Source organism: Triticum aestivum, chromosome 7B, assembly GCF_018294505.1.
Source record: "Triticum aestivum cultivar Chinese Spring chromosome 7B, IWGSC CS RefSeq v2.1, whole genome shotgun sequence".
Lineage (NCBI taxonomy): Eukaryota > Viridiplantae > Streptophyta > Magnoliopsida > Poales > Poaceae > Triticum > Triticum aestivum.
In genome coordinates this window covers 341,280,605-341,352,693 of record NC_057813.1, presented here as the reverse complement: position 1 = coordinate 341,352,693, position 72,089 = coordinate 341,280,605, and positions in this window count along the sequence as shown.

Sequence of the window (72,089 nt, the reverse complement as noted above, 5' to 3'; positions counted from 1 at the left end):
GGGTTTAGGAATAGGCTTAGGAGTTGGCTCAATTGGTTCATGAATTGCTTGAGGAATTGGCTCAGGAAGAGTCCAATTATTTTCATTGGTCAACATATTATTCAATAATATTTTAGCTTCATCGACTGTTCTTTCCCTGAAAACACAACCAGCACAACTATCCAAGTGGTCCTTGGAAGCATCGGTTAGTCCATTATAAAAGATATCAAGTATTTCATTTTTCTTAAGAGGATGATCAGGCAAATCATTAAGCAACCGGAGAAGCCTCCCCCAAGCTTGTGGGAGACTCTCTTCTTTGATTTGCACAAAATTATATATTTCCCGCAAGGCAGCTTGTTTCTTATGAGCAGGGAAATATTCATGAGAGAAGTAATAAATCATATCCTGGGGACTGCGCACACAACCAGGAGCAAGAGAATTGTACCAAGTCTTAGCATCACCCTTTAATGAGAACGGAAATATCTTAAGGATATAAAAATAGCGAGACTTCTCATCATTAGTAAACAGGGTAGCTATATCATTCAACTTGGTAAGATGTGCCACAACAGTTTCAGATTCAAGGCCATAAAAGGGATCAGATTCAACTAAAGTAATAATTTCAGGATCAACAGAGAATTCATAATCCTTACCAGTAACACAGATAGGTGAAGTAGCAAAAGCAGGGTCAGGTTTCATTTTAGCATTAAGAGACTGCTGCTTCCATTTAGCTAATAATTTCTTAAGATCAGATCTATCACTGCAAGCAAAAATTTCCCTAGCAGCTTCTTCATTCATAACATAACCCTTAGGAACAACAGGCAATACATAATCATTGGGAGAACCTTCATCATCACTATCATCAATAATAGCATCTTCAATATTTTCATTCCCCCTAACTCTAGCAAGTTGTTCATCAAGAAATTCACCTAATGGCAAAGTAGTATCACGCACAGAAGTGGTTTCATCATGCATAGCAGAAGTGGCGTCATCAATAACATGCGACATATCAGAATTCATAGTAGTAGCAGGTTTAGGTGTCGCAAGCCTACTAATAACGGAAGGAGAATCTAGTGCAGGGCTAGATGGCAGTTCCTTACCTCCCCTCGTAGTTGAGGGATAGATCTTGGTTTTAGCACCATTCAAGTTCTTCATAGTGATCAACAGATATAAATCCCAAATGACTCAGAGAATAGAGCTATGCTCCCCGGCAACGGCGCCAGAAATTAGTCTTGATAACCCACAAGTGTAGGGGATCGCAACAACTTTTGAGGGTGAAGTACAACCCAAATTTATTGATTCGACACAAGGGGAGCCAAAGAATATTCTTGAGTATTAGCAGTTGAGTTGTCAATTCAACCACACCTGGATAACTTAGTATCTGTAGCAAAGTAGTATGATAGTAATGGTAACAGTAGCAAAAGTAAAGATAAATGTTTTTGGGTTTTTTGTAGTAGTTGTAACAGTAGCAACGGAAAAGTAAATAAGCGAAGAACAGTATATGAAAAGCTCGTAGGCAATGGATCAGTGATGGATAATTATGCTGGATGCGATTCCTCATGTAATAGCTATAACATAGGGTGACACAGAATGAGCTCCAATTCATCAATGTAATGTAGGCATGTACTCCGTAAATAGTCATACGTGCTTATGGAAAAGAACTTGCATGACATCTTTTGTCCTACCCTCCCGTGGCAGCGGGGTCCTAGTGGAAACTAAGGAATATTAAGGCCTCCTTTTAATAGAGAACCGGACCAAAGCATTAACACATAGTGAATACATGAACTCCTCAAACTACGGTCATCACCGAGAAGTATCCCGATTATTGTCACTTCGGGGTTGTCGGATCATAACACATAATAGGTGACTATAGACTTGCAAGATAGGATCAAGAACACACATATATTCATGAAAACATAATAGGTTCAGATCTAAAATCATGGCACTCGGGCCCTAGTGACAAGTATTAAGCATAGCAATAGCAACATCAATCTCAGAACATAGTGGATACTAGGGATCAAACCCTAACAAAACTAACTTGATTACATGGTAAATCTCATCCAACCCATCACCGTCCAGCAAGCCTACGATGGGATTACTCACGCACGGCGGTGAGCATCATGAAATTGGTGATGGAGGATGGTTGATGATGACGACGGCGACGAATGCCCCTCTCCGGAGCCCCGAACGGACTCCAGATCAGCCCTCCCAAGAGAGATTAGGGCTTGGCGGCGGCTCCGTGTCGTAAAATGCGATGAAACTTTCTCTCTGATTTTTTTCTCCGCGAGACGGAATATATGGAGCTGGAGTTGAGGTCGGTGGAGCTCCAGGGGGGCCATGAGATAGGGGGGTGCGCCCTAGGGGGGGGGGGCGCCCCCCTGTCTCGTGGACAGGCCCTCGGCCCCTTGACGTATTTCTTCCATCCAGAAATTCTTATTAATTCCAAAAAGTGCCTCCGTGGATTTTCAGGACATTCCGAGAACTTTTCTTTTCTACACATAAAACAACATCGTGGCAGTTCTGCTGAAAACAGCGTCAGTCCGGGTTAGTTTCATTCAAATCATGCAAGTTAGAGTCCAAACAAGGGCAAAAGTGTTTGGAAAAGTAGATACATTGGAGACGTATCAAGCCCATTTCCTCTGCATGACCTGTCATTGCCACAATAACTAGATGAAAATCACTAGCATGTGTAGGAGTTGATTGAGCCATGTGTATGTGTTTTCCTACCTTGCTATGCCTACTATGCTTAGAGTCGTGTCAGGTCTGGTTCATTTGGGTGATGGGCTAGAGTGAAATGATCATCTCGGTAATGAGAGTGATGTGTTGAACACATTTTGGTAAAGGTATCGATGAGAGGCCATGTAGGAGTACATGGTGGGTTGTTTCATTGGAGCCGTCCTTAAGCACTGAGATCTGTATGTGTGATTTAAGAATCAGCTAATACCATGCATTGGGCCCGAAACCAATGGACCCTCTCGGCTTCTTAATCACCCTAGTCCTTTGTCCAGGAGTTGCAAGTAATTTCTGGTGTTTGTAGCTTACTGGAGGCCGTGGGTAGCGCTGACCTGCGGGGTGGGCTGTGATGAGGTAGGTACGTGGCACGGTGTACCGGATGCCCGTTTGGTATCTTGGGAACCCTGCACACATCGTTTGGGGCCGTATGTGGAAACCTCTGCCGGACTCCCTGCGGATGGAACCTGGATAGGCGATAAACCTAGACCAGAGACTTAGGTGTTTAGGTAGGCTGTGGCTGACACCCACGTTGGGCTTCTGCTTGAAGGTTGCCGAGTACATGTCGTGTAAATGGCGATAAGTGGTGAAAGCGTGTATGAAGAAGTACAGCCCTGCAAGGTTAACATCATCTATTCGAATAGGCGCGTCCGTGGTAAAGGACTACTTGGTTGCCTATACAGTTCATAGACAAGTAAATGGATACTACTAAAAGCCTCAAGATAAGCATGAGTGCCGAGGATGGCTCTTCCATAGGATGATGGATGTGGATCCTCGGTAGTGTATTGAAGTGGTGTGTAGTGGACTTGAGTGTGCAAAAACATTTCAAGTTGGAGTCTCGTAAGATAGCTTAGCCAAGATTCAAAGCTAGCTTGCTGCAATAACCCCACCATCCGTTCTTGATAATGTGCATGTATGTAGGATCTCATGTAAGTCTTGCTGAGTACCTTTGTACTCATGTTGCTTACTTTACCTTTTACAGAAGATGTTGCAACCCCTTCTGATGGGTTCTTCATAGACGTCGATGTCGACAGGTAGGCTGAAGCCCAGGTGCTGATCGTGAGCTCACGATGGACCGTGTAGTATAGTCAGGCTTTCTCAAGCCTCTTTTATTTCCTAGTTATCTATACTCAGACAAGTTACTTCCGCTGCTGGCTTGTATGTTTGTATGACTTGAATGCTGGGTCGTGTGACCCATACTTGTGTGTATGATATGTATGGCTATCTGAGCCTTTAAATAAAGTACTTGAGTTGTAGAGTCATGTTGTGATGCCATCTTGTATTTGCACATATTGAGCATATTGTGTGTATGATTGAAATGCTTGGTATGTGTGGGATCTGACTATCTAGTTGTTTATCCTTGGTAGCCTCTCTTACCGGGAAATGTCTCCTAGTGCTTCCACTGAGCCATGGTAGTTTGCTACAGCTCTGGAACACTTGGGCTGGCCGGCATGTGTCCTTCTTTGTTCCTGTGTCTGTCCCTACGGGGAAATGTCACACGATGACTACCGGAGTCCTGTTAGCCCGCTACAACGCGGCTTACCGGAGTCCTGCTAGCCTAGTGCTACAGCCCGGATTCACTCGCTGATGACCGACACATTCGTTGCTGGGTCATGTATGTTTGTCCCTGTAAGTTAGTGCCACTTTGGGTTCACGACTAGCCATGTCAGCCCGGGCTCCTTGTCATATGGATGCTAGCGACACTATCATATACGTGTGCCAAAAGGCGCAAACGGTCCCGGGCAAGGTAAGGTGACACCCGTGGGAATACCGTGCGTGAGGCCGCAAAGTGATATGAGGTGTTACATGCTAGATCGATGAGGCATTGAGTCGGGGTCCTGACATCTAGAGTATTAAGTTCATAAAGAACAGAGTAACACATTAAGCAAGATGGCATGATGTAGAGGAATTAGCTCAAGCAATATGATGAAAACCCCATCTTGTTATCCTTGATGGAAACAATACAATACGTGCCTTGATGTCCCTACTATCACTGGGAAAGGACACCGCAAGGTTGAACCCAAAGCTAAGCACGTCTCCCATTGCAAGAAAGATCAATCTAGTAGGCCAAACTAAACCGATAATTCGAAGAGACTTGCAAAGATATCAAATCATGCATATAAGAATTCAGAGAAGAACCAAATAATATTCATAGATAATCTTGTTCATAAATCCACAATTCATCGGATCTTGGCAAACACACCGCAAAAGAGTATTACATCGAATAGATCTCCAAGAACATTGAGGAGAACATGGTATTGAGAATCAAAGAGAGAAGAAGCTATCTAGCTAATAACTATGGACCCGAAGGTCTATGGTAAACTACTCATGCTTCATCGGAGAGGTAATGGTGTTGATGTAGAAGCCCTTCGTGATCGAATCCCCCTCCGGCAGGACACCGAAAAAGGCCCCAAGATGGGATCTCACGAGTACAGAAGGTTGGGGCGGTGGAAAAGTAGTTTCGTGCCCCCCTGATGTTTTTAGGGTATAAGAGTATATATAGGGGAAGGAACTAGGTCAGGGGAGCTACGAGGGGCCCACTAGGGTGGGGGCACGCCTACCCCCCTGGGCGCACCCCCTTGCCTCGTGGCTTCCTCGTTGCGTCTCCGACTTCATCTCCAAGTCTTCTGGTTTGCTTTCGGTCCAAGAAATATTATCGCGAAGGTTTCATTCCGTTTGGACTCCGTTTGGTATTCCTTTTCTGCAAAACTCTAAAATGGGCAAAAAAACATAAATTGGCACTGGACCCTCGGTTAATAGGTTAGTCCCAAAAATAATATAAAATAGCATATTAAAGCCCATTAAACATCCTAAACAGATAATATAATAGCATGGAACAATAAAAAATTATAGATACGTTGGAGACGTATCATGCATCCCCAAGCTTAATTCCTGCTCGTCCTCGAGTAGGTAAATGATAAAAACAGAATTTTTGATGTGGAATGCTACCTAACATATTTATCCATGTATTTTTCTTTATTGTGGCATGAATGTTCAGATCCGAAAGACTCAAGACAAAAGTTTAATATTGACATAAAAACAATAATACTTCAACATACTAACAAATCAATCATGTCTTCTCAAAATAACATGGGCAAAGAAAGCTATCCCTACAAAATCATATAGTCTGGCTATGCTCTATCTTCATCACACAAAATATTTAAATAATGCACAACCCCAATGACAAGCCAAGCAATTGTTTCATACTTTCGATGTTCTCAAACTTTTTCAATCTTCACGCAATACATGAGCGTGAGCCATGGACATAGCACTATAGGTGGAATAGAAGGGTGGTTGTGGAGAAGACAAAAAGGAGAAGATAGTCTCACATCAACTAGGCATATCGACGGGCTATGGAGATGCCCATCAATAGATATCAATGTGAGTGAGTAGGGATTGCCATGCAACGGATGCACTAGAGCTATAAGTGTATGAAAGCTCAAAAAGAAACTAAGTGGGTGTGCATCCAACTTGCTTTCTCACGAAGACCTAGGGCAATTTGAGGAAGCCCATCATTGGAATATACAAGCCAAGTTCTATAATGAAAAATTCCCACTAGTATATGAAAGTGACAACATAGGAGACTCTTGTAACATCCCAAAATTCTAAATTTTGGAATGTTATACTAAATAGATAGATTGATTGTTTGTTTGATTGTTGTGTGATTGATTGAGTGAAATTGGAAACTTTTGAAAGTTAAATGAGAGGGAATAAAAGGACTTTCCCAAACTTTCATTTTGCATTTTGATATCCATGAATTCAAATTCTTTTCACCACCAAACCCTGGAGAGAAGATGACATGACTACTTCCATTTATTTAAATGCCAAGGGGTGTTGAAAATAATTGAATTTCATTTGGAAAATATTTCCACCCTAGGAACTTTATGCAACTCAATGATTTTCACGAGCAAAGATAAAATGACTTCTTCAAAACATATGAAATATGAGTTGGGAGTTTCCAAAAATTAAATTCAAAGTTCTTTTGAATTTATTTTCAATTTGGAGTTATTTGGGTTTTATTCAAATTATTTTCTCAGAAAATAAAATATATGTAAATTAGGGTAACATGATTCCCTACAGTAGAAAAATGGAGAGAAATGAATTTGAGATTATTTTGGTATTTTTAAAATAATTTTCATTGGATTTAATTTGAGCAGTAGCACTCTTTGCTTTATTTGATTTGTTGAGGATTTTAGTTGAAGCTAGAATAATGTTCATGTTGTAGAAATTAATTTTCTAATTTTTTTGATATATTATATGCCTATATTATATTTTAGTTTATTTGGTTTTATTTATTTTCTATAAAAATAAATGTTTTAAAAAAAATCTTCTCCTCGCCGACTGGGCCGGCCCAGCCCAGCGCGCCCGCGCCCATCCCCGAGCTCCCGCAGGACTCCCGCCGCCGTACGCCGCCCGGACTCCGCCGCCGCCTCTGCTTGCCCCCTCCTCCACGCCTCGCCGCCCCGGTCTCCTATAAATCCAGAGCCCCGGACCCCCCAGCCCTCTTTTCTCCTCCTGCCGCCGCACTCGCCGGGAACTGCCGCCGCCGGCAAGACCCCCTTGCCAGATCCGCCGCCGCCGCCATCGGTTGCTGCCGCTGCCACCGTTGCCCCACGCCCCACTGCTGTTGTCGACCCTCATCGACACCACCGTCGTCATCACCGCTTCGCGCCACACCTCCCCGTGCCTCCGCCCGTCGCCGCCGACCCCGGAGCAGCCGGCCCCGCCCGAGGCCAAAGCCGCCGCCGCCGTCTTCCTCCCCGCCGGTGCTGTCAACAGCCGCGCGCCGCACTCGCCAGGAACTGCCGCCGCCGGCGAGATCCCCTCGCCAGATCCGCCGCCGCCGCCATCGGTTGCCGCCGCTGCCACCGTTGCCCCGCGCCCCACCGCCGTTGTCGACCCTCGTCGACACCACCGTCATCATCACCGCTTCGCGCCGCACCTCCCCGTGCCTCCGCCCGTCGCCGCCGACCCCGGAGCAGCCGGCCCCGCCCGAGGCCAAAGCCGCCGCCGCCTTCTTCCTCCCTGCCAGCGCTGTCAACCGCCGCGGTAAGCCTCGACCGTCCGATCTAGTTTCGACGCTGTAGATTAGATCTGCTATTTTTTTTCTTCCAAACCGTTTTAAAGTAGTGAACGTTCGCTGGTTAGTTATAGAAAACGAACGTTCGCTTTTTAAAATTTTCTTTTTCTGTTAGTTTTAGTCAAGGACTTCTTTGTAGATGTTTTATTTACAGATTAGTCCCTAGTCTTAAAACGATCACTACTTTTTGCTTGTTAGTAGGAATTAGACGAAACCTACGCCTACTTCTTTGTTACGATCCCCTCTATACAGATAAACAACTAAAACATGTTTTTGACTATTTAAAATTTTAGTTTAGTTCAGATTAGTATTTGATCTTGTTTCGTCTGTAACTTGAGTTTCGTAACTCCGATTTAGTTGATTCTTTTTGCAAATCGAAGCACCTGATCTAAACTTTATGATAAGGACAAATTCACATATTTTGGTACTGTTAGAAATTGTTTTATGTTGCAAGAGTTATTTGCTTGGTTTTGATGTTTTCTGAATTGTTTCTTCATTCTTTTCGATTCTTTTGCGTGATTGATTATGTGTGGTTACTATTGTTTGCTTATGATAGATTGAACGGAGTGAGACGAATAGAACTATCAGGAGTTGAGTGTGAATCATCTTCATCGACAGTACAGGCAAGCTCACACTTTGATCATACCCCCTTACTACCCAGTTTTTAAGCATTAGATCAATCACCAAACTATTGCATGATTAGGATCTGATTAATATGTGGGTTTTGGGAAGTAGATGAGGTAGTACCTATTAACTGTTTTATTATCAAACCCTAGGGAGTTACTTCTACGTTTGCTTATTACGCCATGCTATGCTAGTAGGCGTGGATTGGGTGAGTGAATATCCATGACAGATGTGAGATTGATAATTAATGGTTTATTTAAGGTGGCAACTTTAATACACATCTGGGTGGACTGAGGTACCTGGGTATTCCAGGATTGCCTGTTTGTTTTTGGACCGCCACCCAGGCTCAAAGGGATCATAAGATTATTCATGCTAGAAACTTCCGTGTGCAGCCACATGCTATTATGGGCTCTAGCATAGCTGAGTAAGTCGTGCAAACTCTTACAGTGGTACACTAGCAGATGTAGGGGATGTAGGTGGTATGGTCTACCCAATCGTAAGGTGCTAGCGCTTCTGAAAGACTATGTCTCAGTCATCCGTTTCTCAAACACCATGTAGTGCAAGAAAACAAACCATGATTAGCCGTGTCCCCGGTTATGGACATCTTGAGTATGTAGTTCTTGGATTATCATGTTGATCTCATCATGTTACTTTAAATTAATATTGTTGGGTTTTAATGATGATGTTTAATTGGGATTGAGAATGCCGTCAACCATTCTCAATGTTTAACAACCACCATGATAGTTAAATAAAATTTATTCCTTTGCAGTAGGGAAAAATTGGCTTTTCGCAAAAACATTGTAACCATAGAGCTTTCCACCAGCCAAATATGCATGTAGTGATAGCCTTTATTCATCATTGCTCTATGGTGTGAATTTGCCAGTACATTCAATGTACTGACCTACATGGCTGCAACGTCTCATGTTGCAGGAATCTTACGACGAGTAAGTGATACGTTAGGGTTACGATTTCTACACTCAACTTTGCCCTTGGTGTTGATGGGAATCCACAACCTTGTTACTTCCGCTATTTGGATTGAGGTAATAACTTTTACGTTACTTTATACATGTGATTTACCTCTGTTATAAATCCTCGAGTACTGTGTGTGTCAGCATACCGATCCAGGGATGACACTTAAGCACAGAGACTTGATCCATTCGGGTCAGGTCGCTACAAGATGGTATCAGAGCACATGTTGACTGTAGGACGTGACCCTAGAGACTGACAAGCCATAGGAAAGATTTTTCTCTACTACTTTATTTTCAAAAAAGATTTTTTCCCCTCTCTTCTCTTCTAAGCTTTTTCAGATATTCCTTTTTAGTTAGACCATACCCCTTTCCCCTTTTGACGATGAAGATTCAACTAATGAGACCACTCCAAGAAGGACAAGATATCGGACAACCAAGACCACTTTGGAATGAAGAGGATTTTACCGTGCATTATACTAATGGAAACTCCAATGGTTGAAGACTCTGAAGACTAGGAGAATTTGAAGGCTTTGAAGAATTTCCAGATTTGTATGACCTAGGAAGGCACCCCTTATTGGAACTTGTGAGACTATGGAAGCTGTCAGTACCCGAGATCAAGGTGAATCAGAGAAAGACCGGAACATGGAGGTGTAAAGACTTAAGGTTTTATCAAGAAAGCCCCAAGACAGGAAATATCAATTATGGAATGATAGCTCATGGCAGAGACATAGTCATAAACATGGATATCCCTGATGTCATCGCCCGCTTATGCTATTGTTACCGTGCTAATTTAAGCATGCGTTTCTTCGGAAGGATTGGATGGTAGAAGGATGATGGAGCATCTGTCAGCAAAAGATGAAGTTTTAACCCCAGCTGGTGTACCACCAGGATCTGGAGTATTACATCAAGGATTTTAAGATGGAACTTTAGGAAGTCATATTTGACATGGAGGCAATTCGTGACGAACTCAGGAACCAGAAGCTGAAAGTAGCCAAGCTGGAGGAGTAAGACCTCGAGATACCGGAGATTCGTCCGGAACTGAAGGACTGCAGGACCATGGTTCATGCCAAGGATGTTGAAACCCAAAAATTTGGAATGCAACTCCAGAATATTAAAGGATGTCACGAGAGATTTCGCGACAACAAAGATGATCTAGCAAAAGAACTTGAGAATGACAAGCATGATCGAAAGAAGCCATCGAAGACATAAGCAAGACTTGAAGAGTTTGGCGACTTTGAAGATTTATTGACCATTAGAAGACCAAACCCTGTTATACTTACGTTAGATGCGATGTTTGTGAGCTATCATTTGTTTGATGTTTTTTCGACAGCCACAAAATAAAATGCCCTTTTCAAAACCATTGTTTGCATTGTGTGTATCCCTCCCTCTCTATCTCTCTCTTACCCCACCCCCTAAAACCCTTGGACCCAATAGAGGATGAATGGAGATGAGCTCATATTACCTGGACCGATGATTCAATTGGAGACAGACCGATGGATTCAGAACATTGAGGATCACATGAAGAATAACACTATAGCCGGAAAGGATATGGCCCAGCATGCTCTTCAATGCTTTGAAAGAGGTGCTGCTACTTGGTGGATGATGCACCAAAATATCAATGGATGGCCTAGAGTAACCACTTGGGAAGAATTTAAGTTGACTTTACCAAAGTCTCGGTTTGTGTCCTAGAGATTGGAGCCTTATGGAAAGGATATGAAGAAACTCCGTGCATGCAAGTTTTGTGGAGAAATAGGACACAACCATAAAGAACACAAGGATGGATGCCCTAATTGTGATGGAAGTCACCCAGCTGAAGAATGCCCAACTAGGCAGATTACTTGTTTCTTGTGTGAAGGAACTACCCACTACCCTGCTCAGTGTCACATTTACCCTATGGTACAAAGAACCATCCAGCAGAAGAAAGAAACAATGAAAGGAGCCCTCAAGGAAACTTTAGAAGAACCTATGATGAAGAAAGAGGTGGAGGACACACACAAAGGAATCAAAATTAAAGCCTGCATTAAGTCATGCTATTCATGTGGAGAAGAAGGACACATCTCCCAATATTGCCTGAATGGGGATCTAGTAGAATTCCCAACAGAGGAAGTAGAGTATGACCCACAGGAAATAGAAGCCCTGATTGGAACGGAAAAGTCCAGGAAGAGAAGTAGATTGGATTCTAGGAAGGACCTGAGCCATATCACCTATTTCAGGTGCAAGGAGTCAGGGCACTACTTCAGCAATTGCCCAAAAAGGAAGCCGAGGACCCAAGGAGGCTATGTGATCACGAGGAAACCTTGAGACTTGTCAGAAGTAATATGTTTTCGTTATGATGAAGTAGGGCACTTTGCCAGAGAATGCCCCAAGGAGAAGGAGGTTTGTGCTAAATAGTTGAGTATGTGAGAAGTATAGTAGAAGTAGTGAGAATATTTTTATCATTGAGGTGTTGAGATGAGACATGTAATGGAAATGCAGGAGGTTGTAATAGTTTGAGAATCAATGAAGTTAGCAGTAATTTGGATTTTAAGAGTTGTTACTCAATGAAGAAATATTTTGACCATTTTCGAGGATATGAGAAATATGGTCTATGGATGAGTTTGTGCTCAAGGGTGGTAGAAATTGTGAGAACCCTTGACCCCTGGTAAAGATAATGAGATTCCACGAAGTGAACTTCGGACAAAATAAGTACGAGTTTTGTCGCGATATGTGGGATACCCCAAGAGTATGAAGGGATGAAGTACTATTTGGATGCAAAGGAGGTATGATGTTGGTAATCTGGAGCAATTGTAACTCCATGATGAGTTTTGAGTAATCACTTCTTAGTTTGGTACCAGCTGAAGTAAGGGAGACCGTAAAATTGGATGGATTTAAGAATGTTAGGAAGTTGGATGTTGGAATAATGATCAATTGCCCCGATGATGAGTTCAAGGTTTACAAGTGATGAGATGGGCCATAACCCATAGGCCCCAGGACCTGCCAAGAAGCAAGCACATTCTTGCTGAAGGAAAAACCCTGGAATAGGATACGCCTTACGATTTTATAGGAGCAACGCAAAACCTAAGAGTTGTGAAGGAACGATAGACGTTTGTTTGGCTTGCAGAATAATTGGATTTATCCGAACTTAGTTCGTTGACAAGAGAAATTCTGCAATGCTTGAGAGGATGACCGAGAGTTAGAATGCGAGATTCGCTAAACCGTATACAAGGTAATGATATGGGTGCGGGATGGATTGATCACCATACTGACTTACTCTTATTATTCGCCTTGCTATGTGGGCTGGTAAATCTGAGTGACTTACCTATAGTAGAGAGATGACGATCAAATCCTTGTTTGAACCTTAGAATGGTATAAGTATTTTTCCCTTGTACACGGCAGCTGTTGCCAATCGTAGAATATTTGGTGAGAATGAAGCCCAGACCCATTTCCTGCAGGAGCAACCATGAATCGTTGACCACCATGAGATATCGATAGTTGTTTTATATTGGCGCCAGACCCGTCAGCTAAGAAGACCCAGTCATGGAATAACCTTACCAAGATGGAATGGACACAGGAATTGAGGAAAAGGTTATGCCACCACCGGAAGAGCCCAGAGAAGGAATTTCCCGAGAATCTGAGAAGACCGCCACTGTCAACAATAAGGATGGAGTATATAAGTTTTGATGGAGCTGTAACCATGCCTTTAAGGGTGGTAGCACCCCAGACCCCAGTGACGATCGATGTATTTTGAGAAGACTCCAAACCCAAACCTATTTCTTTCTAGCCTCGCCGAATCTCGAGGACGAGATTCATTTTAAGGGTGGTAGGTTTGTAACATCCCAAAATTCTAAATTTTGGAATGTTATACTAAATAGATAGATTGATTGTTTGTTTGATTGTTGTGTGATTGATTGAGTGAAATTGGAAACTTTTGAAAGTTAAATCAGAGGGAATAGAAGGACTTTCCCAAACTTTCATTTTTCATTTTGATATCCATGAATTCAAATTATTTTCACCACAAAACCCTGGAGAGAAGATGGCATGACTTCTTCCATTTATTTAAATGCCAAGGGGTGTTGAAAATAATTGAATTTCATTTGGAAAATATTTCCAACCCAGGAACTTTATGCAACTCAATGATTTTCACGAGAGAAGATAAAATGACGTCTTCAGAACATATGAAATATGAGTTGGGAGTTTCAAAAAATTAAATTCAAAGTTCTTTTGAATTTATTTTCAATTTGGAGTTATTTGGGTTTTTTTCAAATTATTTTCTCCAAAAATAAAATATATGGAAATTAGGGTAACATGATTCCCTACAGTAGAAAAATGGAGAGAAATGAATTTGAGATTATTTTGGTATTTTTACAATAATTTTCGTTGGATTTTATTTGAGCAGTAGCACTGTTTGCTTTATTTGATTTTTTGAGGATTTTAGTTGAAGCTAGAATAATGTTCATGTTGTAGAAATTATTTTTCTAAATTTTTTGATATATTATATGCCTATATTATATTTTAGTTTATTTGGTTTTATTTATTTTCTGTAAAAATAAATGTTTTAAAAAAAATCTTCTCCTCGCTGACTCGGCTGGCCCAGCTGCCAGGCCAAGGCCCAGCCCAGCGCGCCCGCGCCCATCCCTGAGCTCCCGCAGGACTCCCGCCGCCGCACGGCATCACCGCCGCCGTACGCCGCCCGGACTCCGCCGCCGCCTCTGCTTGCCCCCTCCTCCACGCCTCGCCGCCCCGGTCTCCTATAAATCCGGAGCCTCGGACCCCCCATCCCTCCTCTCCTCCTGCCGCCGCACTCGCCGGGAACTGCCGCCGCCGACGAGATCCCCTCGCCAGATCCGCCACCGCCGCCATCGGTTGCGGCCGCTGCCACCGTTGCCCCGCGCCCCACCGCCGTTGTCGACCCTCGTCGACACCACCATCGTCATCGCCGCTTCGCGCCGCACCTCCCCGTGCCTCCGCCCATTGCCGCCGACCCCGGAGCAGCCGGCCCCGCCCGAGGCCGAAGCCGCCGCCGCCATCTTCCTCCCCGCCGGCGCTGTCAACCGCCGCGGTAAGCCTCGACCGTCCGATCTAGTTTCGACGTTGTAGATTAGATCTGCTAGTTTTTTTTCTTCCAAACCATTTTTTTAAGTAGTGAACATTCGCTGGTTAGTTATAGAAAATGAACGTTCGCTTTTTAAACTTTTCTTTTTCTGTTAGTTTTAGTCAGGGACTTCTTTGTAGATGTTTTATTTACAGATTAGTCCCTAGTCTTAAAATGATCACTACTTTTTGCTTGTTAGTAGGAATTAGACGAAACCTACGCCTACTTCTTTTTTATGATCCCCTCTATCCAGATAAACAACTTAAACATGTTTTTGACAATTTAAAATTTTAGTTTAGTTCAGATTAGTATTCGATCTTGTTTCGTCTGTAACTTGAGTTTCGTAACTCCGATTTAGTTGATTGTTTTTGCAAATCGAAGCTCTTGATCTAAAATTTATGATAAGGACAAATTCACATATTTTGGTACTGTTAGAAATTGTTTTATGTTGCAAGAGTTATTTTCTTGGTTTTGATGTTTTTGAATCGTTTCTTCATTCTTTTCGATTCTTTTGCGTGATTGATTATGTGTGGTTACTATTGTTTGCTTACGATAGATTGAACGGAGTGAGACAAATAGAACTATCAGGAGTTGAGTGTGAATCATCTTCATCAACAGTACATGCAAGCTCACACTTTGATCATACCCATTTGCTACCCAGTTTTTATGCATTAGATCAATCCCCAAACAATTGCATGATTAGGATCTGATTAATATGTGGGTTTTGGGAAGTAGATGAGGTAGTACCTATTACCTGTTTTATTATCAAACCCTTGGGAGTTACTTCTGTGTTTGCTTATTATGCCATGCTATGCTAGTAGACGTGGATTGGGTGAGTGAATATCCATGACAAATGTGAGATTGATAATTAATGGTTTATTTAAGGTGGCAACTTTAATACACATCTAGGTGGATTGAGGTATCTGGGTATTCCAAGATTGCCTATTTGTTTCTGGACCGCCACCCAGGCTCGAAGGGATCATAAGATTATTCATGCTAGAAACTTCCGTGTGCAGCCACATGCTATTATGGGCTCTAGCATAGCTGAGTAAGTCGTGCAAACTCTTACAGTGGTAGACTAGCAGATGTAGGGGATGTAGGTGGTACGGTCTACCCAATCGTAAGGTGCTAGCGCTTTTGAAAGACTATGTCTCGGTCATGTGTTTCTCAAACACCATGTAGTGCGAGAAAACAAATGGAGGAGATTGAGTCTTGTGGGGAAAAGTGCGCAACCTCTGCAGAGTGTATAAACTAATCATGATTAGCCGTGTCCCCGGTTATGGACATCTTGAGTATCTAGTTCTTGGATTATCATGTTGATCTCATCATGTTACTTTAAATTAATATTGTTGGGTTTTAATGATGATGTTTAATTGGGATTGAGAATGCTGTCAACCATTCTCAATGTTTAACAACCACCATGATAGTTAAATAAAATTTATTCCTTTGCAGTAGGAAAAAATTGGCTTTTCGCAAAAACATTGTAACCATAGAGCTTTCCACCAGCCAAATATGCATGTAGTGATAGCCTTTATTCATCATTGCTCTATGGTGTGAATTTGCCAGTACATTCAATGTACTGACCTACATGGCTGCAACGTCTCATGTTGCAGGAATCTTACGACGAGTAAGTGATACGTTAGGGTTACGATTTCTACACTCAACTTTGCCGTTGGTGTTGATGGGAATCCACAACCTTGTTACTTCCGCTATTTGGATTGAGGTAATAGCTTTTACGTTACTTTATACATGTAATTTACCTCTGTTATAAATCCTCGAGTACTGTGTGTGTCAGCATACCGATCCAAGGATGACACTTAAGCACAGAGACTTGATCCATTCGGGTCAGGCATGGGGGCGTATCCGTATTCGGTGGAGTAGGGGAATGGACTCGTGAAGGAAATGATCTTTATATGGAAATGAAGGAATCCGGAGTAACTAATGAAAAAAATATTGAGGAATCAAAGGTAGCTCTAGTCTATGGCCAAATTCGCTACAACTCTCTATCATGAAGATCATGGTGCTACTTTGAAGCACAAGTGTGGAGAAAGGATAGTAACATTGCCCCTTCTCTCTTTTTCTCTCATTTTTTATTTGGGCCTTCTCTTTTTGTTGGCCTCTTTTTTCTGTCTGGAGTGTCATCCCGACTTGTGGGGGAATCATAGTCTCCATCGTCCTTTCCTCACATGGGACAATGCTCTAATAATGAAGATCATCACACTATTATTTACTTACAACTCAAGAATTGCAACTCAATACTTAGAAAAAAATATGACTCTGTGTGAATGCCTCCAGCGGTGTACCGGGATGTGCATTGATTCAAGAGTGACATGTATGAAAAAATTATGAACGGTGGCTTTGCCACAAATACGGTGTCAACTACATGATCATGCAAAGCAATATGACAATGACAAAGTGTATCATAATAAAGGAAATGGTGGAAAGTTGCATGGCAATATATCTCGAAATGGCTATGGAAATGGCATAATAGGTAGGTATGGTGGCTGTTTTGAGGAAGGTTTATGGTGGGTGTATGGTATCAGCGAAAGTTGCACGACACAAGAGAGGCTAGCAATGGTGGAAGGGTGAGAGTGCATATAATCCATGGACTCAACATTAGTCATAAAGAACTCACATACTTATTGCAAAAATCTATTAGTTATCGAAACAAAGTACTACGCGCATGCTCCTAGGGGGATAGATTGGTAGGAAAAGACCATCGCTCGTCCCCGACCGCCACTCATAAGGAAGACAATCAATAAATAAATCGTGCTCCAACTTCATCACATAGCGGTTCACCATACGTGCATGCTACGGGAATCACAAACTTCAACACAAGTATATCTAAAGTTCACAATTACTCTACTAGCATGAATCTAATATTACCATCTTCATATCTCAAAACAATCATAAAGAATCAAACTTCTCGTAGTATTTGATGCACTTCATATGAAAGTTTTTATTATACCCATCTTGGATGCCCATCATATTAGGACTAATTTTATAAGCAAAGCAAATTACTATGATGTTCTAAAAGACTCTAAAAATTATTTAAGTGAAGCATGAGAGTTCAACAATTTCTATAAAATATAACCACCGCCGTGCTCTAAAAAGATATAAGTGAAGCACTAGAGCAATATTGTTTAGCTCAAAATATATAAGTGAAGCACATATAGTATTCTAATAAATCACGATTCATGCGTGTATATCCCAAAAGGTGTGTACAGCAAGGATGATTGTGGTAAACTAAAAAGCAAAGAATCAAATCAGACGCTCCAAGCAAAACACATATCATGTGGTGAATAAAAATATAGCCTCAAGTAAAGTTACCGATAGACGAAGACGAAAGAGGGGATGCCTTTCGGGGCATCCCCAAGCTTAGGATTTTCGTTGTACTTGAATTTTACCTTGGGGTGCCTTGGGTATCTCCAAGCTTAGGATCTTGCTACTCCTTATTCCAAAGTCCATCAAATCCTTACCCAAAACTTGAAAACTTCACAACACAAAACTTCAACGAAAAATTTCATGAGCTCCGTTAGTATAAGAAAATAAATCACCACTTTAAGGTACTGTTGTGAACTCATTCTTTATTTATATTGGTGTAAAACCTACTGTATTCCAACTTCTCTATGGTTCATACCCCTCGATAGTACTCATAGATTCATCAAAATAAGCAAAGAACACGCGAAAAACAGAATCTGTCAAAAACATAATAGTCTGTAGTAATATGTAACTTTCGAATACTTATGTAGCTCCAAAAATTATTAAATAAATTGGTGGAAGTGAGGAATTTGTCTATTAATCTTTTTCAAAAAGAATTAACCTAAAATCACTCTTCTGTAAAAAAGGACAGCTAATCTCGTGAGCGCAAAGTTTCTGTTTTTTACAGCAAGATCACATTAACTTTCACCCAAGTATTCCGAAAGGTTCTACTTGGCACAAACACTAATTAAAACATAAAACCACATCTAACCAGAGTCTAGATGAATTATTTATTACTAAACAGGAGCAAAAAGTAAAGAACAAAAATAAAATTGGGTTGCCTCTCAACAAGCGCTATCGTTTAACGCCCCTAGCTAGGCATAAAGACACGAATAGCTAGATCTAGGTATTCCCATCTTCGGCATGCAATTATTCAATTGAACATGTATAATCTTTAGGATATTCTTTGGTTTTATCAATTATAATACTCCTAGGCAATAAATCAAGAAATTCATTTGTGGTAAAAGGTTCCTTAACAATATCGAAAAGATTGGGGTGAACACTTATTGATTTGAGATCTTCATTTTCCTTAGTAGAAGATTCACCCTTATTCTTAGGAACGTAAATTTGGCAACTTTGGTAGGAGGAGGATTCAATGTATTCTTAACAGCAGAAAAAGCGGAACCCAAGTTGGTAATAATATCTTCGAGTTTATCAATCCTGGTAGAGTCTTGATCTATTTTTTCATTAACTATGGGTTCCTTTTCTCTAAGATTCTCTAAAGTAACTCCCACCTTAGAACCATATTGGGTAATTTGATTATGAATCTTTTTATCCAAATTTTCGATTAACTCAACATTAGCAATTTTATTCTCAATAATATCAAGTCTTTGCATCACATGTTCCACGGTTAACATAGTTCCATTGACCAAAAGAGGTGGTGGGCCTAATAAATCTATCATGGCATTGTAAGAATCAAAAGTATGGCTTCCCAAGAAATTTCCGCTAGTAATGGTGTCAAGAACATATCTATTCCAAGGAGTAATGCCTACATAAAAATTGCGGAGAAGAACAGAGGTAGCTTGCTTTCTAGTAGATCTGTTTTGAGCATTGCAAATTCTATACCAAGCATCTTTTAGATTTTCTCCCTCCCTTTTTTTAAAACTAAGAACTTCATTATCGGGAGTACTGACAACAAATAGGATAATTAGCCATGAAGGTGAATCGAGCGATCTAACACACGAACACACAAAAAGCAAGCGAAAAGAGACAAATGGAAGAGGGGCGAAGAAAAAGGCAAGGTTTTCGAAAATCATTTTAGAAGTGGGGGAGAGGAAAATGAGAGGCGAATGGCGAATAATGTAATGAAAGGGAGAAGAGTCTATGATGGGTACTTGGTATGGCTTGACTTGACGTGGATCTCCCCGGTAACAGCGCCAGAAATCCTTCTTGCTACATTTTGAGCTTGCGTTGGTTTTCCCTTGAAGAGGAAAGGGTGATGCAGCAAAGTAGCATAAGTATTTCCCTCAATTTTGACAACCAAGGTATCAATCCAGTAGGAGACGACGCACAAGTCACCCAATACCTGCACAAACATTCAAGAACTTCCAACCAACGCGATAAAGGGGTTGTCGATCCCTTCATGGTCACTTGCAAAAGTGAGATCTAATAGAGATAGATAAATGGTAAAGTAAATATTTTTGGTATTTTTGGTTTATAGATTAGAAAGTAAAGATTGCAAAATAATAGATCGGAAACTAGCAAGATGTAAACGAGATTCAATATAATAGAAAAGAGACCCGGGGGCCATAGGTTTCACTAGTGGATTCTCTCGAGATAGCATATATTACGGTGGGTGAACAAATTACTGCCGAGAAATTGATAGAAAAGCGCATAATTATGATGACATCTAAGGCAATGATCATGAACATAGGCATCACGTCCGTGTGAAGTAGACCAAATCCTCTACCTGCATCTACTACTATTACTCCACACATCAACTGCTATCCAGCATGCATCTTGAGTTTTAATTTCATAAAGAACGGAGTAACGCATTAAGCAAGATGACATGATGTAGAGGAATTAATTCAAGAAATATGATGAAAACCCCATCTTGTTATCCTTAATGGCAACAATACAATAGGTGCCTTGCTGCCCTACTATCACTAGGAAAGGACACCACAAGATTGAACCCAAAGCTAAGCACTTCTCCAATTGCAAGAAAGATCAATCTAGTAGGCCAAACTAAACCGATAATTCGAAGAGACTTGCGAAGATATCAAATCATGCATATAAGAATTCAGAGAAGAACCAAATAATATTCATAGATAATATTGTTCATAAATCCACAATTAATCAGATCTCGGCAAACACACCGCAAAAGAGTGTTACATCAAATAGTCTCCAAGAACATCAAGGAGAACCTGTTATTGAGAATCAAAGAGAGAGAAGAAGCCATCTAGCTAATAACTATGCACCCGAAGGTCTGTGGTAAACTACTCACGCTTCATCGGAGACATAATGGTGTTGATGTAGAAGCCCTCCATGATCGAATCCCCCTCTGACAGGACGCCGAAAAAGGCCCCAAGATGTGATCTCATGGGCACAGAAGGTTGCGGTGGTGGAAAAGTGGTTTCGTGGCTCCCCCTGATGTTTTTAGGGTATAAGAGTATATATAGGCGAAGGAACTAGGTCAGGGGAGCTACGAGGGGCCCACGAGGGTGGGGTGGGGGGCCCTACCCCCCTGGGCGCGCCCTCCTGCCTCGTGGCTTCCTCGTTGCGTCTCCGACTTCATATCCAAGTCTCCTGGTTTGCTTTCGGTCCAAGAAAGATCATCGCGAAGGTTTCATTCCGTTTGGACTCCGTTTGGTATTCTTTTTCAGTGAAACTCTAAAATAGGAAAAAAAACAGAAACTGGCACTGGGCCCTCGGTTAATAGGTTAGTGATAACCCACAAGTATACGGGATTGGAACAATTTTCGAGGGTAGAGTATTCAACCCAAATTTATTGATTCGACACAAGGGGAGCCAAAGAATATTCTCAAGTATTAGCAACTGAGTTGTCAATTCAACCACACTTGAAAGACTTAATATCTGCAGCAAAGTATTTAGTAGCAAAGTAGTATGGAAGTAACGGTAACGGTGGCAAAAGTAACAGTAGCAGTTTTGTAGCGATCGTAACCGTGGCAATGGAGAAGTAACTAAGCAAAGAACAATATGTGAAAAGATCATAGGCAATGGATAAATGATAGATAATTATGTTGGATGCAATTCATCATGCAACAGTTATAACATAGGGTGACAGAAAACTAGCTCCAGTTCATCAATGTAATGTAGGCATGTATTCCGAATATAGTCATACGTGCTTATGGAAAAGAACTTGCATGACATCTTTTGTCCTACCCTCCCGTGGCAGTGGGGTCATATTGGAAAGTAAGGGATATTAAGGCCTCCTTTTAATAGAGTACCGGACCAAAGCATTAGCACTTAGTGAATACATGAACTCCTCAAACTACGGTCATCACAGGGAGTGGTCCCGATTATTGTCACTTCGGGGTTGCCGGATCATAACACATAGTAGGTGACTATTAACTTTCAAGATAGGATCAAGAACTCACATATATTCATGAAAACATAATAGGTTCAGATCTTAAATCATGGCTCTCGGGCCCTAGTGACAAGCATTAAGCATAGCAAAGTCATAGCAACATCAATCTTAGAACATAATGGATACTAGGGATCAAACCCTAACAAAACTAACTCGATTACATGGTAAATCTCATCCAACCCATCATCGTCCAGCAAGCCTACGATGGGATTACTCACACACGGCGATGAGCATCATGAAATTGGTGATGGAGGATGGTTGATGATAACAATGGCGATGGATTCCCCTCTCCGGAGCCCCGAACAGACTCAAGATCAGCCCTCCCGAGGAAGATTAGGGTTTGGTGGCGGCTCCGTTTCGTAAGACGCGATGAATCCTTCTCTCTGATTTTTTTCTCCCTGAAAGTGAATATATGGAGTTGGGGTTGAGGTCGGTGGAGCTCCAGGGGCCACGAGGCAGGGGGGCGTGCCCTGCACCCTCGTGTACAGGGTGTGGGCCCCCTGACATTGATTCTTTCGCCAATATTTTTATTAATTCCAAAATGTGCCCTCGTGTAAAGGTCATTCCAAAATGTGCCCTTGTGTATAGGGTGTGGGCCCTCGTGTACAGGTCATTCTGAGAACTTTTATTTCTGCACAAAAATAATACCATGGCTGTTCTGCTGAAAACAGCGTCAGTCCCGGTTAGTTCCATCCAAATCATGCAAGTTAGAGTCCAAAACAAGGGCAAAAGTGTTTGGGAAAGTAGATACGTTGGAGACGTATCAAATCCCTCAAGCTTAAACCTTTGCTTGTCCTCAAGCAATCCAGTTGACAAACTGAAAGTGATAAAGAAAAACTTTTACAAACTCTGTTTCGATCTTGTTGTTGCAAATATGTAAAGCCATCATTCAAGTTTTTAGCAAAGATTATGAACTAACCATATTCACAATAACATTTTAGGTCTCATGTTTACTCATATCAATGGCATAATCAACTAGCGAGCAATAATAATAAATTCGGATGACAACACTTTCTCAAAACAATCATAATATGATATAACAAGATGGTATCTCGCTAGCCCTTTCTGAGACCTCAAAACATAAATTCAGAGCACCCCTGAAGATCAAGGACTGGGTAGACATTGTAATTCATGGTAAAAGAGATCCAGTCACAATCATACTCAATGTAAATTAATAGCAATGCATGCAAATGACAACGGTGTTCTCCAACTGGTGCTTTTTAATAAGAGGATGATGACTCAACATAAAAGTAAATAGATAGGCCCTTCGCAGAGGGAAGCAGGGATTTGCAGAGGTGCCAGAGCTTGAGTTCTGAAATAGAGATAAATAATATTTTGAGTGGCATACTTTCATTGTCAACATAACAACCAAGATATCTCGATATCTTCCATGCTACATACATTATTGTCGGTGTACAAAAGTAGGCGCTCTGCTTTTGACCCCTTCACTTGTGCACGGGCAGTCAGAGCCTCCCGCCACGGCCACACATAAACAGGGCAGGAAAGGGAAGCCGGAGAGAAGCTGGAGCCACAAGGCAAACAGAGCAACGACAAGGACCAAGGCCACGAAGATCAGATGGACGGAGCAGATCCTTGCCGGGGCAACCTCAGCGGCCCCGGCAAGACCCTTGCCAGGGAGCTCACCCCTACCAGTCGAGCGAGCCACCTTTGAGCCCACCAACGCTAGCCAAACGCGTCGGGACAGGGCTCGGAAGGCACCTCCGTGGTGGCATGCAGATCTTTGTGAAGACATAGAATGCTCAAGATCAAATGAGGATAAGAAGGCAACTATCCTCACCGAAGAAACCCACAAGACCCCCGACAAGATCCTTGCCGGGGACGCCAGCGTGCCACGGCAAGACCCTTGTCGGGCAACCCGGCAAGACCCTCGCCAAGCGCACCGGCAGGGCCACTGCCAGGCCCGTTCCAGCCAAGTCTTCGCCGCCGTTCGCATGCAGCTGCCGACCCAGCCAGCTCGGCAGGTGCCTGCATGGCAACATGCAGCTCTTCGTGGAGGCTCCACCACTGCGCCACCTCAACTACCTGCCTGCCTACATGGCACCGCATGTATCGCTGGCTAGGGTGCGTGTCAAAGCAAGGAGGAGCGGCGACAGACGGGACATGCCTCGCCCCCATCCCCGATAAAGCGAAGGGACACCTAAGACTCGCATTAAATGCGCTTTGTCCTATAATACTAGCGATAAGCTCGCAACGCTGTAGCACGATCCACCTCCTGTGTGCCACTGTGGCCCCTTTCGCCTATAAAAGGAGGCCCATGGCACACGGAGAAAGGATTCGGCTATTTTGAACCTCGCAACACCTAGAGCTAGTTCGAGAGCTCAAGAACACTAAATACATCCACCAAAGCAGGATCGTAGGGTTTTACCCATCTTTGCGGCCCGAACCTGGGTAAATCCCCCTTGTGTTGCCTACTAGTCCCGCTCTTCTCACGATCCCCGTGCCCCGCAACTGCAGAAGGGATTCCAGTGATCCCATAGGTGTCGTTTCCCACCGACATCTTTGGCGCGCCAGGTAGGGGGTGCGATTGTGAGAATCTGGCCTAGCAGTCGACCTAGCTATTCTTCATCGCCACGGCTCCTACGGAGAAGGCGACCAAGAAGGCGGCACTGCCCATTGGCACGAAGGACGCCAAGGCGGCGACGAAAGAGCTAAGTCATGCTAAATTTTAACTTTTTCTCCTTAAATATAAGGTTATTATCCTCCACGGTTCGGCCGATGTGTGGGAAGCCTATATGCAGAGGGGCCCTCCTGCGATCGGCAACGCCCTTGTTCTGTTTCGAGTCTGCTCAACAGTTCAAGCAGCCGTGTCGAGAGCGGCATGGTAGCCTTCCGCCATCGGCAACGCTCTCGGTTCTGACTCGAGTCAAGGTCGACAGATTGAGCGGCCGCACCAAGGGCGGTAAGGTGCTTTGCCTGGCAACAAGCACACCCGGCAGGCTAATGAGGATTCGTCCTCAAAGCGCCACCCTGGGTTTATGTGTCGACAAGCTTACCCAGTTGACGTGGGGTGGACATACAAAGGAAAATTGAACAGGAAAATAACATGCATAGTTTCAGGAGCACTACAGAGTTATGTTACACAAATTTCCGCCGCGGTTCTAACTAAAGATAGCATTGTATTGGTCATGAACCTGCAGCGGCGACGAAGAACGGGATGCTTAGTCCCGGCGCTGGCCTTCCACCCTCTTGATTTTGCCGATGCGGCTGAGGATGGGCTAGATACGCTCATTGAGCGCCGCGATGTCGGCATCCTCCGGCAACCTCTTCAGCAGAGCTCCGAAGTCGAGGTCTGGGTGCCAGTGCGTGATCTTGGTGAGCACCCTGGTCATGGTCCCCCGGCAGAGTATCCGGGATTCCTCAGCGAGGGAGGCCGCCCGGTTGGAGTGAAGCCGCTTCAGGGCGCCGACGACCTTCTCAAAGTATATGGTCAGGTTGGTGTTGGGGCTCAGGCTCGCTTCTGGGGCGTACCCCATCTCCGGCATCCCCATAATGGCCAGCTGATCGGCGACCGAGTTTGCAACGGTGGCAAGGCGCCTGAGCCAGCGTTTCTCGCCCGCCTTGTGGTCATTGAGGTTGGCGGTCAAGTTCATCAGCAGCTACTTCTCCGTCTCCAACTCCTTGGTCAGGATCCCCTCCCGGGTCCTGGCTTCCGACAGCGTCTCCTCGAGCTCTCCAGCTTCAGCTTGAGGTCTTTGATGGAGATGTTGGCTTCGGAGAGCTCTCCAGATTTGCTGATGACCTCGCCTTGCGCCACCGTCAGAGCACCCTTGAGCATATGCTTCTCCTGGGCCAGCTTTAGAGCTTGCTCCTCCAGCTCCTTCACCCTGCCGGCGTGGGCCTGAGCCTGGGTGTTGAGTGCCTCCTGATGCCTCCGCTCCAGCTCTTGGGTCCGCCGCAGGACGAGCTTGTCCACCTCCTCGTCCTTTCCGCGGAGTGTGGCGGCAAGCTTCTCCTCGCGCTCGGCAAGGTCCTCCTCCTGGGTCTTCAAGGCGGCCTCGTGCTGGGTCCGGGTGGCTTCGGCTTCGTGGCCAACCTCTTCGCCATCTCCTTGGCCTTCTCGACGTCGGCCAGCTTCAGGGTGAGCTCCACCTCATGGTTGGCCAGCTCACCCTCGGCGGCCTTTAGTTCGTCCTGGGCCTGGCAGAACCATTCATGCACCTCGGCGACGCGGCCCTAACGTCCTCCTCCATCTTCTCCACCACCGCCGTCCTGGACTTGGCTTTATCCAGACGAGCGCGGTGGAGCGCCTGAAGCTTCCAGAAGCTGGCACCCATGGCTTGGAGCGGCTGCTCCTCCTGGGAGCCAGCGCCACCAATGCCCGGCTCATCGACGAGCTCGAGCCTGGCCGTGGCAAGCATCTCCTCACCGAACACCTCTCCCTCAAAGGGAGCCCTGGTGCTCGACACGCCCAGGAGATGGACGAAGAGGTCGTCGCTGACCCTCAGGTACCTGCCGGAGCCAGAGGCAGCGGAGGAGGAGGGCAGGTCGTCAAACGCCACCTCCTCGGTAGTGGCCTTGTCGACGTCCCCGGCAGGCCCCTTGCCGGGCTCTTCGGCGGGCCCCTTGGCGGCATCGTCGGCGGTGCCCCTGGCACTCTCCTCAGCAGCAATCTTCTCCGCCTTCGCCGCGGCCTCCGCGATGACGTCCTTGATGGTGGTGTTGACGTCCTCCGAGGAGGGGTCTGGACGCCAAGAAAGAGACGGGGCAAAGCCAAGATCGAAAGCCAATAAGGAAGACGAGGAAAAGACAGCATTCATCACCCCATGTGGCACATATTGCTTTTTACGGATGCCTTTCGGGTTGAAGAGTGCTGGCTCAACCTTTGCGAGAGCGGTCCAAATTGGTTTTGAGCCCCAGCTACATAGAAATATGGAAGCTTATATGGATGACATAGTGGTCAAAACCAAGGACAAAGCGACCCTTCTGCAAGATCTGGAGGAAACATTTGCAAACTTGCGCAAGATCAACCTCAAATTGAACCTTGAGAAGTGCGTCTTTGGCGTCCCATCTAGCAAGCTTCTCGGGTTCTTTGTGTCCCAGCACGGTATTGAAGCAAACCCAGATAAGATCAAGACCATCGAGCAGATTGAGGCACCCAAACGAATCAAGGACGTGCGTCGGCTCACTGGCTGTGTTGCTACCATGAGCCATTTCATCTCCAAGTCCGCGGAGCGTGCCCTTCCTTTTTCTAAGATCTCGAAGAAGGCAGGGCCAGTGGAGTGGACCCCAGAGGCCGAGGCAGCGCTGTAGGATTTGAAGAGATACCTCTCCTCTACCCTAGTATTGGTCGCGCCTAAACCACAAGAAGCATTGCTGCTTTATCTAGCGGCAACAAATCAGGTCGTTAGCGCCGCACTAGTGGCGCAGAGAGAGGTCAACGAGAAGGCAGCGGCAGCGGCAGAGCCAACAGATGGCAAGCCGAAACCCTCTCCAGCAGGGTTCTATCCCGGCAAGATTGGGTCCTCGGCAGGGGCTGACGGTAGCGTGACAGGACCCATGCGACCGGGTGAAGAGGCGCAGAAGAAGAAAATGGTGCAGCACCCAGTGTACTTCGTCAGCTCCCTCTTGCAGGGGCTAGGTCGGGGTACTCAGGTGTGCAAAAGGTGCTCTTCGGCCTCCTTATGGCCTCGAGGAAGCTGCGCCATTACTTCCAAGCGCACGAGATCACAGTGGTCACCCACCTCCCATTGCAACGGATACTGCACAACCCAGATGCAATGGGCAGGATCGTGGAATGGTCCCTGGAGCTGTCAAGTTTCGGTTTGCAGTTTGAAAGTACCTCGACGATTCAGAGCAGAGTCTTGGCGGTGTTTGTTGTAGAATGGACCTCGACGCCTAATGAAGAGGTACAGGAGACCACTCTCCCCGACAAGGAAACGAGCTGCAACTGGATCATGTACTTTGATGGTGCCTTCTTGCTGCAAAGCGCCGATGCTGGTGTGCTTCTTGTCGCACCCACTAGAGAGCACCTCAAGTATGTCATCCAGATGCACTTCCCCCGGGAGATGTCAACCAACAACACCGCCGAGTACGAGGGTTTGCTTGCCGGTCTCAGGATCGTGGCAGACCTCAGAGTTAAGAAGCTCATCGTCAGGGGCGACTCACAGCTCGTCGTTAGGCAGATCAACAAAGATTATCCAAGCCCACTGATGGAAGCTTACATAGATGAGGTGAGGAAACTCGAGGAGCGCTTTGACGGTATATGAGTGGAGCATGTCCCTCGGGTGGAGAACGACATCGCCGACTACCTGTCAAAGCGTGCTGCCCTCAAGCTACCTGTGGAACCAGGTACCTTTGTGCTTCAGTTAACCCAACCATCCGTTGAGCCATCGACTGGGGAGGACAAGCGGAGGAAGCTAGGCCCCAGCAAGTACTTCCCCACCGAGCTCCCCGGAGCCGCTGGCAAAGATGTTGCCGTGGATGCCGATCCGGCCGCAGGGCAACAGACTCTAGCAGGACCTGAGGTCATGGCCGTGGAGGCGGCCGCTCCCGTGGCAGAAGAGATGCCTTTGGTCCTTGTCGTCGAGCCACAGGCTCCGGGATGGGCGCAACACACCATCTGATTCCTTCAAAAAGGAGTGCTTCCCGAGGAGCAGGAAGAGGAAGAAAGAGTAGCCCGCCGGTCTGCTCTGTACCAATTCATTGATAATGTATTATACAGAAGAAGACCGAATGGGTGAAATTGATGTGCATTTCCTGGGAGGAAGGACTAAAGCTGTTGGGAGAGATACATGGAGGCATATGTGGCTCCCACATAGGGTCGAGGGCCCTTGGCGGCAAGGCTTTCCGGCAAGGTTTCTTCTGGCCCACCACCCTCCAGGATGCGACGACACTAGTAACGAAGTGTGAAGCGTGCCAGTTCCATTTGAAGAAGCTCCATCAACTAGCTCAAGCCCTTCAAACTATTCCTCTCTCCTGGCCCTTCTCGGTCTGGGGGCTCGACATATTGGGCCCATTCCCACGTGCTATCGGGGGCTTTGAGTACTTGTACGTCGCCATCGACAAATTCACAAAGTGGCAAGAAGTGGAAGCAGTGAGGAAGGTGACAACACAGTCAGCCATCAAGTTTTCAAGGGACTAGTATGCCGTTTTGGGGTGCCCAACAGGATCATCACCGACAACGGCACACAGTTCACAAGCCATCCCTTCATGCAATACATTGAGGATCTCGGCAGCAGGGTCTGTTTTGCTTCCGTGGCACATCCACGGAGCAACGGCCAAGCGGAGAGAGCAAGTGCTAAAGTCTTGCGAGGCTTAAGAACGAAGACTTCTGACAGGCTACACAAGAGTGGAAGGCGCTGGATTGATGAGTTGCCGGCGGTTCTTTGGTCGATCAGAACAACGCCGAATCGAGCCACCGGCCAGACACCCTTTGCCCTGGTTTACAGGGCAGAAGCAGTTCTCCCCACAGAACTCATATACGGGTCACCTCAAGTGCTCGCTTATGATGAGCTTGAGCAAGAGCGATTGCAGCAAGATGACGCGACGCTCCTTGAGGAAGATCGTCTCCGGGCGACTGTGAGAGCAGCATGCTACCAGCAAGCTTTGCGCCGCTACCATAGCCGCACGGTTCATGTCCAGAGCTTTGAGGAAGGCGACCTTGTTCTTCACGTGTTCAATCGGCCAAGAATTCCAACAATTTGATGCCAAAGTGGGAAGGCACTTATCGGGTAACATGAGTCACCAGGCGCGGCGCAGTCCGGATGGAGATCGAAGATGCCATTCCAGTGAGCAACTCCTGGAACATCGAGCATCTTTGCAAGTTTTACCCATAAGGCGTGGCTTCCGGGCCTCCCGGCAAGCCACCCTTTTGTACAAGCCTTGCCGGCAAGGCATGTAACCGTTTGTACAAAGCCAGGCGCAGACCCTGAGCATAAATAAACGAAGCGCCGGCGCCCTAAGTTATAGCATGCATGCTAGGTTGAGTCTCCTCCTTGGTTAGGGTTGATAGTGCTTAGCGGCGGCTAACCCCAAGCTTAGAGGTCGAGTGCGCGTCGACGTCTCTATGTTCTTGTCTGTCTTCTTTGGTTCGCGGGGCACGTAAGTATTCTTGCCGAGTTGTTTTGGAAGAAAGGGAACAGACCGGCGTCCGGACCCCGGCAAGCTAGAGTTGCCAGGGGCTGCAAGAACGAGGATCCATCTGCGGCAAGCGAAGGTTGCCGGGGGCTACAGATTTAGATAAGTTCTCTACCATCTATCATGCATTTCGTTCTGGACTGGGATACGTGAAACCCCGTTTTGTCTCTAAGCTACCGTGCTCCCCCTTTTCGGCACCCAAGGATTATCCCCTGGGTCCGAATCTGGTCATAGCCGCGGCAGCGAAGAATAGGAACGAGGAGCCTAAGCCCGCCTCATCCCTGCCTCCCCCAAGAGCGTGAGAAAGGTCGAGCAAAGTGGGGGGACGGCAAGGCCTGTTGCCAGGCGAAAAAACGTTTATCTTAAAGGTGGCAAGGATTCACTCCTTGTCGTGGGTTCCACCCGCGAGCAAAAAACCCGGCAAACATCCCTTTTTCATAAAAAAACATCCCGTACAAGCACATTGCATACGAAATGAAAAACATGAACAAGGGAAATACAAGTTCTAAAGTTAACAAAGGCCCGAGGGCTTACAGGACTAAAAAGATATAAGGTGCCCGTAATCCCTTTCTTGTCCCTCTCCTCAGGAAATGGAACAAGAAAGCAAAAGGTCAAAAGGGGTGCCTAGGCGAGCTACGAGTGGCAAAAGACACCAAGAGAGCATCTCGGTGGCCGTCCAAGGGCTGGATGGTGATGGCGACGCCGGAGGCAGAGCTCGAAGACGAGGCGACAGGACGTCAATGCACGACGAAGGTGTCGGTCCCCGCGTACTCCGACTTGATGGCCTTGCCGCCCGCCCTCTTCCTCTTCCGCGGCCTCCCATCGCCAGCCGCCCAAGGAGACGACCCCGAGAAGTTCAAGGAGCCCGCGACACGGATGATGGGGTCACCGGTGCCGTTCGGAGCGGCGCCCGACACCTAGTCAGACCCATCATCCTGCCGCCCGCTCCCCTCATCGTCGTTGCTGTTGTCTTCCTCGCCACTCTCGCTTAAGGAGGAATCTTCATCGTCGGAGGAGCTCTCCACGCAGCACCTCACGCGAGTCCTGAAGTGCCCGAAAATCTTGACGGGGAGGAGGCCACCCTCCATTAGTTTGAAATGGAGAGTGAGCCCATCCGTCAAGCTGTGGAGGTGAGCGAAGGTCTTCCACCCTCGATGAAGATACATGACGCGTGGGGCGGGGAACTCGACGTCGACCCATGTGCCGCTGTTCCCGCAACCCCTCATATGCAGCCGCAACGCCTGCGGTGGATCAAACTCCATATCCCGCGTGAATGGAGTCGGGAGGTGAAGGCGGCAGCGCGGGGGCTGACGCAGCCTGACGAAGAACTCGCAGGGATTGTCCCAGGCGTGGCCCTCCATCGGAGGAGGGGCTGTCGATGGAGGCGAGGCTGATCTGCCGCCCCGTCCTTCTCTCCATCGAGCACCACGACGGCCTTGACCTTGCCCCCTCCCCCTTCCTCTAGCGTCAGGCTCTGCCACTACGAGCTCTTGGGGAGGAGCGATGCGCTGTCTGGCCGAGACCCTCGCCGCCACTGATGATGCATCGCCGCGCCCCCTCGCCATGGCAGAAGAAGAAAAGAAGCAGGAATGGGGAGAGGCAAACAGCAAAGAGTTGAGAGGCGCCATTCCTCCCGCTCCCCTCTTTATAAAGGGGCAAGGGCGAGGCTCGACCGCCCACTCTCAGCCAATCCGGCTCGTTGAAATGACAGCAAGCGGGGCCGTCGACCGCCCTCCCTGCTCCATTGAAGGCGTGTGGGAATCGACCCGCATGCGCGCGACTTCCCACGTCCCGCTCGCCTGCCATTCGCTCTGCATTATGCATGCAGCGAATGTGGCGCAAGGGGCGGGCGCGGTGGGACGCGTGGAACGATGGTTCCCAAGTGAGGGCAGTAAATGGGAGGCGGCCCCGCGGTCTCGAAGAGACACGCAAGCCGCCTCTTTACTGTCCACCACAAGGTGACGCCAGCATGCTTTCGTCATGCGCGCGCGCACGACACCCACATCGCACGTGCAACGCGGGTCATGGGGAAGAGCAGCAGACGGAACAGTGGCCCTGGTAAAAATCCGCCCCAACTGCCCGCGCACCGTTCAGGGCCTGGACCAACAACATGTTGCACTTATGTGTGGCCCAGGCCTGGGGGCTTCCATCAGTGTACAAAAGTAGGGGCTCTGCTTTTGACCCCTTTACTTGTGCACGGGCAGTCAGAGCCTCCCGCCACGGCCACGCATAAACAGGGTAGGAAAGGGAAGCCGGAGGGAAGCTGGAGCCACAAGGCAAACAGAGCAACAACAAGGACCAAGGCCACAAAGATCAGATGGACGGAGCAGGTTTCCCCGGCAAGGATCCTTGCCTAGGCAGCCTCAGCGGCCCCGACAAGACCCTTGTCGGGGGAGCTCGCCCCCACCAGTCGAGCGAGCCACCTTTGAGCCCACCAACGCTAGACAAACGCGTCGGGACAGGGCTCGGGAGGCACCTCCGTGGTGGCATACAGATCTTTGTGAAGACATAGAATGCTCAAGATCAAATGAGGATAAGAAGGCAACTATCCTCACCGAAGAAACCCACAAGACCCCCGGCAAGATCCTTGCCAGGGACGCCGGCGCACCATGGCAAGACCCTTGCCGGGCCGCCTGGCAAGACCCTCGCCAAGTGCACCGGCAGGGCCACTGCCAGGCCCACGCCAGGCAAGTCTTTGCTGCCGTTCGCATGCAGCTGCCGACCCAGCCAGCTGGGCAGACGCCTGTGTGGCAACATGCAGCTCTTCGTGGAGGCTCCACCACCATGCCACCTCAGCTACCTGCCTACCTACATGGCATCCCATGCATCGCTGGCCAGGGCATGTGTCAAAGCATGGAGGAGCGGCGACGGACGGGACGGGCCTTGCCCCGTCCCCGATAAAGCGAAGGGACACCTAAGCCTCGCATTAAATGCGCTTTGTCCTGTAATACCAGCGATAAGCTCGCAACGCTGTAGCATGATCCACCTCCTGTGTGCCACTGTGGCAGCCCCTTTCGCCTATAAAAGGAGGCCCATGGCACACAGAGAAATGATTCTGCTCTTTCGAACCTCGTAGCACCTAGAGCTTGTTCGAGAGCTCAAGAACACTAAATACATCCACTAGAGCAGGGTCATAGGGTTTTACGCATCTTTGTAGCCCGGACCTAGATAAATCCCCCTTGTGTTGCCTACTAGTCCCGCTCTTCTCACAATCCCTGCGCCCTGCAACCGCAGAAGGGATTCCAGTGATCCCATAGGTGTCGTTTCCCACCGACAATTATAGGCGGTTCCGAAAAAGAATGGTAAAGATTATACTCCCCCACCACCAACAAACATCAATCCATGGCTTGTCCGAAACAACGGGTGCCGTCCAACTAACATCAATCCTGGGGGAGTTTTGTTGCAATTATTTTGATTTGATTTGAGCATGGGACTGGGCATCCCGGTTACTGGCCATTTTCTCGTGAATGATGATCGGAGTCCACTCATCGTGAGAATAACCCACCTAGCATGGAAGATATAGACAAACCTAGTTGATACATGAGCTATTCGAGCATACAAAACAAAATTTCATTTGAAGGTTTAGAGTTTGGCTCATACAAATTTACTTGGAATGGTAGGTAAATACTGCAAATAGGAAGGTATGGTGGACTCATATGGAGTAACTTTTGGGTTTATGGAAGTGGATGCACAAGCAGCATTCCCTCTTAGTACAAGTGAAGGCTAGAGAGAGACTGGGAAGTGACCAATTAGAGAGCGACAACAGTCATAAACATGCATTAAGATTAACCAACACTAACTGCATGCATGAGTAGGATATAAATCACCATGAACATAAATATCGTGGAGGCTATGTTGATTTTGTTTCAAATACATGTGTGAACATGTGCCAAGTCAAGCCACTCGAATAATTCAAAGGAGGATACCACCCTATCATACCACATCACAACCATTTTAATAGCATGTTGGCACGGAAGACAAACCATTATAAACTCCTAGCTAATTAAGCATGGCAAGAACAACTATAATCTCTAGTTGTCATTGCAAAAATGTTTCATTCATAATAGGCTGAATCAGGAACGATGAACTAATCATATTTACAAAAACAAGATAGGTCGAGTTCATACTCATCTCAATCAGTCCATCATATATCATCATTATTGCCTTTCACTCGCACGACCGAACGGTGTGGATAATAACAATAGTGCACGTGCGTTGGACTAAGCTGGAATCTGTAAGCATTTAACACAAAGGAGAAGACACGGTAATATGGGCTCTTGGTTAGATCAACAATAATGCATATGAGAGCCACTCAGCATTTTCATGATGTTCTTCTCCTCTCGACCCCCAAAGAAAAGAAAAGAAATAAAACTATTTACACGGGAAAGCTCCCAACAAGCAAAAGAAGAACGAGAAATATTTTTGGGTTTCCTTTTAATTTTACTACTACAAGCATTGAAAGTAAACTAGCTGAAGGCTACAACTAATTTTTTGGGTTTTTCTTAAGGTTTTGCAAACACACAAGAAGAAAGCAAGAAAAGAAAATAAACTAGCATGGATAGTACAATGAAAAAGTATGAACACCGACAACTGGCCTGAGTGTGTGAACATGAATGTAATGTCGATGAGAAATACGTACTTCCCCGAGCTTAGGCTTTTGGCCTAGGTTGGTCTATGCCCATGGATCAAAGCTACTCTCTCCAGTGTACTAAGGAGGGTCCTCAGGGTGCCACTGGTTGGCGATCTCCTCTGGATCCCACTGATAAACAGACTGTCGATAGGGGTCAAGTGGTGGCTCAGGCTCAAGCTCTGGAACTTGTGTCAGATTGCAGTATGCATAAATGGCCTCGGGCAAGATGAGGTACGTGCCTGAAAGTATGTTAAACAAAGAGGGTGCAGGCAAGGTAATAGTCTCGCAGTGAGTTTTATCAAATATCAAGTTATACTTAAGCATCTTCTTCTTATTTTTAACAATAAAGTCATGTGCTACCATACTCTTATAATCTAGAAAAATAGTGGGCAACAACTTTTCCTCTTTCTCATGATGCCTAATAGGTATCTCAAAATGTTTAACAAGGCGTGAAGCAAAGATACCTCCGAAAATGGGGCCCTTTGTACGGTTCAGACTTAACCGTTTAGCAACAATAGCGCCTAAACTGAAGGTTGTATCACGAAACAAAGCATGGCGCAAAATAAAAAGTCAGGAGCACCAAGATTTCCACTGTTCCCACGACCAATTAAGCATCTACTAGCAAATATCAAAAAGTAACATAGAACAGGAAAATGTATACTAGTAGTTCTTGCATCTGAAACTTTCCTCGTCTCCCCGACAGCAATTCTATCAATAAATCCATCCACATCGCTAGGATGTGGTTCCTCGATGCTGCCCACAAAGGGTATCTTGCAAACCAAACAAAAATCATGGAGTGACATCTCCTTAACCTTATCATGGAAGTAAAAATTTTGCACGAAAAAATTAGTGAGTAGGAGATACTATTCGCGGTGGTCGTGGAGGAAGTTGGTGAGACCTGCATTCTCAGCCAAGTAATAAAAGTCATCATAAATTACGGCGGCCTTCAAGAATGCATCACAAGGCCATTCACATGGCCGGACCTCCGCGGTGCAAGGAAGATTGTACTTGGGATTTTTATTCTCTTCATTCTTCTTATCCTTCGAGCTTCGGCTCGAGGAGCCCCTCAACAATCTCTTCATCATAAATTTTTTTCTCTGGAAAATTTCTGAAATTTTTAGTCACTCAAAATAAAAGTGAACCAAACTCAACAAGATTGATAGCAGCTACTTCCACAAGTGCCTAGAGGCTATATCATGCATTAAAACTACTTTGGACCATATAAATTTGTCATGCAAACTCAAGAACAGGGTCACCTCAGCAGCAAAAATTTCCAATAAAAAAAGCACTAGAACAAAAGCTAATTGGGCCATTGGAGGAGTCACATACCGATGAACAATCCCCCAAAGCAGTTATGTGAATGGAGCTTTGAGCAAGGAGATCAAAAAATGCAGCAAAACAAGCTAGAACATGGGTTTGAGCTATGGGAGGATTTTTCTGGAGGAAGACGAAGTGAATGGGTGCTGGAATAAGTGGAGGGGGCCACATGGGGCCCACGAGGTAGGGGCGCCCCCCAGGGGATGGGCGCGCCTTGTGCCCTCGTGGCCAAATGGTGGGTCCTCCTGGTGTGTTCTGAGTGCTAGAAATTCTTAAATATTCTACAAAAATTATACTTCATTTTCAGGGCATTTGGAGAACTTTTATTTTCGGGGTATTTTTATTGCAAGGATAATTCAGAAAATAGACAGAAAATAATACATTTTCTTTATTTAATCTAAATAACATAAAGTAAAAGGAGGGTACAGAGAGTTGTGCTTTCTAGCTTCATCCATCTCATGCTCATCCAAAGGAATCCACTAACAAGGTTGATCAAGTCTTGTTAACGAACTTCTTCCGAATAACATAAAACCGGAGAATTTTCGAATAACACTAGGTTGCCTCAACGGGGATATGCATGTCCCCAACAATAAGAATATCGTATCTCTTTTTGACAGTAGGAAGAGGGAATTCAAAACCTCCAATAGTAATAGTTGGGATTTTTCCAATAGAATCGATACTATGAACTTGAGGTTGTTTCCTCGGAAAGTGTACCGTATGCTCATTACCATTAACATGAAAAGTGACATTGCCTTTGTTGCAATCAATAACAGCCCCTGCAGTATTCAAAAAGGGTATACCAAGGATGATCGACATGCTGTCATCCTTGGGAATATCAAGAATAACAAAGTCCATTAAAATAGTAACGTTTGCAACCACAAGAGGCACATTCTCACAAATACGGACAGGTATAGCAGTTGATTTATCGACCATTTGCAAAGAGATTTCAGTAGGTGTCCACTTATTCAAATCAAGTCTACGATATAAAGAGAGAGGCATAACACTAACACCAGCTCCAAGATCACATAAAGAAGTTTTAACATAGTTTCTTTGAATGGATCATGGTATAGTTGGTACTCCAGGATCTCCAAGTTTCTTTGGTATTCCACCCTTAAAAGTATAATTAGCAGGCATGGTGGAAATTTTAGCTTCTGGTATCTTTCTTTTATTTGTAACAATATATTTCATGTACTTAGCATAAGGATTCATTTTAAGCATATCAGTCAAACGCATACACAAAAAGATAGGTCTAATCATTTCAGCAAAGCGCTCAAAATCCTCATCATCCTTTTTCTTGGATGGCTTAGGGGGAAAGGCATGGGTTTCTGAACCCATGGTTCTCTTTCTTTACCGTGCTTCCTAGCAGCAAAGTCTCTCTTATCACAATGTTGATTCTTTGATTGTGGGTTATCAAGATCAATAGCAGGTTCAATCTCTACATCATTGTTGTTGCTAGGTTGAGTATCAACATGAACATCATCATTAAAATTATCACTAGGTTCATGTTCATTACCAGATTGTGTTTCCGCATTAGAGATAGAAATATCATTGGGATTCTCTGGTGTCTATAACAGGTTCACTAGAATCATGCAAAGTCCTATCGTTTTTCTTTTTATTTTTCTTAGAAGGACTAGGTTCATCATAACTAGTTCTCTAAGAATCTTGCTCAACTCTCTTAAGGTGGCCCTCAGGATACAAAGGTTCCAGGGTCATTCTACCACCTCTAGTCATAACTCTAACAGTATTATCATTTTTCTTATTATTTAATTCATTGAGCAAATCATCTTGTGCCTTAAGTACTTGTTCTACTTGAGCGGTAACCATGGATGCATGTTTACTAGTAAGCTTAAGGTCACCTTTAACTCTAGACATATAATCACTCAAGTGTTCAATCATATAAGCATTACGTTTCAATTGTCTACCAACATAAGCATTGAAGTTTTCTTGTTTAACAATAAAATTATCAAACTCATCCAAGCATTGGCTAGCAGACTTATAATGAGGGATATCACCTTCATCAAATCTATAGAGATAATTTACCCTTAATACATGTGTCGGGTTATCAAGACCATGTATTTCTTCAATAGGTGGTAAATTCTTAACATCTTCAGCTTTCATGCCTTTGTCTTTCATAGATTTCTTTGTCTCTTGCATATCTTCAGGACTGAGAAATAGAATACCCCTTTTGTATGGAGTTGGCTTCGGAGTTGGTTCAGGAAGTGTCCAATCATTATGATTGCTCAATATATTATTCAATAGCAATTTAGCTTGCTCAACAGTTCTTTCCTTGAAAACACAACCAACACAACTATCCATGTGGTCTCTGGAAGCATCGGTTAGTCCATTATAAAAGATATCAAGTATTTCATTTTTCTTGAGAGGATGATTAGGCAAAGCATTAAGTAATTGGAGAAGCCTCCCCCAAGCTTGTGGGAGACTCTTTTCTTCAATTTGCACAAAATTATATATTTCCATTAAGGCAACTTGTTTCTTATGAGTGGGGAAATATTTTGCAGAGAAGTAATAAATCATATCCTGGGGACTACGCACACAACCAAGAGAAACAGAATTAAACCATATTTTAGCATCACCCTTTAATGAGAATGGAAACAATTTAAGGATATAGTAATAATGAATTTTTTCCTCATTAGCGATTAGGGTGGCTATATCATTCAATTTAGTGAGATTTGCCACAACAGTTTCAGACTCATAGCCATAAAAAGGATCAGATTCAACCAAAGTAATTAACTCAGGATCGACAGAGAAATCATAATCCTTATCAGTAACATAGATAGGTGAAGTAGCAAAAGCAGGGTCATATTTCATTCTAGCATTCAGAGACTTTTCTTTCAGCTTAGCTAACAGTTTCTTAAGATCATATCTATCTTTGCAAGCAAAAAGGTCTGTAGCAGTTTCTTCATCCATAACATAACCATCAGGTACATAAGGCAATTCATATCTAGGGGGAGAATCTTCATTATCACTTTCATCAATATTATCAGTTTCAATAATTTCATTCTCTCTAACCCTAGCAAGTTGTTCGTCAAGAAATTCACCTAATGGCACAGTATTATCAAGCATAGAAGCAGTTTCATCATAGGCATCATGCATAGCAAAAGTGGCATCATCAATAACATGCGACATATCAAAATCAATAGCAGGTGCAGGTGTAGGTGTCGCAAATTTACTCATAGCAGAAGGTGAATCAAGTGCAGATCTAGATGGCAGTTCCTTACCTCCCCTCGTAGTTGAGGAAAAATCTTGGCTCTTTCATCTTTCAAGTTTCTCATAGTGATCAATAGATATAAATCCCAAGTGACTCAAAGAATAGAGCTATGCTCCCCGACAACGGTGCCAGAAAATAGTCTTGATAACCCACAAGTATAGGGGATCACAATAGTTTTCGAGGGTAGAGTATTCAACCCAAATTTATTGATTCGACACAAGGGGAGCCAAAGAATATTCTCAAGTATTAGCAGCTGAGCTGTCAATTCAACCACACCTGAAAGACTTAATATCTGCAGCAAAGTATTTAGTAGCAATGTAGTATGGAAGTAACGGTAACGGTGGAAAAAGTAACAGTAGCAGTTTTGTAGCGATCGTAACAGTGGCAATGGAGAAGTAACTAAGCAAAGAACAATATGTGAAAAGCTCATAGGCAATGGATCAATGATGGATAATTATGTCGGATGCAATTCATCATCCAACAGTTATAACATAGGGTGACCCAGAACTAGCTTGAGTTCATTAATGTAATGTAGGCATGTATTCTGAACATAGTCATACGTGCTTATGGAAAAGAACTTGCATGACATCTTTGGTCCTACCCTCCTGTGGCAGGGGGGTCCTATTGGAAACTAAGGGATATTAAGGCCTCCTTTTAATAGAGTACCAGACCAAAGCATTAGCACTTAGTGAATACATGAACTCCTCAAACTACGGTCATCACCGGGAGTGGTCCCGATTATTGTCACTTCGGGGTTGCCGGATCATAACACATAGTAGGTGACTATTGACTTGCAAGATAGGATCAAGAACTCACATATATTGATGAAAACATAATAGGTTCAGATCTGAAATCATGGCGTGTGGGCCCTAGTGACAAGCATTAAGCATAGCAAAGTCATAGCAACATCAATCTTAGAACATAATGGATACTAGTGATCAAACCCTAACAAAACTAACTTGATTACATTGTAAATCTCATCCAACCCATCACCGCCCAGCAAGCCTACGATGGGATTACTCACGCATGGCGGTGAGCATCATGAAGTTGGTGATGGAGGATGGTTGATGATGATGATGGCAACGAATTCCCCTCTCTGGAGCCCCGAATGGACTCCAGATCAGCCCTCCCGAGAAAAATTAGGGCTTGGCGGCGGCTTCGTATCGTAAAACGTGATGAATCCTTCTCTTTGATTTTTTTCTCCCCGAAAGTGAATAAATGGAGTTGGGGTTGACGTTGGTGGAGCTCTAGGGGGCCACGAGGCAGGGGGCGCGCCTTGCACCCTCATGGACAGGGTGTGGGCCCTGTGATGTTGATTCTTTCGCCAATATTTTTTATTAATTCCAAAACATGCCTCTGTGGATTTTTAGGTCATTCCGAGAACTTTTATTTCTGCACAAAAATAACACCATGGCAGTTTTGCTGAAAACAGCGTCAGTCCGGGTTAGTTCCATTCAAATCATGCAAGTTAGAGTCCAAAACAAGGGCAAAAGTGTTTGGAAAAGTAGATACATTGGAGACGTATCAGTTAGTCCCAAAAATAATATAGAATAGCATATTAAAGCCCATTAAACATCCAAAATAGATAATATAATAGCATGGAACAATTAAAAATTATAGATACGTTGGAGACGTATCAACCGCCAGGGGTATGACTCGGCCCCTCCTGGGCGGGTCATATCTAATAGTTATATCCCCAACATAAATGTTCCAAATGTTCATCCAAAGATCTGCTACAAATCAGTATATCATCAAAATAGACTACCACAAACCGTCCAATGAAAGCACGTAAAAGATCGTTCATTAATCTCATGAAAGTACTAGGCGCATTAGTTAACCCAAAAGGCATGACTAACCACTCATATAATCCAAACATAGTTTTAAATGTTGTTTTCCATTCATCTCCCAATTTCATACGAATTTCATGGTATCCATTACGCAAGTCAACTTTGGAGAATATTGCAGAGCCACTCAATTCATCAAGCATATAATCCAGCCTAGGAATAGGATGACGATAACGAATAGTAATATTATTAATGCCTCTACAATCAACACACGTACGTGACGTGCCATCCTTTTTTGGCACTAGTATAATAGGAATACCACAAGGACTAAGAGATTCACGTATATAACCTTTGTCAAGCAGCTCCTGTACTTGACGCATAATCTCCTTCATCTCCTCTGGATTGGTACGGTATGGTGCATGGTTTGGCAGCGAAGCATCGGGATTTAAGTCAATCTGATGCTCAATCCCTGGAATAGGTGGTAATCCCGGTGGCACGTCTTGTGGAAATACGTTAGCGAACTCCTGCAAAATATTAGTGACAGCAGGAGGCAAAGAGGAAGGCATGTCCTCGAATGAAAATAATACCTCTTTGCACACAAAAGCATAGCAAACAGATTTGCTGAAATCTAGCTCATCAATATCAAATTTGGTGGCAAGTAAACATGCACTTTTCAATTTAATTTCAGAAGCGACACTAGATGGTTTATTATTAGGCTTCATTTGTTGCTCAAATTCTGTTGCCACAATCTGATTTTCACTCTTAGTGTTCTCCTGTTTTGCTTTATTAGCTCTATTAATATCATCTTTAAAAATGGAATCAAGAGTCATAGGAAGCAAAGTAATATGTTTATCCTTATGAACAAGAGTATACTGATTCTTTCTACCATGGTGTATGATTTTTTATCGAATTTCCATGGTCTACCAAGTAATAAGGAACAAGTGTCAGGACCGGTTTTTCAATAAAATATTTATTGAAAAATCGACCATTTATCAGACCAGTATAGGAAAATCTTCCTTACTAGTAGACAAATCCTCGATACAGAAATCCAGAAGTACTAAATATTATACAAGGTTGAGCTAAGGCTGCTCAACAATTTATTACAAGCACGTCAGTATTATACATAAAGGCGGATATGACACAAGGGTATGGCGGCATAACTACTGACTCATAGTAAAAGTGGTGGTGGGTATGTCACAGTGAAGTGGGTGACATGACTCCTAAATCTTACAGCTCATCAAGCGCCGGAGTGAGGCTCGATGATTTTATTCGGGAAGCGGAAGCGTATATGATACAAATGACCAATTCCAGGATCGCACGGGACTGACTGGGACTCCTCTAGGCGTCGGACTCGCTATCGTACTCTTCATCCATAAGATCGCCTTCATCAGCATCTGGCCAAATCAACAAGCCAGGTGAGTACTTTGAATGTACTCGTAAGATAGTTTGGACATAAGATATAACCAATGCAAACATGATGCACATGAGCAAATTAGTAATGCACACTCAGATAATAAATTTGCACAACATGTTAGATAAGAACGAAGTCAGGCGGTAGTCCTCCCGAAATCCCAATAAAATAACTGAAGACCGATCGGGTGTCTGAAGTGATGCCTCGAAAGGAAAAATAAATTAACATGCCACAGTCGGGCGTCAGGGCGACACCACATAAAGGGCTTATATTGAAATATAAATGACAGTGCGTGCCACAGTTGGACGTCTATGCGACATCACGAAAAGGGCTTATAATGAAAGTAATTCACATGGATGCCACAGTCGGACGTTTGAGCGACATCACATAAAGGGCTTATAACAAAAGTAAATAACGAGAATGCCACAGTCGGACATCTTAGCTACATCACATAAAGGGCTTATAACAAAAGTAAATAACAAGAATGCCACAGTCGAACGTCTGAGCGACATCACATAAAGGGCTTATATTTCACCATTCGAATTCAAGTAGCTCACGAATATTAAATCTTCCCAAGGAAATACTCAGTACATAATAATAAACAGGTTAGTCCATCCACATGAATAACATTCAGCCGGGTTTACCACTCATGTTTAATCACCGGAGTCTGTCAATGAGACTGACGCTGGGACGGACGTTGAGACTTGACACTAATACTAACATTGATATGTTGATAACAGTCCTTGACCATGGACAGGGTTACTCGAATGGTTTTGACTCTACAGAGTGTGTACTCTTTACCCACAGCCAACGGATTTCCGTAGTCACAAAGGACTAGTTATGTTTACGGTATTTTAGAAGAAACACATCTAACCAGTACACACCCATTCCACATTCCGCTGCCAGGAATCACCCTAGGCAATGTTCAAGAAAAACTTTAAGACGGGGAGGCCACAACCTCGAGTAGCATGGGATCAAATTTATATCGCGCACTCTAAGGGGTGCCCCCTCTCGATCCCAACCGGAAACACCCATGCCCCCTGACCAGATGATGGGCTTTAATCCAGGGCCTTGGAACCCTCATCATGGCCCCTCCATTTGGTGTGTACAAGGAAAGAGGTTTGCAACTGACTAGACCGAATTCTTTGCAGAAGACATGTGGCAGCACAAAAAAGGAAATGAACGGGATCATGACTTGATCCACGTTGATACTGGAATTAAACGGTTGGTATAAGACTGGCATGCTTCAACAATACCAGCTTGCAACCTATCATGCCACCACATGATCAGGTTATCTCACCAGCATATGAACACATCAAATTTCGAAGCTCACTTGTAGCTTACCTTGCATGCAGTATAACATCCACTAATGCTTATGTAAACATGCCATGAGAACACTACTCAAGCAAACATGCAAGACACTCATCAATCAAAGGTTCAAACATGCTTGCCTGGCTCAGAGTAGTCGAAGTCTAGCTCGGTGAAGTTTGCGGCTCCATCACCTCCTTCGGTATCTACGTTATAAAAAAATCGGATACTAACATAAATACCGTGCATGCATAAAAGTTGTTCCAAATAAATCTCAAAAAAATATGATAAAAACTACATAGAAAAATAAAGATGACAGAAAAAGAATCAACTCAAAATCATCTTGTGTTTAAAAGTTATAAGGGTTTTTTGTCCTAGGACTAATCTGTGATGAAACAGAAACTTTCCAGGGGCTAGTTTAAAAAAAGACAGAAAACATATCGGTTAGAAAACGTATTTTTCCTGAAGGCGCTTTTGGAAAACATTTCGAAAAAGAGCAAAAGCTGACGAGGGGGTCCCACCCGTCAGGTTTAAAAACCAAAACAGAGTCCCGCCGGCGCCCGAGGCTTGCGGTGGTCGCCGGCATCGATCCACGGCGAGGCAGGGGGAGTGGAGGGTACCTACGGACTCACAGAGCTCTCCCATGTCTGTGCGTGGTGGAGTTGGTCGTCGGTGAGCACCACGTCGATGACGGCCTTCACTCCAGCGGACGGTGGTTCGGGCGGTGATGGATCTCGCCGAGGAGGGCTGCAAACGTCAAATTGGGACTCGGGTTAGAAGAGTGGGTGCACTAGGAGGCTACTGGCACAGTCTGGGAGGCGGGGGTTCTCTCACCAGAGAGGATCTTGTCGGAGCCCAAAGCAGATCGGGGCGGCCGGAGTCAAGGAAGAAGGCCTCCTTGAGGTCCTCCTAGTGGTTGGGCGCAGTTCTGGCGAGGTTGAGGGGTAGTGCTGGGTCGACAATGATCTCGAGGCCTCCTTTTATAGCCGGTCTGAGGCGGTTGCCGAGCACGAGGCAGTGGTCGGGCTGGAGGTTTAGGTGACTGGGCAGCTGCGGATTGGTCTACTAGTTCCATGCAGAGGCTAATCTTGGTACGACTTGGGCGATACTCCAGGTCTTTCAACAGAACGGCCTCACGGGCTCGTCGGCGGCAGAGAGCGTGCTCTGCGCCTCTCTGGCCACGGTGACTATGCTGCAGCATGCACGGGGGAGAGGACGGCCACGCGGAGGCTTTTGGTGGAGTGGGCGGTGCTGGATGACACCGAATGGCAGGGCTGGCCCCTGCTGACCGCCACGGGCAGTTCTACCACCGCAGAAGACGCCGGTGTTGGCGAGACACGTCGCCACCGATGCTTGCACCCGTCCAAATGACCGTGCGGCGCGATGGATAAGAAGGAGGAACAGGGAGCATGGCGCCACTGCAGTTACTAGCGAGATCGACATGAGGCTCTAAAGAAAATGACACTGACGACTGAAACTGAACTTTTCTGAAATTGAACAGAAACAGTGCACCCTAGCTGTTCGTCGAAATGATTTAGGAACGTGGAAAATTCTCCTTGAGCTGATCCTTGGTGAGGTGATCTCTTGATGCATCTAGAGGCTGCCTGATTTATCTCAGATTTTTAGGAAAAGAAAAGGAATGAATTTCACCAAAAATGGCAAATCTCGTCAAAATTTGCAGCAAGCACATTTTGAAAAATTTGAACTGTGGACCAGCAGTTCTTGATGAATCTAGGTTGAGGGTACCAAGGAGTAGCTAGGGTAATTTGCTTGGGATTAAAAGCTCAAAGGATCTGGTACCTCCTTTGTAAATCCCAAGCGTCCAAAATAAATTACAGAAAAAGGTTTGAGGATAAAATAAATAGGAATAAAATCTAAAAGAGGTTGAAACTTGCTGGACTTGGATGTTTGACTTGACCCAAGGTAGGGAGGTGGGTACGGAAGAAGGTTTTCAACATAGGTCATGGTAAGAGAATTTTTTTTGAGTGGGAAGGAATAAACCCATAATTTATAGGAACTCTTTTTAATAAAAGAAATATTATAACAACCCAAGATTATTTGTGTTGACCCAACACATGTTGAAGAACCCTCAAGACCAAAAATCAATATTGAGAAGAACTCCTAAAAATATTTGTCATAAAAGGGTTTGAGAAGGAGAGCCCCTCTTTTAGCAAAAATTTGAATAACCCCCTTAGGAGTGTTACAACACCTACCCCCTTAGGAAAAATCTCATCCCCGAGATTTCAGCTGATTCTCAAATAGGTGTGGGTACTCTGTCCAAAGGAAATCCTCTCTTTCCCATGTTGCTTCATCCTCGGTGTGATTGCTTCACTGAACCTTGAAAAACTTAATTGTTTTCTGACGGGTCCTCCTTTCAGACTCCTCCAATATTTTTATTGGGCGTTCCCTGTAGGTGAGGTTTGGTTTCACGTCAATGCTCTCATGAGACACATGCTTCTTTGGGTTGCTTACACATTTCGTCAATTGTCAGATGTGGAACACGTCGTGGACGTCTGACAGTTCTTTGGGTAGGTCTAGCTGGTAGGCTACTATGCCTCTTCGTGCAGTCACACAGAAGGGTCTAATAAACCATGGATCTAGCTTTCCTTTAACTTTGAATCGTTGAAGGCCCATCATAGGAGATACTCGTAGGTACACATATTCACCGGGTTCAAAGCTGACTTCGCTATGTTTTTGATCGTAATAACTCTTCTGCCGGCTCTGGGCTGTCTTGAGTCGATCCCTGATTAGTCTAACTTTCTCCTCAGCTTCTTTGAGTATGTCAGGGCCGAAGATACGATTGTCTCCTGTTTCTGACCAATTTAATGCGGTACGGCATCTTCGCCCGTACAAGGCTTCAAAAGGTGCCATTTGCAGACTGGCTTGGTAACTGTCGTTGTATGCGAACTCAGCATACGACAAGCTTTCTTCCGAACTGGTTCCATAGGTGAGAACACATGCTCTTAGCATGTCCTCTAGAATTTGGTTCACACGTTCAGTTTGTCCTCCAGTCTAGGGGTGGTATGCTGTACTAAATACTAGTTGAGTTCCCAAAGCTTGTTGTAAATGATCCCAAAATCTAGAGACGAATTGAGTGCCTCTGTCGGATATTATAGTCTTTGGAATCCCATGCAGACAAACTATACGGGAGAGATAAAGCTTGGCAAGCTTCTGAGTGGTGTGGGTTGTCTTTACTGGGATGAAATGTGCCACCTTAGTTAATCTGTCTGTGATGACCCATATGGCATCATTTCCGTGTTGTGACCGAGGTAGTCCGATAATAAAATCCATTCCAATTTTGTCCCATTTCCACTCAAGTATCTTGTTTGGCTGTAATAGTCCTACTGGTTTTTGGTGCTCGGCTTTAATGCGCTGACATGAATCACAACTTGCAATGAATGTGGCTATATCCCTTTTCATACCGTGCCACCAATTTTTTTTCCTGAATGTCCTTGTACATTTTGGTTCCTCCAGGATGGATTGAATATGGAGCAGTGTGACCTTCGGCTAGAATTTGCTGTTTGAGGTCCTCTATATTTGGTATGCAAAGTTTGTCTCCGTACCATAATATTCCCGTATCATCTATGACGAATTCTGAGGCCTTGCCCAGCCTCACTTTTCTTTTTATGCCTTCGATGCTGGGGTGTCCAGGCTGAGCCTTCTTAATCTATTCCATTAGGGTGGGCTGTATTTCCAAATTTGACACGTTGCCTTTAGTGACCATCACTAAGTTGAGTTTGGCGAACTCCTGCTGAAATTCAGGTCTCAAGTTCTGTAGACTGTCGTTGCCCGAGCTAGGGTTTCGACTAAGAGCATCTGCCACTACATTCGCCTTTCCCGGATGGTAGTGAATGCCAACATCATAATCTTTCACCAACCAGCGTTGTTGTCGTAAATTGGGTTCTGGTTGTGTGAAAATATATTTGAGGCTTTTATGGTCCGTATATATTTCACAACAATTTTTGAGCAAAAAGTGCCTCCACTTTTTGAGTGCATGAATGACTGCTGCCAACTCCAAGTCATGAGTATGATAATTTTCTTCATGCTTTCGTAGTTGCCTGGAAGCGTATGCGACTACTTTGCCTTCTTGCATTAATACGCATCCGAGGCCCTTCCGGGATGCATCACAATACACTTCAAAACTTTTGTGTATGTCTGGCACAACCAATATTGGTGATGTTGTTAATTTCCTTTTGAGTTCTTGGAAACTTTTCTCACAAGCTTCAGTTCATACAAATTTCTTATCCTTCTTGAGTAACTGTGCCATTGATTTTGCTATGGTGGAGAACCCTTCAATAAACCTTCGGTAATATCCTGCCATTCCCAGGAAACTTCGTACATCCGTTACGTTGGCTGGTGGTTTCCTGCCAAGTACGGCCTTGACTTTTTCTGGGTCTACGGCAACACCTTCTTGGGTCAATACATGGCCTAGAAAACCAACCTGTCTTAACAAAAATTCACATTTGCTGAATTTGGCGTATAATTGATGTTTCCTTAATCCGAGATGTTGAGCATGCTCTTCTGGTGTCTTGGAGTATACTAGAATATCATCAATGAACACCATAACAAATTTGTCCATAAATTTCATAAACACTTTGTTCATGAGGTGGACAAAATATGCGGGGGCGTTTGTCAGTCCAAACAGCATTACGGTAAATTCATATAATCCGTACCGGGAGGTGAATGTTGTCTTAGGGATGTCTTCTGTCCGTACCTTTAACTGATGATACCCCGACCTTAAATCAATTTTTGATAAAACCTTGGCTTGTGCGAGCTGGTCAAATAAATCATTTATCCGGGGCATTGGATATTTCTTTTTTGATGGTGACCATGTTGAGTGCTCGATAGTCTATACATAATCTAAGTCTCCCATCCTTTTTCTTGGCAAATAATACTGGTGAACCCCAAGGTGAGGAGCTAGCTCGTATAAACCCTTTGTCCAGTAATTCTTTTATTTGCTTCTTTAAATCTACCAACTCAGAGGGTGCCATTCTATAGGGTTTCTTGTAAATGGGGGTAGTTCCAGGTGCTAGTTCAATGATGAACTCTATTTCCCGGTCTGGTGGCATGCCTGGTAGTTCTTCGGGAAATACGTCGGGGAACTCACACACCACTGGAACTTTTCTTAACTCTGAAACGTCCACGTTATTCAACCTTGGTTGCCGTGACATTGGTCTTTCTAGAGCTGCAATTTTTATCGTCTTCCCTTGATGATGGGTAAGAATTACAGTCCGATTGAAGCAGTCGATAAATCCCTTGTTGGTGGTTAACCAGTCCATTCCTAGGATAACATCCAGTCCCTTATTTTCCAATACAATGAGGTTTGCCTGAAACTTTAGTCCCTCAAACTCAATAACCACACCTTGGCAGTAACTCTGAGTGATTTGCTTAATCCCGGGGGACTTGATGATCATGGATTTTTCCAAGGGAATCATCAAAAAATCATGTTGCAAAGCAAATTTCTTTGAAATGAATGAGTGAGAAGCTCCAGAATCAAACAAAACCGTGGCAGGTATTGTGTTGACAGGGAACGTACCGAGTATGATATCCGGGGTATTTTGTGCTTCCTCCTTGGTCACATGGTTCAAGTGACCCTTCTTGTGGTTGTTATTGCGGTTGAAGTTGTTTCGCTTGGGTGTTGAATTATTTCCATTGCTGTTCGGCTTGGGGGCCGAGTTTCTTGGCTTTGGGCACTGTTTGGCATAGTGTCCTTCCTCTCCACAAGCGTAGCAAGTAACACATGGGCGATATGTAAAATCCTCGTCCCTTGCATGAAAGTTTTTGTTTGGGCGTGGAACATTGGTCGTGGATTTGTTTGCTCCATTTTCCTGAAAATCAGTCTTGTTCCGGTTGTTGCGAACATGAGTAGTCTTATCCCTTTTGCGCTTGCGAAAATCCTCCAAGCTGCGGCGCTCATTTTCCAATGTAATGGCTTTGTCCACAAGTGTTTTGAAATCCAGAAAGGTGTGTACGACTAGCTCACATTTAAGTGCTGGTGCCAGACCGTCCAGAAATTTTTCCATCTTTTTAATTTCAGTCATGCGCTCTTCGTTGGCATAACAAGATAATTGAGTAAACTGACTATTGTACTCAGTCACTGTCATGCTTCTCTGCATGAGGTCATCAAATTCCCTTTTCTTGATCTTCATAATGCTTCTGGGAATGTGTGCCCCACGAAAACCTTCTTTAAATTCTTCCCAGGTGATGTTATTTTTATTGGGGTGCATGTCTAGGAAATTTTCCCAGCATGATGCAGCTGCCCCGGTGAGGTAGTGAGGTGCGTAAAGTACCTTCTCACGGTCCGAACTTTGTGCAATTATTAATTTCCTTTCAGTGTCTCGAAGCCAATCATCGGCCTCAAGAGGTCTATCAGTGTGAGAGAACGTTGGGGGACGTGTCTTTTGTAGCTCAGACAATTTGGAATGCTGCTGATATAATACACAGTGATTTCCCATATTGATAACATGGTTCATCATTTCTTGATCCTGCTGCTGGCTTTGCTCATAAAGGCGGCATACTTGAGAAAATGCTGCTTCACTGCCTTGCTGACTTGACTGCCCATGTGTGAAATTGTTGCTTGTCTGGGTACCATATTTTTCTTCCGGCGGACTTGGCATGGAACGAGTCCAGGGACGACGCATTTTCCACTATGGGGTATTTTTGCAGAACTCATGAGAAAAACTGAGTGGCAAAAATAAATAATTTTGCAAAGGCAGAATTTTTAAAGACCCCAAGATTTTTCAAGGAAAATACTTGACTGCGCATGGAGAAGGACCTCTCAGTACATATCTTACACGCAAGCCATAATTATACAATACATCACTCAGGATGTGCGTACACATTCCTGACATGTTATTTAGGCTAGTGCACTTCTCCAAGTTCCTACATGATGCGCACACAAACTACTTCTCACCAAACCTATATACATATAAACATATCATACAAGCTGGTACATTGCACGGCTGCTAGGCGCACTCAGTCGGAGATGGTAAAAACTTCCCTCGGCCTGCCGAGGGTAAGGCCCAGTGATGCTGGAGACCCGACCTCCTCCTCACTAATAGGCTCCAAGCGCAGAGTACTGAGTTGAGGAGCTGGTGCGGGCGCGGTAGGTGGTGTAGCACTGACCGGGGTAGGAGCAATGACTCAGTCAAACTCCTCAGTGGTAGGCAGGCGGCGAGTGGTGGCTAAGATGGCAGGTGCGTAGGATGCTGAGGACGAGACGTAAGTCAGTGGTGGCGCTGTATGGAGGAGCTCCCTCCTGTTGGCGGAATAGCCCTGCACGAAGTCCATACGAGCAGCCACAAGGTCGTCCACGAGGTTATCGAAAGCTGCCTCAAGAGCTTTGAAATACTCAACCAACATTTCAATAGCCTCATCTCTCTCTCCCCTAGGGCAAGCGAATGCATAGTGACATGTGTATGGCACGTGGCATGGGAGGTAGCGGTAGCGACGAGCCTTCATCGAAGGAAGAGCATCCCAGAGACGAGCTATCGCCTCACGGGCAGCCATCTGCATGGCATGCCTCTCCGTAGGCATGTCCCTTCCCACAAATCGGAAGCGGCATGACTTAGAACATCCTCCCTTGAATTGCACCGCGGCCTGGTGCACAGACACATTATCGCTGATCTTGTGCTGGTAGAGTGTGAATTCCGAATGAGCCGATGGCCCAACCGCGACCTTGACGATGGAGACGAGAAGCTTGATAAACCCCTCAGGTACATTGGCGAACACATGTGACTCACAGTCGCTGCCAGCCATCTACAAAAGTAGACAAAAAATCTGAATAGTCAAATCATAAATTTATGACGACTAGCAGAAAATTGTTACATTTGCAAAATGATAAATAAAAGCACTTATTACGCTAATAACCGATTAGCGATCGCACCTAGTGGTTTCCTATAGTCAGCCTGTCTCTGATACCAAGGTTGTCAGGACCGGTTTTTCAATAAAATATTTATTGAAAAATTGACCATTTTATCAAACCAGTATAGGAAAATCTTCCTTACTAGTAGACAAATCCTCGATACAGAAATCCAGAAGTACTAAATATTATACAAGGTTGAGCTGAGGCTGCTAAACAATTTATTACAAGCACGCCGATATTATACATAAAGGCGGATATGACACAAGGGTATGGCGGTATAACTACTGACTCGTAGTAAAAGTGGTGGTGGGTATGTCACAGTGAAGTGAGTGACATGACTCCTAAATCTTACAGCTCATCAAGCGCCGGAGTGAGGCTCGATGATTCTATTCGGGTAGCGGAAGCGTATATGATACAAGTGACCAATTCCAGGATCGCACGGGACTGATTGGGACTCCTCTAGGCGTCGGACTAGCTATCGTACTCTTCATCCATAAGATCGCCTTCGTCAACATCTGGCCAAATCAACAAGCCAGGTGAGTACTTTGAATGTACTCGCAAGACAGTTTGCACATAAGATATAACAAATGCTAACATGACGCACATGAGCAGATTATTAATGCACACTCAGATAATAAATTTGCACGACATGTTAGATAAGAAGGAAGTCAGGCGGTAGTCCTCCCGAAATCCCAATAAAATAACTGAAGACCGATCGGGTGTCTGAAACGACGCCTCAAAAGGAAAAATAAATTAACATGCCACAGGCGGGCGTCAGGGCGACACCACATAAAGGGCTTATATTGAAATGTAAATGACAGTGCGTGCCACAGTCGGACGTCTATGCGACATCACGAAAAGGGCTTATAATGAAAGTAATTCACATGGATGCCACAGTCGGACGTCTGAGCGACATCACATAAAGGGCTTATAACAAAAGTAAATAACGAGAATGCCACAGTCGGACGTCTGAGCGACATCACATAAAGGGCTTATAACAAAAGTAAACAACGAGAATGCCACAGTCGGACGTCTGAGCGACATCACATAAAGGGCTTATATTTCACCATTCGAATTCAAGGAGCTCATGAATATTAAATCTTCCCAAGGAAATACTCAGTACATAATAATAAACGGGTTAGTCCATCCACAGGAATAACATTCAGCCGGGTCTACCACTCATGTTTAATCACCGGAGTCTGTCAGTGAGACTGACACTGGGATGGATGTTGAGACTTGACACTGATACTGACATTGATATGTTGATCACAGTCCTTGACCATGGACACGTTTAGTCAAATGGTTTTGACTCTGCAGAGTTTGTACTCTTTACCCACAGCCAACGGATTTCCGTAGTCACGAAGGACTAGTTCCATTTATGGTATTTTAGAAGAAACACATCTAACCAGTACACACCCATTCCACATTCCGCTGCCAGGAATTACCCTAGGCAACGTTCAAGAAAAACTTTAAGACGGGGAGGCCACAACCTCGAGTAGCATGGGATCAAATTTATATCGCGCGCTCTAAGGGGTGCCCCCCTCTCGGTCCCAACCGGAAACACCCATGCCCCTGACCGGATGACGGGCTTTAATCCAGGGCCATGGAACCCTCATCACGGCCCCTCTATTTGGTGTGTACAAGGAAAGAGGTTTGCAACAGACTAGACCGCATTCTTTGCAGAAGACATGTGGCAGCACGAAGAAGGAAACGAACGGGATCATGACTTGATCCACGTTGATACTGGAATTAAACGGTTGGTATAAGACTGGCATGCTTAAACAATACCATCTTGCAACCTATCATGCCACCACATGATCAGGTTATCTCACCAGCATATGAACACATCAAATTTCGAAGCTCACTTGTAGCTTACCTTGCATGCAGTATAACATTCACTAATGCTTATGTAAACATGCCATGAGAACACTACTCAAGCAAACATGCAAGACACTCATCATATCAAAGATTCAAACATGCTTGCCTGGTTCGGAGTAGTCGGAGTCTAGCTCGGTGAAGTTTGCGGCTCCGTCACCTCCTTCGGTATCTACGTTATAAAAAATCGGATACTAATGTAAATACCATGCGTGCATAAAAGTTGTTCCAAATAATTCTCAAATAAATATGATAAAAAACTAGATAGAAAAATAAAGATTACAGAAAAAGAATCAAGTCAAAATCATCTTTTGTTTAAAAATTATAAGGGTTTTTGTCTAGGGACTAATTTGTGATGAAACAGAAACTTTCCAGGGGCTAGTTTAAAAAAAGACAGAAAACGTTTCGGTTAGAAAACGTATTTTTCCCGAAGGAGATTTCAGAAAATGTTTCGAAGAAGAGAAAAAGCTGACGAGGGGGTCCCACCCGTCAGGTTTAAAAACCAAAACAAAGTCCCGCCGGCGCCCGAGGCTTGCGGTGGTCGCCGGCGTCGATCCACGGCGAGGCAGGGGGAGTGGAGGGTACCTACGGACTCACGGAGATCTCTCGCGTCTGTGGGTGGTGGAGTTGGTCATCGGCGAGCACCACGTCGACGGCGGCTTTCACTTTGGCGGCCGGTGGTTCGGGCGGTGATGGATCTCGCCGAGGAGGGCTGCAAACGTCAAATTGGGACTCGGGTTAGAAGACTGGGTGCACTAGGAGGCTACTGGCTCAGTCTGGTAGGCGGGGGTGCTCTCACCAGAGAGGATCTTGCCGGAGCCCGAAGCGGATCGGGGCGGCCAGAGTCGAGGAAGAAGGCCTCCTCGAGGTCCTCCTAGTGGTTGGGCGTAGTTCTGGCAAGGTGGAGGGGTAGTGCTGGGTCGAGAACGAGCTCGAGGCCTCCTTTTATAGCCGGTCCGAGGCGGTTGCCGAGCACGGGGTATCTCCGGCGAGCAATTACGGCGAGGCAGTGGTCGAGCTAGAGGTTTAGGTGACTGGGCAGCTCCGGATTGGTCTACTGGTTCCATCTAGAGGCTAATCTTGGTACGACTTGGGTGATACTCCAGGCCTTCAATGGAACGGCCTCACGGGCTCGTCGGCGACAGAGAGCATGCTCTGCGCCTCTCTGGCCATGGTGACTGTGCTGCAGCACGCACGGGGAAGAGGACGGCCACGTGGAGGCTTTTGTTGGAGTGGGCGGTGCTGGACGGCGCTGAATGGCAGGGCTGGCCCCTGCTGACCGCCATGGGCGGTTCTGCCACCGCGGAAGACGCCGACGTTGGCGAGACATGTCACCACCAACGCTTGCGCCCGTCCAAACGACTGTGCGGCGTGATGGATAAGAAGGAGGAACAGGGAGCATGGCGCCACTGCAGTGACTGGCGAGATCGACGTGAGGCTCTGAAGAAAACGACACTGACGACTGAAACTGAAGTTTTCTGAATTTGAACAGAAACAGTGCACCCTAGTTGTTCGACGAAATGATTTAGGCACGTGGAAAATTTTCCTTGAGCTGATCCTTGGTGAGGTGATCTCTTGATGCGTCTAGAGGCTGCCTGATTTATCTCAGATTTTTAGGAAAAGAAAAGGAATGAATTTCACCAAAAATGGCAAATCTGGTCCAAACATGCAGCAAGCACAATTTGAAAAATTTGAACTGTGGACCAGCAGTTCTTGATGGATCTAGGTTGAGGGTACCAAGGAGTAGCTAGGGTAATTTGCTTGGGATTAAAATCTCAAAGGATCTGGTACCTCCTTTGTAAATCCCAAGAGTCCAAAATAAATTACAGAACAAGGTTTGAGGATAAAATAAATAGGAATAAAATCTAAAAGAGGTTGAAACTTTCTGGACTTGGATGTTTGACTTGACCCAAGGTAGGGAGGTCGGTTTGGAAGAAGGTTTTTAACATATGTCATGGAAAGAGAATTTTTTTGAGTGGGAAGGAATAAACCCATAATTTATAGGAACTCTTTTTAATAAAAGAAATATTAAAACAACCCAAGATTATTTGTGTTGACCCAACACATGTTGAAGAACCCTGAAGACCAAAAGTCAATATTGAGAAGAACTCCTAAAAAAATATTTGTCATAAAAGCTTTTGAGAAGGAGAGCCCCTCTTTTAGCAAAAATTCAAATAACCCCCTTTAAATCAAATAAAGAATTTAATAAAAACCAAATCAAAATTTTTGGAGTGTTACAACAAGCTTGCATGGGTACACTACAAAAAAATGCACTTTCGTGATGATACGTGTTTGTCACAGTAGGTCGCGTTTTTTTTCATGCAAGTACATCCATGACAAATTTATGACAGAATCAAGATAGTCATACATGTGTTGTCGTAGAAGTGTTCCATGACATAACAAAATTATCATCACGGAAGTGTCCACTTCCATGATGATAAATCGTGCGTCACAGAAGTGCTTTCGTCAAGGGTGACCGACACGTGGCATCCACCATAACGGAACGTTGTTAAGCTATCGGGTCGGGTTTTGGATCCGATAACCCGTTAACAGCCACGACCAATGGGGATTTTCCACGTGTAAAATCATCATTGGCTGGAGGTGACACGTGTCAGGTCTGCGCTTGCACAGGTGTCATTCATCCAATGGGCGAGATGCACCTATGATATGTTGACACGTGGACCGACCCATCAAGTTTAAATGGGCTGGCCCAACTAAAGGCCCACAAGATTTTGCGGACCATAATGGGCCGGCCCAGCTAAAGGCCCACGAGATTTTGCGGACCATAATGGGCTGGCCCAGCTAAAGGCCCACAAGATTTTGCTGGCCATAATGGGCCGGCCCAGGTAAAGGCCCACAAGATTTTTGTGTGCCATAGTGGGCCGGCCCAGGTAAAGGCCCACAAGATTCTTGCGGATCATAATGGGCCGGCCCGGCTAAAGGCCCATGAGATTTCGCCAACATTAATGGGCCGGCCCAGCTATAGGCCAACAAGATTTTGAGGACCCTAGTAGGCCGGCCCATTAACTGGCTGCCATGTTTTGGGCCAAATGTTGTCCCATATTTGATCAGGTCCATTAATGGCCTGCCACGTTTCGGGCCTAATAGTGGCCCATATGAGATCCAGCCCGTTAAAAGCCTACCATGTTCTGGGCCAAATTACGGCCGAGAGGAGGTCCGACCCTTTAAGAGGCTTTGGGCTCAATTATGGCCCATATCAGATTCGGCCCATCAACTGGACACTATGCTTTTGGGCCCAGTTGCTAAAGGCCCACTTAGTAATTCAGCCTGATATTAGTTTTGGCCTGTTAAGGGCCCGTTTAACTTTTCGGCCATATATTAATTTTGGCTTGTTAAAAGCCCGTCATATAGTTGGGCCTAACTACAGCCCGGTTTGCATCGGGCCTGCTCGCAGCCGATATCTGATTGGGCCAAACAAGGACCGAGACAATTTTGTCCTATTAAAAGCCCGTGATTTGATTCGCATAATCATGGGCTGGGGTTCATTTCGGTCTGCTGCCAGCCCATTAGCTGTTCGGCACGTTTCAGGCCCAACCTACATCGTGATTGCATGACGACCCGATTATGTACCGTAATTTTACGGTTTGGACGGTTTACTGTGAAGACAAGATATATATACAGTAAAATATCTGCAGCATTGTGAATAAGAAAAAACCTAGACTATACAATAAAGAAATTATAGCATATTACATCCACTAGGCATCAAAGTTCGCCACTATGATAATAAAGCACAAGCAGACAACAGATTACATACACTGGGCATCAAAGATCACCACCAGTGCAAATAAACATGCCAACAAAATAATATACAAAACGGACAACACTTCAATAGAGTTCAAGAAAGGTTAGCCCTACTGGGGAGCTGCAGCGCAAGCAGCTGAGCAAGATGATGAGACTGCTCTTGTTCAACACTTATATCTTCCTCACTCTGAAAGATAAACAAGAGGACAGATGACAGGTTTTGCACATAAAAGTATCAGTGCTGACAATTCATCACATTTCTTACTGACGAATAAAGTGACACAGTTTAAAATTGCATTAACACAATATGGTATTGTTCAGGTCAAGACATGGCAGGAAATGACATTGTGAAGGAGTTGGCAGCTTCACGACACCACTGATTACAGATCAAGAACTCATTAGTATCAATGGTTAGTGTGTTGTCAATTTATCCCATTTCAGATTGGCAAATAAAGAGACAGTTTAAATAATACTCCCTCCGTCCGGAATTACTTGTCATCGAAATGGATGTGTCTAGAACTAAAATACATCTAGATACATCAATTTCAATGACAAGTATTTTCGGACGGAGGGATTAGTAGAATGATATGACATTGTTCATAGTTAAGACATTGCAGAATATGACATTGTGCTGTAGTGGTTAGGTTCACCACACCACTAGATTACGGATGAAGAACAAAATCATACATGCAGTGCGAAAGAAGATCACTTGCTCTGTATAGTTTAATTTACATGGTATGAAGAAGGAACTTGGTTGTACAACTGAAAACTTAAATTGACAAAGGACAAACTTTTGTTTATGAACTACATAATAAACTTTAAACATGGAATTTGATGCAAACACCAAAAATAAACATCTATTGCAGTCATGCCTAACCAAATGTAAACAACAAAGTTTGAAGGCTTGAGATGGACAAACTTACATTATTGGTGAAGACAGGCTCTATAAAGGCCTTGTCCATGTTGATGGGGGGGGGCAACTCAAGAAGTTTACCACAGAATCTTCTTCATAAGCATTGCCTTTATTCTACATTTTGTTAAGAGTAAATATAGATGTGATAATATACGAAAAAATGGAGATTATTTAAGATAATATGAAGAGTGATCCTACATAACCAAGTATCTATAAATGTAAGTGCATCGATACAGGCAAAAGGTACAGCCAAGAACAATGCACAACTAAACTTCTTCAGTACCAACCTTATGGTAAGAGTAAATATAGATCTGATGTGTAGAAAATGGAGGGCAAAGGAAACTAAGCTGCAGAGTGATGATACATGAACAACTAACTATCCTTATAAGTACACTGATAAAGGAAAGCATGTACTTACAAGAACAATGCAGAGCTAATAAAACATTGGCATTGGATATATTCTACACTAATGTAACCATTCATACAGATCAGATAATTTGGAGCGAACAATTGATAAGCAAGCTATCATGCATACTGCTGTCACATAATGAACCAGGTATGTATGCAAGTACAGTGATACATGACAACAGGTACTAACAAGAGCAAAGCAGCGAGTAGCATATGTGCAATATCCTGTCGTTCTTTTCAAACCGGAATTCTTCTTCGAGCAGATTTCCTGCAAAAAAGATCCGTAAGGCACATGCGAAAAGTAGAAGTTCAAATTGTCATGTGATTTCATAGATAGTATCTCATCCCGGGAACAAGACCAGTGCATAACAAGGTTTTTCCATTCAATGTCTTCTAAATTTAGCACAGGAGACTTCACCGGAAATTCGTTTATAGACTTGCCATCAAAGTGTGACTTCCTCAGGTAACACCGATACTGCTGCAATGCTTCCTTGAAAAGCACAAGCAAGCTTTGCTCGTCATGACTATCCAGATTGACCCTCGCCTAGTTACAACAATGTAATGTAAATCATTGATGTGTTCAATCAGCAGAAAGCAGGAAAATAATAACCATGAATAATAGCACTTACACGTAAGTTGGACAGGAAGATGTGAAAATGGTGTTTGTCTTCACAATAATCTTCCCATGATGGGAATATATGCATGTAGTCCCTAACAACATTGAAAGCATTGTCTTTTAAACCGGGAATAAATGGAATGGGGTTCTAATCTGCAGGAATTGGCCGTCTCTGCAGTTGGGATAGGTCTTTGGCCGGTGGACTTGCTGTACTTTTTGCTGGAGTGGGATATTTCTGTGGTACAGCTGGCGCTATGCCAAATGAAATCGGTATACCTTTTGCTGGAGTGCAGGTCCTGTGTGGTGGGGCTAGTGGTGTGGCCAGTGAAGTATGGGTATAGTCTGCTGGAGTCGGTCCTATGTTTTGTCTCACTGGTTGTACAACCAATATAAGTGGGGTGTTGTCTGATTTCTCTGGCACCACCACGTTTTTCAAGGACTTTGCTAGTACTCCTTCAGGTTCGGCAATCACCCTCTTCCTTTTTGATGTCTGATGCACAAGAACAACATTTGAGTGGAAAAACATGGTATGATGACAGATGGAATATGCATTGATAATGGATGGGCATGGCATCTTGACATATATGATGAGTAAACTAAGCAGATGTCGGTGCAGCAAAGTAGAAGAGATGCAAGACAACATATGCAAGATACCCGCAATCAATAGAACATTGCCAAATTAGAACAGGCACCTTGATGGGTGAAGAGGACAGGCCATCTGCCTTTGACTCCTCGAGGTTAGAATAGTCATTAGGATCATATTCTGAACAAGAGTCAACAGGTGGGGAGCGTATGAGTTTCATTGCATCCAAAATGGCACTCAATGCCTTGGTGCCAATTTTGTAAGTCATTGCAGTGTTTAGCTTCAAGAGTGGACTGCTGCTAGTGCGACACAAAGCAGCTACACAAATCATAGTGTAGATATAATGGGAAAACCTTAAGAATCAGAGTAAAATCAGCAAAGTGGAACTTGCTGGAATATATGTGCTAGTATTGCCGGTACGGCTAGAAAGGCTTCAGATACCAGCTCTCTTCAAGTGAAGGTGCGGTACTGTTGATATCAGTGTAACTCTCAAAGGCGACACAGCTCCCCGCATTTCCTTGCTATTGTTATAGGATTCAAGTGGGCAAGCCACTACAAATCATATTCCTATGTATACAAGATACTATGAATCAAAGAGGCTCAAAGTGTCCATCACAACTGACCGTATAGACCTCTACACTGCAAATGTCCCTGCTCATCTTCAGTACAAGGAACATACTATACTACTATCATGCTCCCTCCGTTCCGAAATATAAGTCTTGGTAGAGATTTCCACTATGGATCACATACAGATGTATCCAGATACATTTTAGAGTGTAGGTTCACTCAATTTGCTCCATATGTAGTCCATGGTGGAATCTATACAAAGACTTGTATTTAGGAACGGAGAGAGTACATATTAAAGAAGAATGGAAGAGGAACATGGTAAAGAAGAGCAAGCAAATTTTGGATAATAAAATGTTGGTTGCGCAGTGCGCTCACATGATGAACCAGAGTGCATTAAGAATGCAACTCCCAGCTATCTCTCGACCATTGCAGGTGGTTGGATGAAGATCCTACGTCTCCTAACCCTTCATCTTCCTCGTCTCTGATTCTTCCCATATAGAACACCGCACGGGCCGCCGGCCAGACCACCGGCCCCACCGCTTGTGTTCCTCCGACACCCCCATCCCCACCCCCGCCCCAACCCCCACCCGCATCGAGTTTTCTTTGTTCGAAGAGGCCCCACAACCACCCGAGCCCCTTCTGTCGCACCGGCGAACTCCGGCGAGCTCTGAAAAATCGACTGACCCAATTTTGAAATTTAGTCTACTGTGATTTAACTAGTGTGGAATATAAAAGGGGAAAACCATAAGCACATGGAGTATAGTGTGGAGCATGCCATGGCGGATCTGAAGGTGCAAACCGGACAAAGGCAACTTCGCAACCAAGACAAGAAATCGGAGTAAAGAAGTGGCGATCTATTTTCTTGCTGTGATAAATAAGTTGAGCAGATATGAAAGAGTACTGCCTCTGGTGCGGCACCTTGTACGCATCTGATGAGAATTTGACAGTGATGCGGTAGCGATGGCTGTCGGTGGTGTGGAAGCAGATCTAGGAGGGTAGACGGTGGCGGCGAGGCGCGGTGGACGAGACGGTCATAGGAGCCACGCCGACAAGGTGGAGGATGGTGGGGATGAAGCGAGAGGACAGGATGCAAGGATCCCGGTCCGAAGGCATGGATGAGAGAGGTCGATCTCTTGTAATGGACGGCGGCGTCGGGGTATCAGCTCCGGCATGGTCGAGGAGGACGACGGTGGATGGGGTGGCAGACGGCGGCGGACGGAGGAGGGTGGGGTGGAGAGGGTGTTTTGGCGCCCACGGAGTACGAATGGGGAAAAGGGAGGTAGAGAGGAAGGGGGGAACCATGTATTCAGGGCGTGCTTGTCTCAAATGCGAGGAAATTTACAAACTTAGCCCCCGTTTCAAATTTCTACTACATCACAACAACATTAGTCGGTTGGGGATAGGACAGTAATCTCGCATACACCGAATATTTGCCGACGAGAGTTTGTTTTTGGCGCCCACCGTGTATGAATATGAATTGGGGAGGGGGTCGATTTCGGCCGAGGACACACTGTGTTTTGGCGCCCACCGTGTATGAATCCGGGTGAGAGGCGGTTACGTCACGTTTGGGTGAAATTACAAACCTACCCCTATCGAAACCTATAGAAATCTAGCAGATAGGCTTTGCGTGGCAGGGATAGGCAGTAGTGATTTCCATCTCGCAGATTTTGGTTTCGGGCGGTTACTCTGACTTTCCCCGCTTCGTTCAAATTTTGCAGAGTGCACGTTTACCGAGCCAACTCAATTCGAATCCCGTTTGTATTCTATTTTTTCGGGCGGGATCCATTTTCAATTGGAATTACATTCTATATACATCAATTTTTTATATATACTTTCAAAAGCACAACAAAGAATTCTGCTCCTTTATATGTATAATATGATTTACAAATACAACGATCTCGAAATCTTAAGGTTGAATTCGATTTTTTTAACCAAATTATGTTCTACTAAAATGTATGGATCAGTAATATCTACATATTAAATAACATAGATGTGCGTGAATTCATATGAGTATGCATGTTTGATAGATCAATTTTTGTTCGAGTATGGATTACATGTATCATCATCTCGAATTCAAATATTTGAATCCCTTTTTGTTCACTCCTTTCACGCCCATCTCTCTCGCATGCATGCTCCTTCAGGTAGCTATCACTCTCTTTTCTCCAGCTCACCCGCATGCTCACTTCATGTTTCTCCTATCCTCGCAAACATGGTCTCTCGACGTCTCCCTTGAGAAGTGTCACACTCTCCCTATCATTATACATTACACGGTTTTCATTATCTCTCATGTCTCTACTGTTCTCTGGTATCACTCGGTACCTAAGCTTTCTTTTTCACCGCCACACACACAGTCTCCACTCGTCTTTCACTTTGTCTTTCTCTCTATGGGATTCTCTCACACACCCTATATGTCTCTACATATGACTCATACCACTAAAATTACTCTCTCTCTCTCCCTGTAGACACAACATTTGTTGCGGTCTCCTTTTCGTCTCCATCCCAGACTGACATTATTCATTTGTTTACCGATCAGACAACCCCGACTACCGTCTCCTCTCTCTCTCACAGACACACACACACACAACTCCTGCTTCCACTCCCCTTCCCGACTACCGTCTCTCTCACACACACAAAACTCTCGCTTTCGCACCCCGACTCGTATTTCTCTCACAAACATTTATCAACTAGCTAGCCTCTACATAGGTTTATACACCCGCACACTCGTGCTTCCACCATCGCATACATGTCTCTCTCCCGCTCCTTGTATCTATGTAGCTTTTTCTTCCCTTCTTGAGACACGCCCTCTCGATCGTGCACACACACACTATCGCCTCATTTTAAGCTGATACCTATCGCACACACACTCCTTGTGTCTTTGTCATACATGCACTCCGTCCTCCTCCACTCTCCCTCTCTCTCACACACACATGGGCTTTTTGCAACAACTAGCAAGATGCCATGCGTTGCACAGAACATCAAGATGCATTTGTATGAGTAGTTTATCTTGTGGGGGAAAAGGATGAACGAGGGAAGGCCTTATTTGCAAATGTGGAGAGGGGTGTGGGTATCTTTTTGCAAAATTGCCATAGTTTCCTTCCTATCCGTCAGATATAGATCGGACGGCCTATATTGCAGGATGGCAGGCACACGATCATCACCGACAATGCTTTTTATAAGAGTAGGGATAAAAAATAGAGTTGGTGATGATGGTGGGCCTGCCATCCTGCAATGTAGGTCGTCCGATTTATATCTGACGGATAGGAAGGAAAATATGGCAATTTACCCGCACTCTTCACCACATTTGCAGATAAGGCCTTCCCTCGTTCATCCTTTTCTCCCACAAGATCTTGATGTTCCGTGCAACGCACGAGGCATCTTGCTAGTAAGAGTAGAAATTAGACATATACCACTTCTCGAATCTTGAAACCAACAACATTCCTCCCTTATCTCATCAAAACCGCCAAAGGAATATATTTTGAGTGAAACATAACATATTTTTAGTGATATACGTATTTCAAAACTAGACTTTTTTTCAATCAAATCGGTGAATATGTATTAATCTACTTTGATCGTGTGGCAACGCATTGGCACATTGCTAGTAGTTATTATAATTTTTTGGACACCAGACAAACGGTGGAGTACATATACGAAGAGAAGAGGCGCACGCACGCAGTCGGCCTCTCGTTGTCTCGCACACATGGGTGTTACGTAAAGGCGACGTTAACAAATAAACCCTAAAACCCTAGGTGCACGATTGCTGCATTCGCGGGTACCGGGTACGTGGTGGAGCACCTTTGTAGGAATAGTCAGCTCGTGTGATAATTTGATCCATAGGAGTTGATTGTCGGGACCACAGGTGAACGACTTGGAGCGCGGTGGCTCGCCAGTTGCCACAGATCGAGTAGCCACATTTAAAATATCGTTTTTTAGCGGGGTTAAGAGTTCCGATTTTCAATGGCACGTTATAAGTACTAAGTAGTTTTTAGAACGATTGGTATGGAGCGAAAATGGAATTCATAGTACTACGTACCTCCTTGGCGTATGGTTGTATGGGTTTATGTTTCGAGATGTTGAACCTGGTAGTTCTAGGGCAAATACTATGGTTTAGATTTAGATGCTGGTTTTCAGTAATCGGAAGGGGAAACCCTTCTTTATTAAAAAAACTACTACCTCCATTCTGGTTTACTAGTCCCCATCGTACTTTGGGTCAAAGTTTTTCCAAGAATTTTACTTGTAAAATGTGAATGGAAAACGAGATTTTGTTATACCCAAACAGAAAAGGACTGGAGGGAGTGATTGCTCTGACATGGACACGACCTCTCATAGCGTAGGCATTGAACCGGCGCGACGGCCAAGAGGGCCGCACTCGCTGCAGGCCCGGCTGAGCACGCCTCCTCGCCGCGTGCAACCAGCTTAAGACTGCCCCGCCTGCCTTCATTGAATCCATGCGTGTGCCGGCAACACGTCCTTCCGCGAGCCAGCAGGCAGTTTAGAACACAAAAAATGACTAAAATATAATTGATTTATGCATGGTCTTGACTTGTTGTGCTCGCATTGGTAGCAGGATCTCGTAGAGGTTTTTCTTTATTTATAACTCTCCTCACATTTTTTTGGCTTTGAAGTGAATCATGGTTGTGGACATTATGTATGAATGTGCAGATATTTGTGAACATGAGTTTGATGTGGAAGTTGAACTTGGAATGTCGGGCTTGCGCGCGAACTATACCATGTCCAATGCTTCGTCTGTTATTGTTTGGAAAGTAATTGTTGTTATTACATGACCCAAAAAAACATTTTGTGCCACATCAGTAGATGCACAGACATCACAACAAGCATGCTGACTGGATAAACATTTGAACCTAGCTATTATGAAGGAAATTTTGTATTGACAACAGTTTTAGATAGCAGGAGACGCCTAGCCTGCTCTGCCTCTGCTAGCTTATTTCTGGCTTCTTCCATCTCTTCTTTGGCTTGGGTGAAGAGAGCATCTGATTGCTCTTTTCGCTTCTTCAGGAACTCAGCTACATTCTCAAGGGCTGCTGCACGCTTTCTTTCAGCCTTTACTAATGCCACGAGGACACGAACAGCTGACGACTCCACCTGGCTTGTGTGTAATCCAGCATCATCTGCGAATTTGCACCTTGTGTCTAATCCAGCATCATTAGGGAACTGGCACCTTGTGTGTAATCCAGCCTCATTTTGGAAACATGATCTCGAGGTTGACCATACTTCCCTCCTCGCAGGAACTGCATCCTGACATGAAGTTACTTCTTTTTTAGATCAATACTCAGAGAAACCTAGATCCATTTAGTAGAAGCCAGATAAACAGAGCTCGGAGAAGTGAATTCAAAAGGAAAAGAAATATAAAAACAGACTACAAGGTGAGAACACCCACCTCCTACATCAAGCTAAAAATGAAAGCATTAGGATGATTAAGACTCTTCTTATTACACATCGAAGAACACCACGCTTAAGAGAAACAGAAACTACAACATATACACATCGAAGAACACGAGGCTAAACGAAAGTAATTGAAAGGGTGTTACTTACCAAAGCTCATTTTACAGGTTCAGTGCAGCTCCTCTTTAACTTGCCACGCTCCTAGAAGATGTCCCAAATATCCCGTGTTTGGTCTTCATTGCTCCTCTGCATGTTCACACTCGTGGTTTTAAAATCTCAACATGGCAAGAAAAATACTACTAGTAATACTCACGCATCTTGTGGGCAACATCAAAGCACTCATCTGCCATGTTAGAGCATCTCCAACAGAATCACAACGCGCGGCGCTTTAAAAAAGCATTTACAGTGCTGAGTCGAGAAGTAGATACTAGAGAGTTGAGGATAGTTCTCATCATAGATAGATAAAAAAGATAATTCAACTACTCCTCGTCATCCGGCTCCTCCTCGGTGATGTCCTCCTCTGATGTCTGACTGTAGGCGTGAAGATACCGATCATCGTCGGATTCCCAAGGCGACGCTGCTCCTAGCCTCATGTTGAATTGAGCGTCCGCTTTTCGCCTACGCTTGTCCTCGCGATAGGCGGCTCGCTCCGCCCTCCTTTGCGCGTAGAACTCGCGCTCATTGATGATGTCCTGCAGGAAGTGTTGGCACCACAGCACCATGGCTTCCTCGTCCATCTTGGCGATGCTGAGACGGTGCTCCCGCCTCCAGTTGTCGCGATGATCCTCGTCGGTGCTAAGGCGCGGCAGAGGCGCGAGCTCCTGCGCCCGCTCCCGCGTCGGCACGTTGGGGAAGTTCAATGTTCTATAAGGCCACCGGAGGTGCCATGCCGCCACATCGTACGCGCGGGCGGCCTCGTTGGCGGTGTCGAAATTGCCGAGGCTAAGGCGCATCCCGCTGAACCGGATCTCGGCGGAGAAGCCGCCGCACGCGGACACCGCGGTGTCCCCAAGTTTCCTGGTGAGACGGCGACATGGTGGCGCGGCGGCGGCGAGGCGAAAGAGAGCGGGGAGAGAGCAGTGGCGAGGCACAGAGCAGTGGCAAGGCACAGAGCGGTGGGAGGGCGTTGGATTTTATAAAGCACGCCGGACGCCGCGCGCCAAAACTAGCGCACGCCCGGCCGATTTTTCCCGCGTGCGCGCGATCCTTTCCCGACGTCTGTGCTATCTCTACTCTCTTCTCTACGGTTATATTTATTTTATATTTTATATTTTATATTTATCTCTACTTCCTTTACTATCTACTTTTTTCTCTATACTTTTTTCTTGCAATATAGGCCGTCCGATTTATATCTGACACATAGGAAGGAAACAAATGGGAATTTTGCAAAAAGATACCCATACCCCTCTCCAGATTTGCAAATAAGGCCTTCCCTCGTTCATCCTTTTCTCCCACAAGATAAACTACTCATACAAATGCATCTTGATGCGTGCAACGCATGGGCATCCTGTGAGTTCTAAAAACCTTTCCATCATTTGCCACACTACTGGTTGCAGATGAAAAACCTACCCAATCACAGCGCGATAGAGGAGTGACGCACAATTACAAGCTGATATTCTGTTGGACAATGGAGGCTATAACCAATTACTTTTACGGGAACAATAGCACCCAGGAAATTTGAAGGGTAGGTATGAACAAAAGTGGAACTACACATGTACTGCTAAGTGATTCAATACACACATTACCAATCGAGGAGGAGAACGATGGTCGCGGCGGCCTCTGTGAGTCATGGTCGGCAACGGGAGTCAGTTCATTGTCCACGACGGTGGTACTTCTGCGCTTGGTGTCGGCTTCCGGGAAGCAGATCCGAGACCGTGGAAGACGATGCCGGGGAAGAGGCTCCATGTACGATGACGACGGTGCACCGGCTCCTGTGCGACGTACAAGGTCGTCGATGATGCAGATGCGCTGTAGTGGACGAGTGCGCCGATGTAAAGGGGAGGGGCATGAAGGCTGCGGTGCCGTGGAGAAGTCTATTTTGCGGTGGGGATAGAAAATGGGGAGTATTCAGGTGTACTACTCTGGGTGCCAGGGTGGGGTTGGCTGGGTAGGGTGAACCTGAATTTACGAAAACAGCCCCCTACCAAGCGTCATCCGTAGGCCTGTTCCGAAGGTTATGATGGTCACTTCCCACTGCTCGAATCAGGGTCACGAGAGATTTTCCCGCTGACCTCAAAATTTTGTGACACTAGACTCCCCGTGTGGCGTGTTGAGTGATTCGGCTAAGCAACTAGCGAGTAGTAGTAGTAAACTCTGCATATTAGGTTTGACCGAAGTCAAACTTCCTAATGTTTGACCAAGTTTATATAAAAATATAAACATTTACCATAACAAATTTGTATGATGTGAAAGTACATTCAATAATGAATCTAATGGTATTTATTTGTTATTGTATATGTTAATTTTTTTGTTATAAGCTTTCTGAGAGTTTACAAAACTTGACTTTGACCAATGCTAATACGCGGACTTAAATAAAAATGGAGGGAGTACACATTTGTTTTCTTAGTTTGTAGCGAACTAATCATTTGTTGAAATTGTGAAATAAATATATTAGGCTATTGACTTTGAATGTAATGGTCTATACAATTCAATAGTTACAATCATTGTCGAATCCCAAGATGTATACAAGGTCTATAGTGCTTCACAACATGCTCAAACTCACATAATCCCAGTCAAATGAGAATCTAAATGCATTTCATAGTTATTACTTTGTAGGATGCAACAAAAACAACCAAAACTCTACATCAGCCATTATAGAAGAAACATTTTGACATATCCCAATGTGTGAATGAAACATGCAGAGAGAGCTTTTGAAGATGGAGCAGATAGGGCGGGAAACATTGTATGTATGTGGACGAGAGAGTAGGAGACAAACCTAACGAGACAGAGAGAGAGATAGAGAGAGAAAGAGAGAGGAAGAAGTTAGGTCTGTGAGAAAGATGGAGACATGTAATATACATGAGATGTGTGTGCATCCGGATTTTGTATACGTAGAAGGAGAAGAGACCACATGTTTGATGAGAGAGCTGGAAAAACATGGACGAGAGGGGAAGGATCTCCTGGGTTGAGGGATTGACAATTTTGTGCGGGGGAGAGAGGGATTGGTAATTTTGTGCAAGAGAGGGAGAGGGTGGGGGCAGGAGTTAGTCAGCCATCGGCACATCACCCTGCTTCCAAATGACCCCGCATTCTCTAGCGCGGTGTGGTCGCCATCTTCGATCTGCTCGATGCCCTCTTTGAAGATTGAGGTGTTGTGCATGTTGGGGTGCAAAGAAGCACAAGCGAGAGTGGTCGCCGTATAACCTTGGATGGGGATGAATTGTGTGCTCGGGGGAGTGTGTGTGTGTTGTGCTGCTTGTGTGTGTGTGTGTGTGTGTTTGTGTGTGTGTGTGTGTCAGATGTTGAGCGAAAACAAACCTAAGGAGAGAAATGGGTATTCACAAAGAGATTGTGCGGGACTTGAGGTGGGCAGGGGCCGAGTGAGGGTGTCAAAATGTGCGCGTTGGTGCATGTGTTGCATGCAATCGTGCGAGGGACAGACAAATCGAGAGAGATGGTTGTTGTGTTACGGATGCTCCTCTCTCTCTCTCTCTCTCACACACACACACACACAAGTACACCAGAAGAACGTTCTCTCATGTATACACAACGTATCGGCATCTGTCTATGTCTCACTCATGCATGATCATTTGCACGTTCACACCTCTCTATGTCTGTATCACACGTACACCGTCTCCACATTGCCCTTCCGCCACAACACACATATGGACACATACACACGTTCTCTCTCAGTCACACACACAAAATAAGTATTAAAAAACTAGGGCGCACCTAAAATGTCCAAATCCAAATAAACACAAACTGGAGCTAAATTCAAATATATGGAAATATTGCAGCGTCAAGAACTTTCCCAGGAAAAAAAGTTGAGTAATATTCGAGGATTGTTTTCACACACACAAAAAGGTTCAGTGGATGTCCTTCGAGCGCGACACGGTGACGCACCGTTCGATCGACCGTGCGGCCCCGGTTCACGCACTTGCACAAGATTCCGTATTGTGGCTGTGGTACTAACTTCAAAATAAAACTAATAAAAGCGCTGCCTAAGTCTAATGTTTACGTGTACTAGTACGGTTTTCTTTTAAGTTTGACCAACCTTATATAAAACTAAAGTAAGCTCCCACACGCACAATCATCAATATGCCGCTGCCGCCGTTGCGCATGCCGGCGCTCGCCTGCTCCGGCCAACAATTTCTTGCCCATCACCGCCGTGTGGCTGCCATCCCTGTGCCATGAAGCCGAAGGCTCGCCCGCTCACGTCGTCTGTAGTCCCTCCTCGCCATGCCGCCGTGCTGCCAAGCATGCGAGCAGCTGGTGGAGCCGCGTCTATGCACGCAGCATACAAAGAGGAGGACGAGCATGTGCTCCAGCATGCCGACGAGGAGGAACTAGCATGTCATTGTCGTCACCGCCCGCGCGGTGGAGGCGCACATGGTGGATGTCGCGGCGGAAGACGGTCGCGCGTGTGTCGAGCCCGCAAACCGGGTGCGGACGCAGAATCTACCTTCGAGACCTTGAATGCCACGTGAATCCTGCAATCTGAAGGAGCAATTTGGGTCAGTTGACTCATGTGAGCCGTTTGATGCAACATGGCTGGCTAGAAGGGCTTCTTCCACCTCTTCTTCCGTCTTCTTCCTTCGCTCTGTTGAACTTCTTTCAAAAATCGATTGACCCAAATTATACTACTAGTACGAACGTATTATGTACAGTAGGAACACGAAGATACGAGCAGTAGTACCAACTTCAAGAAGAACAATAGTAGGACATAGTACTAGTACTACTGTATGTACTAAAGAGTTCAAATAACGAGAAAGAACATAAACATAGTTCTGCTGGGGCCTCAGCACAACACACCCTTGAAAATAAACTAAGCAACTAGTCCACTTGACACTGCAGTAGAACCAGCATGAGCGATGGCACTGCCACCTACTCGGAGTTCGAGGCCACGTCCTCGACTTCGTCCTCATCCCTCTTCTTCTTCCTCTTTGCCGACGCTTCTTTGCTTGAACCGGACACTGGGCTCTGCTTCTTCATCCAACCCTTGTAGATATTTAAACAAAGGTAGGCATCCATTGCTGCGTACAGGATGTGATCTTCATCTAATCTCCGACTCCCATGCATGATGAAACTCGTGATGAGGTTTCTTCAGTTTAGCATACGAAGGATCAATCATGGTTGCTGCCAGGGTCAGCATGGAAGGTTGAGAGGAGGACACCAGGCTTGCCTTCTGGAGATCGAAGGGCTGGCCTACAACGAGACCTATCCAACGCAGGACATCCATGTCATTCTTAAAGCCTACAGTAACGAATTTCACTCTTTTGTCCTTGAGGAAGTTCTTAAAATCCTGGCACTCAACGTCGGCATGGCATATGTGGTAGACCAAGCAAACATTATGTACACAAACCTGGATCACATCAGGCTTCTTCCTCTCTTCGTCCTTTAGATCCTTCTCTCGTCCCAGGACTATGCTGTACTCAACATCTAGCCCAGCGACCCACTCATTCGTTGAACTGTTGAACATGTGTAGGAAGCGAGCAAGCCATGCTTTCACCGTCGTGGATCCACGTGTGTAGATGACGATGAACTAATCGCCGGTGATGGCTCTAACCTGGTACTCAACGGCGACCATGGATATTTGGGAGGCCATGGATTTTGGAGGAGGGTTAGCAAAAGTTGAACTGTTGTACCCTGCAAAAACTGGGAGCGAACTAATGTGAAAGGACGGGACGACTGGGAGCGAACTGTTGTGAGGTAGAAGACGGGGACGAGTAGGGTGTGCGATCAGCATGGGGTTGCTGGCTTGCCCGGTGGATAAATGGCTGCAAGCCCCCAAAGAGTTCTCGAGAACTATGCGGGACCCACTAGATGTCATGTCTACTAGACCCACATCATAGGCCTGACGGTATAGCTTCTGCCTGTTCGCACGCCATGCAGGCGCGTGGATGTAACTTCACTTAATTCCATCAACCGTCGCGCCTCCCACGACCTTCGCCTCCCTCGCGCGGTCGCGCCCTTTGAGACTTCGATCGGCTATAAATGAGCATTTTTTTTGCCTACTCCGCATGCATGATACTCCCTCTGGTCCTTTTTACCCCCGTCAACCGTTTGCAAAGTGTTTGACCAAATTTATACTTTATTTTGAACACCACCTTATATTAATTAACCAGACACACCAGTACACTCATTCGATACAATATTCACCACACAAGGCGTTACATTATTTACAAGAATACCATCTAATCTATTGTCAAAGCTATACTTAGCGATGAAGTGTGCCACCTTATTGGCCGAACGGCTAATCTTTGACAATTGAAGATTGTTGATCAACTTCAAGATTCTCAACGCTTTCATCTTCAGGTCACACATAGCAGACCTGTCATAGTCCCCCGATGCAAGAGATGCTGCCACAAAAGCGCAATCGGTCTCTAAAAATTACAGGATTATGAAGAGAAA